This window comes from Xenopus laevis, chromosome 6L (assembly GCF_017654675.1).
Source record: "Xenopus laevis strain J_2021 chromosome 6L, Xenopus_laevis_v10.1, whole genome shotgun sequence".
Taxonomy (NCBI): domain Eukaryota; kingdom Metazoa; phylum Chordata; class Amphibia; order Anura; family Pipidae; genus Xenopus; species Xenopus laevis.
In genome coordinates this window covers 37,414,150-37,485,843 of record NC_054381.1, presented here as the reverse complement: position 1 = coordinate 37,485,843, position 71,694 = coordinate 37,414,150, and the positions used below count along the sequence as shown (strand labels likewise).

General features: G+C 39.2%; 3 protein-coding genes across 12 annotated transcripts in view; 2 read left to right on the top strand and 1 right to left on the bottom strand.

Annotated features, from left to right (window-relative positions):
- The window catches only part of LOC121394544 (ankyrin repeat and MYND domain-containing protein 2-like), a 24,740-nt gene extending 3,432 nt beyond the window's left edge, over positions 1-21,308 (top strand). Inside the window, exons 1-8 of one of the 3 annotated variants that reach the window (XM_041565925.1) lie at positions 711-1,259; positions 1,535-1,633; positions 4,184-4,344; positions 5,100-5,314; positions 9,722-9,857; positions 12,634-12,762; positions 16,267-16,408; positions 20,504-21,307. In XM_041565925.1, the coding sequence (XP_041421859.1) occupies positions 1,558-1,633; positions 4,184-4,344; positions 5,100-5,314; positions 9,722-9,857; positions 12,634-12,762; positions 16,267-16,408; positions 20,504-20,661 (1,017 nt within the window). In that variant the 5' untranslated portion in view covers positions 711-1,259; positions 1,535-1,557 and the 3' untranslated portion in view covers positions 20,662-21,307. Of the gene's footprint in view, positions 1-710; positions 1,260-1,534; positions 1,634-4,183; positions 4,345-5,099; positions 5,315-9,721; positions 9,858-12,633; positions 12,763-16,266; positions 16,409-20,503 lie in introns of those variants that run through there. The other 2 variants (XM_041565924.1, XM_041565923.1) reach the window with 2 other exon arrangements.
- An 11,353-nt stretch (positions 21,309-32,661) lies between these two features.
- On the bottom strand, positions 32,662-52,380 carry LOC108718856 (leucine-rich repeat-containing protein 72). 6 transcript variants are annotated; one of them, XM_018267349.2, is made up of 10 exons: positions 52,252-52,318; positions 51,282-51,379; positions 49,964-50,037; positions 49,255-49,324; positions 47,159-47,240; positions 46,379-46,492; positions 43,849-43,938; positions 40,190-40,345; positions 35,581-35,602; positions 32,662-33,036 (listed from the first exon to the last, which is right to left on the bottom strand). In XM_018267349.2, the coding sequence occupies exons 2-10, from the start codon at positions 51,312-51,314 to the stop codon at positions 32,865-32,867; spliced, it is 813 nt and encodes a 270-aa protein (XP_018122838.1). In that variant the 5' UTR covers positions 51,315-51,379; positions 52,252-52,318; the 3' UTR covers positions 32,662-32,864. The 6 variants fall into 6 exon arrangements, with proteins under 6 accessions (XP_018122838.1, XP_018122839.1, XP_018122841.1 ...); XM_018267350.2 differs by lacking the exon at positions 51,282-51,379 and having other exon boundaries at positions 52,252-52,380; XM_018267352.2 differs by lacking the exon at positions 40,190-40,345 and having other exon boundaries at positions 52,252-52,325.
- Positions 52,381-52,383: 3 nt separating this feature from the next.
- On the top strand, positions 52,384-61,383 carry LOC108718857 (pre-mRNA-splicing factor syf2-like). Of its 3 annotated transcripts, none has more exons than XM_018267353.2 (7): positions 52,384-52,513; positions 53,162-53,263; positions 55,118-55,243; positions 55,564-55,681; positions 56,394-56,484; positions 59,628-59,726; positions 61,015-61,383. In XM_018267353.2, the coding sequence occupies exons 1-7, from the start codon at positions 52,466-52,468 to the stop codon at positions 61,178-61,180; spliced, it is 750 nt and encodes a 249-aa protein (XP_018122842.1). In that variant the 5' UTR covers positions 52,384-52,465; the 3' UTR covers positions 61,181-61,383. The 3 variants fall into 3 exon arrangements, with proteins under 3 accessions (XP_018122842.1, XP_041421854.1, XP_018122844.1); XM_041565920.1 differs by having other exon boundaries at positions 52,451-52,615; XM_018267355.2 differs by having other exon boundaries at positions 52,496-52,629.
- The last annotated feature ends 10,311 nt before the right edge of the window (positions 61,384-71,694 follow it).

Sequence of the window (71,694 nt, the reverse complement as noted above, 5' to 3'; positions counted from 1 at the left end):
CAATTGTGGACCAGTGACCCAACAAATTAAATTAAAAGCCAGTGCATGGCTATAGTAAATTTTAGGGTTTTAACCTGCTCTTGCTGGTTCTTTACAAATCATAAATATAGGAAACTTCAAAGCAGTGTAATGGTGAACATACCACAAAGCTCAGCCAGACATACAAATCTGAATGCTTTAGGAAGCCTGACCAAGAAGATTGATGGCAGATATAATTTCATATGTTTTCTCAATAGTAGAGATGAATGGGAGCTGCTGCGTTTGCTATAGCTACACTGTTGCCTTGGTGACTCCAAAATTGTAATTTTGACAAAAAAAATAACCCGTGAACACAAAATGAGCCAAAAGGATGGAGATCCAAGATAAAGTGCCCTGATAAAGTATTAAAAACCGCGGTTCATCAATTCTTTTACTATTGTGAGCTTCCGGTAGCGAAACCCATAGCCGCGGCACAGTTTTCAGCACAGAAAATGGAGCCTGACATCACCTTTACTTTACATGCCGCTTTGCTGGCTTTTTTATTTTCAACACAAGTAAATCTTCAGCCCACTGGCATCACATAGGGGATCACATAAGCATAAGCAGTCCCCCTTTCACACCCTCACTGGTGTACACGTTAACTCACGTTTGTTTAGCCCTCACTGGCTTTCAGCGGACACAAATCCCAGAATCCTCTCTGGGGCACACTTGAGACACTCTTGTCTCCTGGGAGGGGTTTTTCTTTTCCTCTCCAGTCCTTTGGAGGTCTCTCCAACACTTTGACACAGGGGGGAAACCACTCTCTCTTCCCAGCTGCTCTTCCCTCCACTCAAGTAAGGCTCTCGCGTCACCCTCCTCCACTCAAGGAGGTGAAGCTCTGAGGTGTAGTCTCACACCTCCTTTTAACTACAGATCACCTGTAACTAATTACTTAGATACCTCTACTTAGGCAGCTGCAAAACATCTAATGGAATGGACGCCCACCCTACTCTCTTCCATTCACTCCAGGGACCCACTATCCAGCTTTTCCTAAGCCAGAACAGAACTTACACAGCTTTACTAGCTGCAGCCACACACCCTGGAGTTTACATTTCATCAGCCCAATACTGGTGAACTACACACATGATTGTGCCTTTATATCTGTTCTCTTTAGGAAACAGTGTTAAGCTATGCTCATGAGCAGTTGCACATTTCTGTATTTAATGCAATGTGCAGTGTCATACAGTCCCCTCCATTTGTGTATTATATCTGAATCCTGCTTTCCAATCACGTGTCTCTCGGTCAGTTTACTAACCCGAGGTTTTAGATTTTAAATATCTCCGAGGCTTTATCCTATAATGTTTATTTTATAATGTATATTAGTATGTGAAAATCAACTTCGATGACGACCTAAACAATCCTATCAGTGATAAGCTGCTGTGAGCTGCAATCAGAGTAAATTCACATGGAAACAAGTTCATGCACTGTCAAATGCACGATTTGCCAAAAAACATTGTAATTCTAAAATGAAACCAGTACTAAAAAATATGTTTTTCCTTTTCTAACTGATATGCAGGGAATAAAGAAATTGCCTGGCTGATGTTGGAGGCTGGAGCCGATGCAGATGTGGTCAACTCTGTTGGGAGAACAGCAGCACAAATGGCAGCTTTTGTAGGTAAAACCTGTACCGACACGTTTTTAAAATTTACAGTTCCTTTGTTTTTTATGGCCACAGTACATTTTTGTAATCTTACAAAAGCAAATTTGATATCCACTGTTCCTAATTATATAGTATCATTAATTCATTAGAGGAATCTGTACGTTATTAGTCAGTAGAAGGCATTCATCAATGGGATTATTTGACTTTAAGGGTCTGGCCACACAGGCAGATTCAGGGAGATTAGTAAACAGGCAACAAATCTCCTCTTCTTCATGGCGAATAATCTCCACGATCTGCCTTCTGCCGGCTAAAATGAAAATCACCTCGGGGCAGGCACACGGAGGAAACTTCGGACGACTTCGGAAAACGAAGTGCTCCGTGTGCCTGCCCCCAGGCGATTTACATTTTAGCTGGCGGAAGGCAGATAGGGGAGATTAAGAAGAGTAGATTTGTCACCTGGCGACTAATCTCCCCGAATTTGCCCGTGTGGCCAGACCCTAAAGGAAACATATGTAAAAAAAACAAGAATGTGCCAGTGCATTAAACTCTTTTAGATATAGAAGGAATGTGCTTTAAAATGTTTTGTTACTTTATCTAAAATCCTACTAGTCCCGCCCATCTGTTCCACTTCCCGCTGCCTCCTTTCCCATGCTGTGCAGGGGAGCAGACGGGACTCAGAACACTCCACTGTAGGATAGGAACCAATCCACAGCTAGGCTGATCTGATCTGAATTGGAGGCTGTCTTTGCTTGTGTGATTGCAGGGCTGTGATTGGCTGTCCCCCTATTATTGTGCTTCTGCTAGGGATGTTAGGACACTCCCACCCCTCATTTGAAACACACACAGGGACAGTGAACATGGGGAGCTCCAGTAAATGGTCCATTTTTTAAGACAATATTAGTTTACACCCAAAAGTAAAACCAGCACCATATAGTATACACCATTGCCTACAAAATGTGTTTTTGTTTTTTCATCCTGTATGTCTCCTTTAACAAGAACACATCTAACCCCCTGCTTTGGCACTTAGATAAAGTTGTTTTACATCTTACCCCCTGATCACATGGCATGGGAACTCGAAATGCTGAAAACATAGTCACAGTGTGAATCATTATATGTGTAGGCCAAGCATCTCTATTAATAGCATTTAAGCAGATACACAATTTTCCCTTTCCCCCCTCCAAATTCTTTTGGCAAGTGCCTGCCTCTATTTCCTAGTTCAGCTATTTACCAGGGGGCAGAGGCTGATGGGCTGCCAGTTGAATATAATAAGCATTCTAATGTTGCTACACCCCAATTCTTAAAGGAACAGTAGCAGTAAAAAACGAAAGTATTTTAAAGTAATGCAAATATAATTTACTGTTGCCCTGCACTGGTAAAACTGATCTGTTTGGTTCACTACTATAGTTCATATAAACAAGCTGCTGTGTAGCAATGATGGAAATTGAAAAAAAAGGCTATATGGCACAGGTTTTCCGAATTCGCTCGAAGTTGCCTCACGAGGAAACTTTGGGCGAATTCGGAAAACAAATCGCTCTGAGTGCCATCCCGCCGGTGATTTACATTTATAACACCTTATACCATGTGCTCAGTTTGTCCAGTGTGCTGCCGTAGCTCTATATTTTGACACTTTATAACATGGAGACGTACTTGCCGTCAAAGCTGACTCCTATAAACAGATATTTCCCTTTAAAAAGATTCTGTCATGATTTTTATGATGTAGTTTTTATTTCTAATTTACACTGCAAATAATTCACTCTAATATATAAAATTACATTCCTGAACCAGCAAGTGTAGTTTTAGTTGTAATATTGGAGTTTAAGCAGCCATCTCGGGTCATTTTGCCTGGTCAGCATTTTAGGATGGAACTGTTTTCTGGGAGGCTGTTGTTTCTCCTACTCAATGTAACTGCTTGTGTCGCAGCGGGACCTGGATTTTACTATTAACTTGTGTTAGGGAGCTGCTATCTGGTTACCTTCTCATTGTTCTGTTGTTAGGCTGCTGGGGGGGGGGAAGGGAGGGGGATGATTTAACTCCAACTTGCAGTACAGCAGTAAAGAGTGACTAAAGTTTATCAGAGCACAAGTCACATGACTAGGGGCAGCTGGGAAACTGACAATATGTCTAGCCCCATGTCAGATTTAAAAATTCAATATAAAAAAAATCTTGCTCTTTTGAGAAACGGATTTCAATGCAGAATTCTGCTGGAGCAGCACTATTAACGGACGCGTTTGGTAAAAACATTTTTTCCTATGACAGTATCCCTTAAATATTTCCTGAAACGTCATGTGGCAAAAGTATATGTGACTGCTATGGGTGCATTTATAATTTAGTAATACAAACTAAACCACTATTTTATTATCCTCAATATATGATATACTCTTATATAACTGCTCAGTGTGATATATGTATGTGTAGTGCAGGCAAATCTGGCTATACCACAAGTCATATGGGAAGTCCTTCTATAGAGAAGACCTGTCTATGCAATGGTAAAGAGTTTTAGAATTAGATATATCATTGTAACCAACTACATAATAAACTTTAATTTGTAATCTCTTCATGTTTCAGGCCAGCATGATTGTGTCACGGTAATCAACAATTTTTTCCCGCGGGAAAAACTTGATTATTACATCAAGCCTCAAGGGTTAAATAAAGAACCTAAACTGCCATCAAAATTAGCTGGACCCTTGTACAAGGTCATTACAACCACAAACTTGCATCCTGTTAAGGTAAGCTCTCCCTCCCAACTCCCAGAACAAATAAACTGCCATTGTAATATCACATAATATCACCTATTACCATGTTTGTGCATACGACACAGAATATTTTGGGTATGGTGTGGGTGCTTGGCTTAGATAATGTATGACATTCTGAAGGTAGTAAAGAGATGATGTATGTCCTAAGTAGGGATTCACCAAATCCACTATTTGGGATTCGGCTCAGTCGCCGAATCCTTGGTGAAAGATTCAGCCGAATACCGAACCAAATCCAGGAAAGGAAAAATTGTCAAGAATTCTTCTTTTGTGACGAAAAGTCACCTGATATCCCTATCCGCCCCCAATTTACATGCAAATTAGGATTCCGATTCGGTTCGGCCAGGCACAAGGATTTGGCCAATCCGAATCCTTCTGAAAACGGCTGAATCCTTGTCGAATCCCGAACCGAATACTGGATTCGGTGCATCCCTAGTATTTAGCCTAGTTCCAAGTTCATAATCCTTTTTATAAATAGAAATGTTCTGTACAAACGGTAATCTACATCCTCTTTCTTTTGTCCCATCACACTTTTGGCATTTTGCCCTAAGTGTGCCTCCTCCACCCCAGTGCGAGTAAAAATGATATGTCCTAGGCCTGCTTGTATTTCATGTGAACGGCTTATGGTTAGAATGGGCTGGGACAAGTTCTGATCATCTGGAAGTTTCATTTTACTAGTGCAGATTTCCCATTTCACCTAAAAAGGCTGTCCCTTGTACTCGAACTTTCAGGTTGTCTATCTAATAAAAGAGAACCCCCTTTTGATGGAGGCAGAAGCTTTAAAGAAATGTTGCACGGTGCTGGATTTAATCTGCGAGAAATGCATAAAGCAAAAGGACATGAATGAAGTTCTGGCCGTGAAAATGCACTACATTAGTTGCGTGTTGCAGAAGTGCTCTACTTTCCTCCAGGATCAGGAAGACAAACTTGATGCCTTTATTAAAAAGTAAGTGGTTTGTAATGCTAAGGGGCAGATTTATTACGTTTGAATTGAAAATTTGAATTCAAACCTGAAGAAGAAGACGGAAGAGGGTCACTCTGTGGTGCTCTCTGGAAGAACCCTGGGCCGGTGCAGTTTTCTGCTGATAGGAGCACCGGACTGGGGTTTTAGGTAAGTCAATACAATCAGGGGTGCCTAACATTTGGCACCCCAAGTGCTGCAACCCTTTCCTTCTCCTTTAAGAATTTGAATTTGACTATTCGCCACCTTAAACCTGGCGAATTACCGTATAAGTCAATGGGAGAGGCCAAGGGATCAATTTGATGATATTTGTAGCCTTCCTGACATTCGAGTATTTTTCACAGAAAAAACTCGAATCGCGTTTGGTCAAATTCGAATTGAATTCTATTCGAGTTTGCAATATTCGATTTTTTTAAATCAATTTCCCCTAATCGAATTTTGAGTAAAATCGAATTCATGTGAGCTAAAAAAAAACTCACATGAATTCGAAATTTGACCATTGATAAATGTGTCTCTAATTGTATTGTGTATGCTTGGTGCTCTTTTGCCTTTTAAATATGTATGTCACAAATTAGATCCATTAAAACAGCTGCCAACGTGGTGTTTATGGAGCTATACTGGATTTCCTTTCCAGAATTGCTTTTGCTTTGCATTCAAAATACTACACAGAAGCTAGGAGTAACTATTAGACTTTTTTAATATGCCAGTTAGAAACACACAGTATAAAAAACTATAATGTATGTGTAGTTAAAGCTCAGACACATCAAGTAGGGTGGTTTGTTTAATGGTGTGTTGCATTTTCAGGGCTACAAACTCAAAGGGACCGTATACACCCCATTTCAACATTTGCAGAATGAATAGGGCTTCTGCTGAACACACTTTTTGCCTATTGTTTTAAGAAATATCTATGGTTTCTGCTATTTTTGGTAGTAAACAAGGATATGAAGCCAGTCTCACTCTAGCACTTTCTGTCCCACAGAATTTCGAAGGAGCTGCTAAAACTTACCAGTCCACTGAGAAGTCCCTGATAATGAGCTGCTTAAAGACTGCTGCTTAGATAAAGGAGAGGTTTGTTTGTTTAAGGGCAGAGACAGATGAGAAGATTCGGGGAGATTTAGTCACCCGGCAACAAATCGCCTCTTCTTCGGGCGACTAATCTCCCTGAACTGCCTCCCCGCTGACTAGAATCTAAATCGCTGGTGGGAAGGCACTTGGAGAGCTTCGTTTTCCGAAGTCGTTTGCCTCACAAGGAAACTTCGGGCGACTTTGAAAATTAATCGCCCCGAGTGCCATCCCGCCAGTGATTTCGATTCTAGCCAGCATGGAGGCAGTTCAGGGAGATTAGTCGCCCGAAGAAGAGCCAATTAGTCGCCGGGAGACTAATCTCCCCAAATCTTCTTGTCTGTCTCTGCACTAAAGGTAGATAGGGACCTCTAAACAAACTGCCCTGTTCATAAAGGAAGGGGGAGGCGAGTTCAGAGAACACAGCCCAAAAAAATAGTGCTATATTATGGAAAAAAAATAGGAAAATATGGATTTTATTTACATTAAAATAATGGGCAGAATTTAATGTGCTCATTTTTATCAAAGGTGCTTTAGGTATATACACTGTCCCTTTAAGGCAGCAAAGATAGGCAGTTTCCATTATACTCAGTGGGCAATTTGGCTTTGTCTGACATTTCCCTCAGAAAAAAATTGAAAGAACATGCTTTTAATATGAACAGCTTGAACTATTTTTAACCTGTGGAAGGCATGATATCAAAAGCCTTAATGGTACTTACTGATATAAAAAACATTATGCAGTGACAGAGAGAGAGGCTTTTGTCCAGTCAGTATGGACAGACCTTCTATAACCTGTCATTCTTCTTTTGATTTTTTTTGGACCAGGGAGAGTAACTAAGTATAGCATATTCATCTTTAATATGGAAAAAATCAATGTTGTCTCAGTTCAGGAACAAACACTCTGCTCTTACATTTCAACTTCTTGATGATCTCAAGGGCTTTTTTCATTCCATAAAGTCTGTTTGAGCTTTCAGTGTATTATTTGTTGTTAGCCTATTGATTTACCACCCGTTCCATAAGGCAGCGCATTCTTTTCAATCAGAGCAAGACCTCTTGTTCTAAACATCGTTATTTTCCTTCTTTCAAATATGCGCTACAATGTTTTACAGTCCCGTAACATGGTTTAGAGTAAAGTATCAACAGAATCTTTAATTTGCGCTTGGGAACCTCGTGAATTACTGCAAAAATACCTGCCGTCTCAAAAGGATCCAACTAAAAAGTTTTATTCCCTCGGATACAGCTTAAAAAGTACAACTGGTTGCAGTGCCGATAGTCATTCAAAACCAAAAAAGTTATCCCAAAACTCCAATGAGTAAGTACCAGGGGGGTAATACTTTTTTTTTGTATAATATGGAGTTTTGGGATAACTTTTTTTGGTTTTGAATGATTATACCCTTATGAACTGGGGGTTTTATCCCAAAAATCATGGGCCCTTGTTGACAGGCCTTTTGGAGATTACCATCTTACTACAGGTATAGGATCCCTTATCCGGAAACCCAATATCCAGAAAGCTCCGATTTACAGAATGGCTGTCTCCCATAGACTCCATTTTGTCCAAATAATCCAAATTTTTAAAAATGATTTCCTTTTTCTCTGTAATAATAAAACAGTAACTTGTACTTGATCCCAACTAAGATATAATTAATCCTTATTGGAAGCAAAACCAGCCTATTGGGTTTATTTAATGTTTAAAGGAATTTCTAGTAGACTTAAGGCATGAAGACCCAAATTACAGAAAGATCCATTATCCGGAAAACCACAGGTCCCGAGCATTCTGTCCCATACCTGTATATACATTTTTCCTATAAAGCAGTGCCGATAGTCCCTTGTGCTGGAGAAAAAGTCATCCAAAGCTTTCTCAGATGACAGTTTTTTCAAATAGTTTCAGCATCTCTTTAATAACATATATTATGGAAATGGCAGTTAGCAAAGTTTTATTTTTCACTGTAATCCTGCCCGATCCGTTTCCTGTCCTTCTCTATTCCTGTCCTTATCGCAGTGGCTAAAGATTAAAAAATAACACTAAGAGGCCCATTTATCAAAGGTCGAATTACGAATTCATGTGAATTTTTTTTTTGACTCGAATATACTCACAATTTAACTGGGAGGTTATTTAAGAAAAAATTCAAATGTCTAATATTCGATTGTTTAGTTCCGACCCGAAAATTCGAATCGTGTTGGATTCATATTCGATTCGTACAAATCAAGTTTTTCTCCGAAAAAAAACCTTAATGTCAGAAAGGCTATTAACATCTCCAAATGGGTCAGTGGACCTCTGCCATTGACTTGTACATGAACACGGCAGGTTTTATGTGGCGAATATGGTCGAGGTGTGATAAATCCCCCATTCGAATAGGGGATTAAAATTCAAATATGTGAATTTTGACACCAAAATAAATTCAAATTCAAGTTAAAATTTACTATTCGACCCTTGATAAATCTGCCACTAAATTGCAGATTTATTAAGGTTCGAATTGTGTTTCCCATGAAAATTTTGAGTTTTTGAGGTTATTTTTGAGTTAAAAAAATAATTTTCGGGTTAAAAAAACCCCCAACCCTGGAAATAGCTTGAATCAGAAAATACACCATCTAAAACCTGTAGAGGTCATGTAGGAGTCAATGGCAGAGGTCCCTTGAACCATTTGAAGATGTTAATAGCCTTCATGATGTTTGGGGTTTTTTTCAGTGGGTTTCACTCAAAAACTCAAGCAATTTCGAGGTTTTTTTCAGCCAAAAACTCAAATCAATTCAAGTTTTCGGGTTGTTAACCCCATATTTGCAAATTCATGTTTTTTCCTTCCATTCAAGTTTTTTCTTAAATTAGAAACCATTCGAGTTGTGAGTTCATTCGAGGTCTAAAAAAGCTCACATAAGTCTAAAATTTGACCTTTGATAAATAACTCCTTTATTGTGTCCTAATTTCATATCTCAGGCTTTTCTTTGATTGCTATTTTGTAAAATCATAAAATATACATATTCTATAACTGCTGTAATCCACAAAAAAAATAGATCAATACCCTCCATACACGCGACGAACGATCGCTGCTACAGGTGTTGGAAACGGCTTTATTGGTTCACTTAAAACTCAAAGTAAACTGCAGAAGTGGTCAAGGGAGCACTCCATGTATATTTCAGTTGTTTGGGAGATTTACGCACAGGATTTGGCACATACAGCCCTTTTCTAATGGTATAAAAGACTATTTGTGATGAGTGCTCATGAAATAAGTACAGATGTATCAACTAATTAATTCTTTTCTTACAGTTTCAAATCAAACATGTTCATGTTGTATATTATTGCATGCAATAGTTAACCCTCTGCCCAATTTCCAGTTTATTAAAAGGCAGAGATCCAGACTGCTTCCCCGTGTTCCAGGAGAAGTTCATCCGAGAATGTATCAGGAAGTTTCCTTACTGCGAGGCAACGTTACTCCAGCAGCTTGTCAGAAGCATTGCTCCAGTGGAAATAGTAAGCCATTTTTATCTCACATTCATTGCCAGTGTGATGATGCTTTGTTACTTTCTGGGATATAATGCACAATAAAGTGGTTCCAAATAGCTCAAGAAGATTCTAAATAATGATAATCCTGATTCATAGGAGCTTTCTTGCATTGGAATTCAACCAACTATTAAGGACAAGGAAGCCTGGTAAAATATAATACACTATGGGGCCCATTTACTTAGCTCGAGTGAAGGAATGAATAAAAAAAACTTTGAATTTAGATTTTTTTTGGCTACTTCGACCATCGAATGGGCTATTTCGACCTTCGACTACGATTGGTACGATTCAAACTAAAAATCGTTAGACTATTCGATAGTCGAAGTACTGTCTCTATAACAAAAAACTTCGACCCCCTAGTTCGCCACCTAAAAGCTACCGAAGTCAATGTTAGCCTATGGGGAAGGTACCCATAGGCTTAGGTAGCTTTTTTAGGTTGAAGAAAAATCGTTCAGTCGATGGATTAAAATCCTTCGAATCGAACGAATACCGCTAAATCCTTCGACTTCGATATTCAAAGTCGAAGGATTTAACTTCGACAGTCGAATATCGAGGGTTAATTAACCCTCGAAATTCGACCTTAAGTAAATTTTCCCCTCTGTGTATAGATAGAATAGATATAGATATGATATAGTGAATAAAGTACCCCCTCTTGTAAAATATAAGGATATTATTAGTTACCGAGGAGTTTCATGACCATATAAAAACACGAGGCCGAAGGCCGAGTGTTTTTATACAGGTCATGGAACTCCGAGGTAACTTCTAATATCCTCATATTTTACAACTGGGGGTACTTTATTTATTATAATACACAAATTTTAGTGAGTCATGTGACATCACTACTCACTGTTTATAACTGATGACATCACTACTCACCGTTTATAAGGATATAATTTACAGGATATTCATGGCTTTTGTGTATTATAGATAGATAATTGATAGATAGATACAGAGAGAGAGAGAGAGAGAGATACAGATATAAATATAGATAGAGATAAATAGATAGAAATAGAGATAAATAGATCGAGACAGAGATACATAGATCGAGACAGAGATACATAGATCAAGATAAATAGATAGCGATAGATAGATATTGATGATAGAGACAGATAGATGTAGATGATAGATAAATATATGATAGATTGATAGATCATAGAACTTAAAGGGGTTGTTCACCTTTGAGTTTAGTATGATGTAGAGAGTGATATTCTGAGACATTAGCTTTTAGCTTTTTAATCAGCAGCTCTTTTAATTTGCAGTTTCAGCAATCTGGTTGCTAGGTTTCAAATTACCCCAGCAACCATGCACTGATTTGTGTAAGAGACTGGAATATGAATAAGAGCGGTCTGAATAGAAAAGGAGCAATACAAAGTAGCAATAACCATACATTTGTAGTCTTACAGAGCATTTGTTTTTTAGATGGGGTCATTGATTCCCCAGTTTGAAAGCTGGAAAGAGTCAGAGGAAGAAGGCAAATAATGAAAAAGCTATAAAAATAAATAATGAAGACCAATTGTAAAGTTGCTTAGACTTGGGCATTCTATAACACACTAAAAGTTAACTTAAAGGTGAACTACCCCTTTAAAGCACTGCTCTAACTGATTAAGTACAACTTCTGCACCCCTCCCAATGGCCCTCAGTTAATAGTAAGGGACAGATTTATCAAAATGTGAGTTTAGATATTAATAAATAAGAAGTCACCCACGTTCTATTCATTCCTACGGGATTTTTGGAAGTGTATTTAACAAATGGCGCGTTCTAGCTTTCACCCATTGACAAATATGAATATAATAGAATATAAAAATTCTCAGTATAGATTTTTTTTTTTTTGTGCTGGTGTGAACAGAATGAGACTTGAAAACTGTACCATTTATGAAATAATCAAGCTACTCTGAGCAACCTGTCTCCCTTCGGTCAGTCTTCATGCAGTAGGTGGTCTGTTTTTGATTGACATTTAGGTCTAATACATCTTTTGGGGGGGGTTGCACCCTTAACCTAGGTGCTTACTCTATAAAAATAACCATCTCTGATGGAAATCCTGTTTCTCTGCATGCAGGGTGTTTGCCAGAGTCTGTTATTTTGTCAACTTTTGTTTTTGCTGGAGTTGGTTTTTTGAGTTATTCTGCGAAGAAAGGCAGCCCCCCCCCAGAAGATGTATTAGACCTACCTGTCAATCAAAATCTAACCCAGACCTCAGCACGAAGAGTGACAGGTTGTACAGTGAGATATTGAAGACTAACTTGATTAATTCTTAAACATTACATACTTTTTAATTGACTGTATTTAGAAAGTGTCTTATTTCAGAAGCTGAAATTCAATTTTCATTTTTGCAATAGATCCCTTTAAAGGGGTTGTTCACCTTCCAACACTTTTTTTTCATTTCAGTTGGTTTCAGATACAGAAAGTTCACCAGAAATAAAGGCTTTTTTTCCAGCTACTTTCTGTTTTCTATGTGTGACTGTTTTTTCTAATATTGAAGTGTAACGTTTCCTTTGTCACCTTCTAAAGCAGCTCTGGGAGGGGGGAGGTCGCTGACCCTGTAAACTGTTCAATACATTAAATGATCTATTTCCTATCTTTGGACCTGCTTCACTGCATTGTGTAGATCAGTGCCCCAGTTGGTCTGTATATATTCACATTCCCTCATCTGTTGACCTTGCTCCACAAGCAGATCTATTTGTATGACCAGCTTTAGAGGTTTGTCATTGACGATTTATAATAATGCTTTATTCCTGTGTCTGTTCAGGGCTCTGATCCCACTGCATTCTCCATACTTACACAAGCTATTACTGGACAAGTGGGCTTCATTGATGCAGACTTCTGTACCACGTGTGGAGAGAAGGGTGCCACCAAAAGATGCTCTGTGTGCAAACTGGTAAGTTTCTTGTAAATTAAACTGTCTTTTGTTGAAAACCGATGGAAACTCTACCCCAAATAAAACTTCGGGCGACTCCGGAAAATGAAGCGCTCTGAGTGCCATCCCGTTAGCAATTAAGATTTTAGCCAGCTGGAAGGCATTGCGGGGAGATTAGTTGCCCGAAGAAGAGGCGATTTGTCGCTGGGCAACTAATCTCCCCCCAAATAGCATTGTTACAACTGATACAATAGTTGCTAATACTCCAGAGATGCTGCTGAGAAATGTATCAACTCAATGTTGCAAAATTGTAACAGTTTAGAGCAGTGATCCCCAACCAGTAGCTCATGAGCAACACGTTGCTCTCCAACCCCTTGGATGTTGCTCCCAGTGGCCTCAAAGCTGGATCTTATTTTTTTAATTCCAGGCTTGGCAGCAAGTTTTGGTTGTATAAAACTAGATGTACTACCAAACAGAGCCTCAATGTAGGTCGGCAGTCCACGGACTACCAAATGACCAATCACATTATTTGGCACCCCAAGAACATTTTTCATGCTTGTGTTGCTCCCCAACTCCTTTTACTTCTGAATGTTGCTCATGGGTTCAAAATGTTGGGGATCCCTGGTTTAGACTCTGCACCTGAATTACTGAGCTGCCAGACTCAAACACCAGAGACAGGAACAGGAACATTAAACTTAGATTTTGGAAAAACTGTAAAAGAATAAAAAATGAAAGGCAATCGAAAAAAGTCTTTATTTCTGGAGAACAATCTGAAAAAAATTCAACTGAAAAAGTGCCTTTACCTCCATTTTGCTCAGTGATTGTATATCCAGTATATGGACTAATTAGTAGAACTGACTTAGTTGCACCCATTGCTGACACAGCTGTATCATAATGCCCTGCCATGGAGTCTTGAGCGGGAAACAATGAGCTCTCCAGTATGAATAAGAAAGAACTCTCTCTGGTTCAGTGTCGGCACAAGAACTATTCATTAGGGATTCTATTAACAGCGGAACATGAGCAGAATATTAACCCTCGGCATAAAGGTTGTTGCCATTGCACTATGGAGCACACAGCTGGTTTGGTAAAGGGGTTGTTCACCTTTTGCGTTAACTTTTAGTATGATGTAGAGAGTGATATTCTGAGTCAATTTGCAATTGGTTTTAATTTTTTATTATTTGTGGTTTTTGAGTTATTTCGCTTTTTATTCAGCGGCTCTGCAATTGCAGTTTCAGCCATCTGGTTCGAATTACCCTAGCAACATGGAGTAGTAAAGAGTGAAGAGTAATAGAAAGCAGCAATATCAATACATCTGTAGCCTTACAGAGCATTTGTTTTTAGATGGGGTCAGTGACCCCCTTTTTGAAAGCTGGAAGAAAAATGCAAATAATTCAAAAACTATAGAAAAATAAACGAGAAGTTGCTTAGAATTAGACATTCTATAACATATGAAAAGTTAGTAATACAAAAAGAAAAAAGAGATTAACCCTTAGAGTTGCACCACCCCATCGTGAAATCCGATGACTCAAGGAACAAATTAGTTAAAACTTAACTTTAATAAATAAAATAAAAAACGTAGGTCCAGAAGAGCATTTAAAATAAAGTTAGGAACAGGGAGACAGAGAACCCAGATCCAATTAGGCAAAAAGTACACAGCGTAGGGTGAATATTGGGATGACAATTGGTAACCAGCCGACCTGCCAGACTTGGCATATAAATGCTAGTGAGACTCGATTGATCTTGATTAATTAGCCATACGCTAGGTTAAACCTTATATAATAGCTTTCAAGCCTTGGTGGAGAGAAAAATATACCAAACAACCCCGAATTCGATCGGGCAATACGTATACAAAAACTGCCAACCTTGGCATACGGGTGCTGATAAGTAGCAGAACTTAATTAGTAAGTCGTGGGCTAGGCTAAAGATTTTCAACGATCGCTTTTAGGTCTGGTGCACCACCCCTTCACCCTCAAGCGCACCCTCCCATTGCCATGGTGAACACCCTAGATTGTGGTATTAAATGAGTTTCGCTTAGGAGTTCAAATTCTATCCCAACCACAGAGCCTCCGTCGATTACCAACCCCTTCACCCACAGAGCTTCCCACCCATTTCTGCTGTGAAGCGATAGCCCAAAGATTATGTTTGATTCAGTCCCCCTGCCTAACAAATTTAAAATGCGCCTGATGCGCGTTTCACTCGCATATCGCAGGCTTTCTCTAAGGCCTTTTGACAAAGCCTGCGATATGCGGGTGCCTAATTGGATCTGGGTTCTCTGTCTCCCTGTTCCTAATTTTATTTTAAATGCTCTTCTGGACCTACGTTTTTTATTTTATTTATTAAAAGTTAAGTTTTAACTAATTTGTTCCTTGAGTCATCGGATTTCACGATGGGGTGGTGCAACTCTAAGGGTTAATCTCTTTTTTCTTTTTGTATTACTATTTATCCCCATAACCCTGCACACCATCTATCTGTTTCTCTCAAATTTAAGGGTGGTGCTCCCTTACTCAGGCCTGCTTACATATGAAAAGTTAACTTAAAGGTGAACCAACCCTTTAAGATAGTTGATCAGCCAGTATCCTTTCCCAACTTCATTAATGGTCATGTGGCTGAACAGAAGCAAATAGATTAACTATCTGGCAGAAAGCCTGTCTGAAGAGTAGAGGCTGTTTGGCTGCAAAAACAAAATTCATATTGATATCCGTGGTTTTGGAATGAGATGATGAACAGGAAGGGATCCAAATACACGCAGAGGTTTTAGTATATACAGTAGATGACATTTCTCAAAGATGGCTTTATAGTTATACCCCATATGTAATATAAGGCACTAAGTTTGCCCAGGAGCAGTCACCCATGACAACCAATAAGATTCTTGCATTTAAACAGGTGACTGGTAAATGCTACCTGCTGATTGGTTGCTATGAGTTACTGCCCGGGGCCAAACTTTTATTACAGAACCCCATTTGACTTTATAAATAAATAACAATGAAATGCTATTTTACTAAGCCCCTAGTCTGGTTTGTGCAAGATGAAGGATAAATGAATATTAGTCCTTGTGAGGCAGCTGTTTGTTGTGCTCCATATTTTTCTTTTCACTAGTTTGTCTCACTTCTATGGGAATATTGAAAGAGAACAAGCGAGAGAACTGGCCTTGTCTGCTGCTCATTACTCATTGCAAACACGAGGATCTGCTTCTCTGTGGACATAGTGTTTGCTGTGCTTGTGTGAGGAACTGCTTATCTTTGTTATTTCTATGCTTTGCTTCTGAGCAAACATTGCTACTGTATGTACTGCTGGAGCTAAAACCATCCCCACTGGAAAGTGTGATTGAATGCTGTCGTTTAGGGTCAGGGCACACAGGCAGATTCGGGGAGTCACCCGGCAGCAAATCTCCCCGAACTGCCTTCCCACTGGCTAAAATGTAAATCGCCGGTTGGATGGCACTCGGAGCGATTCGTTGCCTCACAAGGAAACTTCGGGCGACTTCGGAAAACGTACGGGTAACATGATCATTCCTATTCTCTGTAGGTGATATATTGTGATCACAACTGCCAGAAACTGCACTGGTTCACACACAAAAAAGTCTGTAAAATTCTGAAGGAGAAGAGAGAGAAGCAAGAGCAGGAAGCGGCTAAAGAGAAGAGAAGAGAGGAAAAGCTGGCTCACAAAGGTAAGTGTGTTACTAATGCATTCCTATTGTGTTGCATTCATGTATATATATGTATATAACACACTGTGCTTTACACCATTCAGACACACACACAGATTTCATATAAATAAAAACTAATGGCAGTAGTTTACACATAAGTCCCAAAAGAGATTTCAGTCTATAATGGTATTGCCTTAGCAAATCCTTTTACTGCTTTTATTGCAGAAGTGTTTTATAAGCATCTGCCTGCATTTCACATTCCACATTTGTTCAGACTAAGGATGCACCAAATCCAGGATTCAGTTCGGGATTTGGCCAGGATTCAGCCGAATCCTTCTGCCTGGCGGAACTGAATACAAATCCTAACTTGCATATGTCAGTTAGGAGCGGGGAGGGAAATCACGTGACTTTTTGTCACAAAACATTAAAGAGACATTATACTAAAGTCTTTACCTAGGGCTGGGGCCTCTCTTTGGGGAAAAAACCCCAAAACACCAGCCTGTGGATCTTTATGTGCAAAGCATACCCTCCCCCCCTCAAAACACTTTTACTAGGGGTTCAAAACATATAGTCACCCCCTCAGTCAATATGTTTTTTCTTGTCTAATATATATTTGTAATTAATGACAAGAAGATGATGGGCCAAATTCTAATCATAGAGCCCCTGCACCCCCCCCCTCCCAAACTGCATCACTTTCCTCAGAACTCTTCCATACTTGCCAACAAAATTCAAAGCCATACAGCAGGCTGTGTATTAATGTCAGTAGATGTTGACCTGATGTAGAACTAATCACCTGGCTGCTCTCCACAACTAGATATTTATCAGCTGATTTTCCTAAATGCCCATAAGAGGCCTCTATCCAAGAGTCTGTCCCTGCAGAGAACGCAGAGGTCCTTGATTTACTAAGAGCCGTTGGAGAGGAATAAAAGGACTTTTCATGCTCATTATTCTTGTTCCCCAACAAGTGAATGTAGTTGTTCATTTAACGTGTCATTAGGATCTTGCTCCATTTATTCATCTTCTTGTGCACATTGTTACAATGGTAATTTAGGCTTGTGAAACCACTGTGTTTATTTTCCTATGGGCTGACATCTTGTTCCTTCTACTATACACGAGGTCCAAGTCAGCCTGCTCATATCAGCCCCTCACCACACGCACTAAACGCTTCTTCTTTAACGTCGGAAACCGCCTCCGGAATCCACGCTTGGAGAAGACACTCAACGATTTGAAATGCACAGAGTGTGTTCTTGAAAGAGCCGACACAAAGGTTCCAGTCGCAAAAGAAGAAGAAGAGTGCGGCCCAAGTATTAGTATTGTAGTCTATGCTGCACTCTTATATTCCTTACTGCTATTAATCTGATCTGTAAGTAGCATGTGGGCTTCGGTCTGCCTGATTTAATGGGGAACTATCGCGAAAATGAAATATAAGCTCCCTCAGCATCTGTTTCTCTTCATTCTGTCTTTATGCAGCAGTTGGGTGTCAGATATTCATTGACAGTTAGATCCAATATATCTTATGGGGGGCTTCATTTCCTAGCAGATGTATTAGAGCTCACTCAAATAACTGATTCCAGTACAAACAAAATCCTGCATGTAGAGAGACATGATGTCTGGTGATTTTATTAGAGTGAGCTCTAATACATCTTCTAGGCAAAAGAAGCCCCCCTATGAGATATATTGGATCTAACTGTCAATGATTATCTGACACCCAACTGCTGCATGAAAACAGAATGAAGAGAAACAGATGCTGAGAGAGGAAAAGTGAAGATAAACTTGATTATTTCAGAAACGGTACAGAATATTTAATTGATTATATTTAGAAAGTTTCTTATTTCAGTATGAGGCTTATATTAAATTTTCATTTTCGCAATAGTTCCTCCTTAAAACGCATTTATATGATTTACGTTTTTTTTTTTGGTGTGGTGCCTAAATTGCCATTAATTACAACCTGTTTGACAGTGAAACCTATTGCTTTGCTTTTTGCCCACCCATCTAATTATTACCTGGAGTTTTTAGCTTATCATTGCTGAGATTTCCCTGTATGCACCGTGTAACTAGAGAAAGCCTATTTCCTTTTGTATGCTTGTAAAGAATCACCCAAATGAAGAAAACAAACTACTTTTTCCTTTAGAACTGGCCTCCTCCGTACATGGAAGTACCTATAATGGTATTGCCCAGATATGCAGAATTATAGGGATAATAAGTCATTTGAGGGGAAGTGGGAGGCATTTAAGACAAAACTAAGACAGTAAGCTGAACCACAAACAACCTACATAGAAACTATGAGAAACGAATAATAGTAATATAATCATACGTTTCTCTCAATATTTCCATTAGACAAATGAAAAGGGTGATGTGTATGTGCAATTAAACCTCACGTGCAGTATATAAAGCTCATGTCTAAAGGGACTTTATGTGTAAATAAAAAGTTTCTTTTCATTTTCTAGTGTTAGATGCACATTTATCAAAGGTAGAATTTCAAATTCATTTTTTAAAACTCCCATGAACTTGAAAATCGCCCAATCTAAGGGGCATATTTATCAAGGGTCGAAATTCCGAATTCAAAAAACTTCACAATTCAAAAAGACCAACCAAAATTAAGTTGAAGTTGTTGGTTTTTGGTCAAATAGGTCCGTATTCGGCCCAATTAGAATCGTACGAATCGAGGGAATAGCGCATTTGATTGAATTCGATTCTAAGTTTTTCCCCAAAAAAACTTTTTTTTTTTTTTCAAAGTCCACCAATTGACTCCAAATACGTTCTAGGAGGGCCCCCATCGGCTAAAACAGCAATTCGGCAGGTCTTAGATGGCGAATGGTCGAAGTCAAATTTTTAAAGAGACAGTACATTTTTTTTCAAATTCGAATCGAATTTGGACTATTCCCTAGTCGAAGTACACAAAAAAATAGCTTGAAATTCTAATTTTTTTCATTCGAAAATTCACCTTGACCTTTGGTAAATCTGCCCCTAAATGTATTAATAAAATCACATTTTTTAAACTTGGATAAATAGAATCGACCTGAAAACTCGAATGTCGGAAGGCTGCAAACAACTCAAAATTGATCCCTGGACGTCTCCTATTGACTTAAACAGCAGTTTGGCAGGTTTTAGTTGGCGAATAGTTGAATTTGAGTTCTTAAAGGGCACCTATCACAGCCAAAATCAAACACATATTAACAATCTGACCAGTACAACCTAAACATGTTTAATCAAACTACATATAGTTGAAAAAAACTGCAGGTTTTAAAAAATCCCTTACTTTTCAAATGGGTTCTTTTACTGAGGGAGGCCATACTGAGACTATAACAGAGACTATATCATGCAAATTTCAGGAGCATGCTCAGATTGTAGCACTGCCTTGAGTATTCTACCCAGAATGCCTAGCTTTAGTAAACTCCTCCACTAGAAGTATCACAAGATTTCCCTATCTTGTCCCCTGCTGGTGATGTTATTATGCAAATGAAGGGCACACACTAACTTCCAGCAGGTGGCAGCACTACTGAACAGCAGCTAACAGAGGTTTGGCCGATTTGAAAATAGCTTAAAAGGGTTGCTAAGCAACCAAGGAATTTCAACTGGGCATGTGTGAGATTTTAGAGCTGTTGTTGGCTGGGAAGATATAGGTAGGAGGGGCCAGTGAAATCCAAGATGCATGCCTCAGCTAGAACTGCAGTGAAGATAGGGGAGATCTTGCAGAAGGTATAGTGAGCTGATGATTTTCATTATACAAACAATTCTAACTGTTTTAAAATTTTGATTTCTTGAACTTTCACATAGTGTCTTTCCTTTTAGTTATGATTGGTGTCCTTTAAAGGGCCAGTGTATGATAATTCTGGAAAATTGAATTCATATTTTTTTGAAAAACTTGAATCGAACTCCCTAGTTGAATTTGACAGTTTTGACCATAAAATTTTTTTTTTGATAAATCTGCCCCTTAATGTAGCCGGCTTTAATCTGAGATGGTGCCTTGAGTAGCAGTGTGGGTGCTGCTTGTAGAGTTTCTCCCCATATTTCGGAGATCTGTTGGAAATGTTCTTGTTCGATTCTGAAAAATGTGTTGCTAATTTATATATTTTGTTGGTTCTATTATTTTTTTTTTTAATTGTGATTTGTTAGCAGAGCAAATAAAAACTGATGAACAACTTGCGGAGACGGAAGGAGCTTCTAATTCCCAAACAGAAGCAGAAGGCCCGGCAGTAGCAAGTGCAGCAGAAGGATTGGAGGGAAGCAAAATGGCTGCTGAAACCAATATCTCAATCAGCAAATCACATTGAAGAGTAAAGGCCTTTCCAACCTCTTATCTTCAGTTCTGTGACATGTTCTCACAAGATGTGGAGAGGCAGAAAGTGTAGAAAACCTGTCTGTAAAGGATCGTACCATCCACAAATGCCTCTGTCGCTCTACTTCTTGTGCTTGAGAATTGCATTCTGCTTACTGACGTTTGCTACTGTGAAAGCTTCTTATGTGCAATAATATCTACCAACCACACAGCTCGAATGACCCACCGCAAAGGTGATTCAAATAAATAAAAAAAGTCCCGTTCCAAAAACGTAAGAAAAAGACCAAGTGCAAAGCCTTTGAGATGGATTCTGTATAAACTGGTGTTATGGTGAGCTTCACTCTTAATAAAACATGTTTTTCTACATAACAATTATATCAGGGGTATATTACAAAAAAAACTTCAAATATTTTTGGGTTTTTCTCACTTGATTTGCTTTATGGTCTGTATGAGCTGTTGATGACATTTGTCAAGGCACCTTTTTTTCAGAATACAGCTTTAACGGGAAAATATATCCCTCTTTTTGACATGAGCTCTTAGAGTTGGGCTTGTGTAGAAAAGATGCTTAAAGGAGAAGGAAAGCTACAGAGACAGTTTATTGCCAATAGATTAGCTGCAATAGTGCAAGCTAGAATGTTATATTTATTCTGTAGAATGTTTTACCATATCTGAGTAAACAGCTCTAGAAACTCTATGTTTGTTTAGGATAGCAGCTGCCATATTGGCTTGGTGTGACATCACTTCCTGCCTGAGTCTCTCCCTGCTCACTCATAGCTCTGGGCTCAGATTACAGGAGGGAGAGGAGCAAACTGAGCATGCTCACGCCCGGGGCAAGGAGGTTTAAGCTGAAAACAGGAAGTCTGATGCAGAAGCCCATGTGTACACAATAGAAGGAAAGAAATGCTGTGTATTTGTATTTGAGCAGCATTAACTTGAGGAATTACTGGTGTATTTATTAGGGATGCACCGAATCCAGGATTTGGTTCGGGATTTGGCCAGGATTTGTTTTTTTTTTTTGGCTGGATCCTTCTGCCGAACCAAACTCGAATTTGCATATGCAAATTAGGGGCAAGGAGGGAAATCGCGTTACTTTTTGTCACATAACAAGGAAGTAAAAACATTTCCCCTCCCCACCCCTAATTTTTATATGCAAATTAGGATTCAGATTTGGTTCGTTATATGACCGAATCTTTCACGAAGGATTCAGGGGTTCGGTGCATCCTTAGTATTTATATAGACCTTTCTGATAAAGCTTACTTAGTTTTAACTTTTCCTTCTCCTTTAAACACAAGTGAAATTTCCATAAATCAAGATAAATGTATTGAACACAGACCTACCAGATTGCACAGATTGAAAAGCCCTACCACGGTTGGAATCAGGTCTGTGTAGAAAAAAAATGCATTTATATTTATTTCAAGGAAGTTCATACTGTGTTTAAACACCTTAATCTCCATAAGCCCAATTTAATGAGTTTATGTCAAAAAAAGGGGGGTGGGGGGGGACTCTTTATCACAATTGATGAACACTTTAGTAGTGAGTAGGGCATCAGAAGACATTGTGAGGGGACTAATGTTTTCTACCAAATGCAGTATGTATCTAATGTCACCCACTAAATAGATGGTTTGTTTCCACCATTTTGAATTCCACCATTTAAAAAAAATAAATAAACGTCGTCCCCCACCCCATGTAGACTTTCTGGCTATGCTGGGGGGGGGGGGTCTATGTGGGGTAGGGTTTTTTAAAAAACAAAAAACAGTTGAATTCTCCTTTAAAGCTACGACCAGACAGGCCAGAAATGAGCATGATAAAATCCCCTCTGATATCAGCCCCTTGCGCTAGCAGAATCCTCTTCCTCATCCGAGAGTCTTGTGTCCGCTGCAGTGTGAAGTAACGAGAGACTTGGCATTTTGAGCCGATATCTGTTTAGTGCGTTCACTCTGGAGCTGACGCAAGACTTCTAGATGTGACCAGACAAGAGGATTCTGCTTAGGGTTGTCACCTTTTCTTATATTTTTTACCGGCTGGTGGGGGGTGGGAACAAAAGGGGCCGGCCATGCCGTAAAGAGGGCCATGACGCGGATTGCTGATGACGGTGAAAAAAAAAAAGATAAGTTCACAGGGGATTGGGGGCAGGCCGAGGGGTCTTTTTGAAGGGTATTACAAATTTACCGGCAGCTACATTGCTGGTAAATTTGTAATACCGGCCCCGGCCTTGGCAGGTGTTTTACCGGCAACCGTAATTCTGCTAGTGGTGAGGAACTGAAATGGGCCTGTGGATTTCAGCTGGTTGGTTTCTGCTCCATCTGCTCCAAGCCTAAAAGGACACAGGGCAACTTCCCACTGAAATGTATTGGGGGAGGCAGGAAGGTTTATTGTTTTTCATATAATTTAAACATTAGTGAAGTCACCCCAGGATAATCCAGAAGTCAGTAGTATATCTCCTATTTCTAACCAGGTAGACAAGGTTTTGTACATAATGGGGCCCATTAATCATATTGTGTAAAAGAAACGGTGAGTTTATCAAGTTGACTTTTATTTCACGCCTCCCAATTGGTACATTTGACGCCATTATTTGACTATAAACCTCACGTGATCCTTTAAAGTCAATGGGGAAAATGGTTGTGTCGGTGGAGGTGGTTCTGTTACAATGAACAAACGCTTCTACTTTATCTGCAGCTACGGGGTCACTGGAAATCACTGCTTTTCCTTTGCCGTGTCAGGTGATTTGCTTGTTATTTCTTTATACAGTTTGATAAATAGTCCTAATGTGTCGCCTCAGGGAAATGAATGTTGTTCTGTATTAATTTGTTTGAGTTTCTTGCCTATAAAGTTCTACCTGTTGTTACAAAGAATTAACATTAAGGGGGTTATTTACTAAACTCCGAATGCAAAAATCATTCATTAATGAAATCTGACTTTTAAAAAAATCATGAATTTTTCAGAATTTATTAAACCCAGAGGATGGAAAAGTCTGAATCTGAAAATCCGGCATCTCAGACCTGTCGAGGTTGCATATAAGTCAATGGGAGAAGTCTCAATGAATTTTTGATGTGCGCTGGGTTTCGTGTAGTAACCTGACGTTTTCTGAGTTTTTTGGTGAAAAATCAGAAAAAAATCATGAAAATCAGAAAAAATCGTGAAAATCAGATTTTTTTTCCTTCCTGCACAGCATACTTTTGGGAAAATGTAATAATAAATAAGCGTAAAAAAACAGAGCGGATTTGATCTGAGAATGTAGCAGAGAATGTTGCGATAAATTCGGACTTTGATAAATAACCCTCTTATTGTTACTTCACTGTTTTAGTTTCCCTATAGAGATTAAAGGTGGCCATAGACGCAAAGATCCGCTCGTTTTCAACATCGCCAAACGAGCGGATCTTTCCCTGATATGCCATTAACAGGCATGACTATATCGGGGGTAATCCGATTGTTCGGACGATCCGATTACTATGTGCCGGCGGGATCGGTCGGGTCAAAATCAAACCTGACCCGACCGGACGAAAGATGTCGGGCACACGCCACACACAATCCGAAAATCGATAACAGGTCCCATACCTGTAATAATTATAATGTTGTGCCCATGAAATGACTTTTGGAACACTGGCACTAATTAAACAATACCTCTTTGTGTTTTTTAATCTCCATATAATTTCTATTAGAAATTCACAGTGTAAAGGAATCTCACGTTGTCTGTTTTATAGATATAGATTTGTAGATATTTGATAAGTGAAGTAGAAGAAGTCCAGTAACTATACGACACACTGACACACAGTTATTAGAGGAGCAGGTGCTTAAGCACAAATATTTATTAAGTGCGTATGGGTCATTTATCAAAACTGGGAATATCCGGCAGTTATACGTAGAAGCCAATCAGATTGTTGCTGTCCTTGTTATATTCAAACAGCTGGCTGAAAAAAGAAGAAGCTAATTTCTGATTGGTTACTGGCCAGGTGAAAATTTGGGAGTTGTTGATAAATGAGCCGTCTGAGCGATGTACATGTGATATCAAATGGACAGAAGAGAAAGGGACCTAACAGAACTTTCAGGATATTTTTGTTAATGCCTTTAACATGAACATTCAGAAATGAAAGAAAAGTTGGTTTAAAGGGGACAAAGGCAAACATTAGCCAGAGTGCCTTCTAAATTCTAAAGAACTTGACTTCTGCTTCCTAGTGGTGATGAAGCACATGCTGGAGAGCTAGCTTTAAAGGGGAACTATAATTGTATATAAGCTTCATCACACTGAAATTAAGAAACTTTGTAATTACAATCAATTAAACTTGATTATTTCAGAAACGATGCAGAATTTTTAATTGATTGTATTTAGAGTGTTTCTTATTTCAGTACGAGGAAGGTTATATTAAATTTTCATTTTCATGAAAGAGTACATGTTCTTGTTTGGTGATCACTAGTTATGGGGCCAGTCCCCCAAACTGGTACAGAGGAGCAGGGTCATGTGTTGGGCTGGGGAATTCCAGGGTTGATGGTTGCTTTTTATTTACCCTTTAAAAAAAATACAATATTGTCTCTTTCTCTGATATAAACCATTTATAATTGCTGATGAGTATTATTTAGTCATGTAACCTCTCATCTGCTTCATGAGTAATTACTGCTCAGGGATTATTTTTGTCCAGAGAGACTTAAGGGTAATGTCCATGAGGCTGAGCATCAGCTTTTCTTGTACTGATACATGGGGGGTTTTGTACAGGACTCATTCCCTGTATTGTAACTTAAATATGAATAAAATATTCTGAATATGATGAAAAAGTGCAGTAAACACTAGTTGCACCTCTTCCTTTTCTCTGCACACACTTACCTCTTGTATCTGTTGTATTTGAGACTAAACTGTCAGTCACCGGGCCTGTGATTTGTCTCTTATATTCTTGGCCATCTGCAGAGTGACACTAAATTCAAATCTAACGATGGGCCAGTGATAAAACTTACATTGTCTTTCATTCCAGTCACTCTCTTGTTTTTATAATTTGCAGACATTATGTATGATACATGAAACCTATAATATTTCAATAAAATCATTTTTTAAACTTGCACTTCCTGTTTTTCTTTCAGTTTTTTTCAGTCTGCCTTTAAAGGACCAGTAACATCAAATTTTTTTTAAAAAAATTGTATACTAAGGGAAAAAAAACAGCAACACATATTAAACTTTAAAATTGCAAAGTGTTTATTTAGAAATGACTTACCGAATCTCCGCTTGCGCTCCTCTACAGAAAAGGCGACAGGGTGGCGATCCATCGTGTGGCGCTTGATTTCTCCTCCCTGGCTATCTCCTATAAGGAAAGCAGGGAGGAGAAATCGAGTGCCGTGCTGTAGAGGAGCGCAAGTGGAGATTCTGTAAGTCATTTCTAAATAAAGACTTTGCAATTTTAAAGATTAATATGTTGGTGTTTTTTTTTCGAAGTATACAAACACATTTTTTTTCCATTTTTTTGGGATCTTGCAGATCCTTTAATTACTTTAGTACAGGTATGGGACCTGTTATCCAGAATGTTTGCGACCTGGGGTTTTCCAAATAAGGAGTCTTTCCTAAATTTGGATCTTCATACTTTTAGGGGCAGATTTATCAAGGGTCGAATTTCGAAGTAAAATATACTTTGAAATTCGACCATAGAAATAAAATACATCGAAGTCGAAGGATTTTTCACCGAATTTGGCAATCGAACGACCAAAGTAAAACGATTAAATCGTTCGAATCAAACAATTCAAACGATTTTAGCGTACGATCGAACGATTTTACGTCGATGTTTAAAGACTTAGGGGCCGATTCACTAAGGGTCGAATTTCGAAGTTAAAAATACTTCGAAATTCGACCCTCGGATTGAAATCCTTCGACTTCGAATATCGAAGTCGAAGGATTTAGCGCTAATCCTGCGATCGATCGATCGAAGGATTTTCCGTTCGATCGAACGATTAAATCCTTCGAATCGAACGATTCGAAGGATTTTAATCCAACGATCGAAGGAAAATCCTTCGATCAAAAAATCACAGGCAAGCCTATGGGGACCTTCCCCATAGGCTAACATTGACTTCGGTAGCTTTTAGCTGCCGAAGTAGGGGGTCGAAGTTTTTTTTAAAGGGGAAGTACTTCGACTATCGAATGGTCGAATAGTCGAACGATTTTTCGTTCGTTTCGTTCGAATTCGAACGAATTTAACCAATTCGATGGTCGAAGTACCCAAAAAATACTTCGAAATTCGAAGTATTTTTCATTCGAATCCTTCACTCGAGCTTAGTGAATCAGCCCCTTAGAAAAATGGACTAGAAGGATCCCACTTCGGCAGGTTTAATTTGGTGAAAGTATTGAAGTCTAAGTTTTTTTTAAAGAGACAGTACTTCGATTATCGAATATTTGAACTATTTTTACTTTGAATTGTATTAGAAGTCGTAGTATCCTATTCGATGGTTGAAGTATCCAAAAAATTACTTTGAATTTTGAATTTTTTTATTTTGAAAATTCCTTCGAATTCACTTCAACCCTTGATAAATCTGCACCTTAGTCTGCTAAAAAAAATCATGTAAACATTAAATAAACCCATGTCTGGTTTTACTTCCAATAAGGATTAATTATGTCTTAGTTGGGATCAAGTACAAGCTACTGTTTTACATCTGGGACATGTAATGCAGATAATATTGTATCTAGTGCTGCCCATGATACAGTAGATTGTGATGTCACAATAGATCTCCCATTAGTTTACTGGTCTGTACATCAGTCCTGTCCCCTAACATGGAGCACATAATAAGGGTTTCCCATTTTCAAGAATCTCATCAACTTCATTGTATTTCATCTAAATCCCACACTGCCTGTTTTCTTTAAGCAAAATGATTTGAATTTGATTTGGAGATATGAGGCACCCTCTGCATATAGACTCCTCCTTTATATCAAATGAATTCCTAACCCTCAGATCACTTTCATGAAGTGCAACGTCTCACGAGGGAAGGATCGGGCCGCCATCTGCTGGACTCGTACCAGAAATACAATACTTTCATTTTTCCCTTGTATTGGTGAAATGAAAATAATACAATTACGTGTACAGGTATGGCATCCGTTATCCGGAAACCCTTTATCCAGAAAGATTCAAATTACCGAAAGTCCGTCTCCCAAAGACTCAATATTATGCAAATAATCCAAATTTTTAAAAATGATTTCCCTTTTCTCTGTAATAATGAAACAGTACCTTGTACACATTCCTAATTAACATGTAATTAATCCTTGTTGGAAGCAGAACAAGCCTATTGGGTTTATTTTAGGGATGCACCAAATCCGAATCCTAATTTGCATATTTAAATTAGGGGCGTGGAGGGAAATGTGTGACTGTCACAAAACAAGAAAGTAAAAAAAGTTTTCCCCTTCCCACACCTAATTTGCATATGCAAATTAAGATTCGGTTCGTTATTCGGCCAATCTTTCATGAAGGATTTGCGGGTTCGGCCGAATCTAAAATAGTAGATTTGGAGCATCCCTAGTTTATTTAATGCTTGGAAGATGTTCTAGTATATGTAAGGTACGAAGATCCAAATTAAGGAAAGATCCGTTATCTGGAAAGCCCCAGGTCCTGAGCATTCTGATAACAGGTCCCTTACCTGTCCCTGCCTTTAATTTCTTTCCCATAGATCTATTATAGATGTTACCCACTCTGCATAGATATAGCATTGCCTAAGCCTTCTGTCTATCTCAAGCCATCAAATCCCATAGGCATTAGTACAAAAGCAATTGTGGGGTGTGGTCTGATTTTACTGGGGATGTGCCCTGCTGAATATAGCTAGGGACATACATGAATTTCCACATGTTTGCTTATCTGAACAGAGATAAAACCATGCTTGGATTCTTCCCCTGAATCATTCAGCAGGAATCTTTTTGCAGTCCTTCAGAATTTACGGGTTATACACCTTTAAATGAAATGATGTAGAGAGTGATAATCCTAAAAGCATTCGCTTTCATTTATATTTTTTTTGTGTTTTTTTTAATGATTTAGCTTTTTATTCACATCTCTGTTGTTTGCAATTTCAGCAATCCGGTTGCTAGGATCCAAGTGACCCTAGCAACCATGCATTGCTGTGAATAAGTAACAATAACTATAAATGTGTAGCCTTACAGCGCATTTGTTTTTAGATGGGGTCAGTGACCCCCATTTGAAAGCTGATAACAGTCAGAAGAACAATGAAAACAAATCAAAACCTATAAATTAGAAAAAGTTCAAGGAGAAGGAAAGCTACGGAGGCATTTTATTGCCAATAGATTAGCTGCAATAGTGTAAACTTGCAAATGTGCAAGTCATTGAACCCCTGGGTAATAGTGACCATAATGTTATATCTTTTAATGTCTGGTGCAAAAAACAAAAATATACTGGGGCAACAAAAACCATGAATTTTGCCAAAGCTAATTTTAGTGCCTTGAGGGCTGCCCTACAGAGCATTGATTGGGGCATTAGGTTTTCAGCTAAAAACACAGAACAGAAATGGTTGTCCTTTAAAATGATATTAAATCATTACTGTTCTCAATTTATTCCCTTAAGGACTAAACGTAGAAACTCTAAGAATCATCCTGTGTGGCTTAATACAGAGGTAAAGATGTTAATGGGAAAGAAGAGAAAGGCATTTAAAAACTACAAATCTGTAGGGACAGAAGCTGCATTTAATGAATATAAACACTGTAATAAATGTTGTAAATCAGCAATCCGGAAGGCTAAGAAAAGAAATGAAGAGTTAATTGCGGTGGAGGTGAAAACTAACCCTAAAAAGTTTTTTAAATATATTAATAGTAAAAAGATGCAGGTTGAGAGTGTTGCTCCATTAAATAATGGTACCAGTATGGTTGTAACAGATACAGATAAGGCAAATGTGTTAAATCAGTTCTTTTCTTCAGTGTATACAATAGAGGAGTCTGGGTTCACAGGCTCGCTTAATAACTGCACGAATGGTTCAGCTAAATCTAGTCAGTGGCTGACTCAGGATATGATTCAAAAAGCTTTAATACAAATTAATGTAAACAAGGCTCCAGGGCCTGATGGCATACACCCCCGGGTTCTAAGAGAGCTTAGTTCAGTTTTAGACCAGCCCTTATTTCTGATTTTCTCAGATTCACTGTCATCTGGTATGGTGCCTATGGATTGGAGAAAAGCTGATGTTATTCCAATATTTAAAAAGGGATTACGATCTCAGCCTGGCAATTATAGGCCAGTAAGCTTGACATCTGTGGTGGGCAAATTATTTGAAGGCTTGTTAAGGGATCTCATTCAAAATTTTGTCCTAATGAATGGCATTATGAGCAACAATCAGCATGGCTTTATGAAGGATAGGTCATGTCAGACGAATTTGATTGCATTTTATGATGTGGTAAGTAAGATTCTGGATAGTGGGGGGCAGTAGATGTGATCTATTTGGATTTTGCCAAAGCGTTTGATACTGTGCCCCACAAACGACTGCTTTCTAAACTAAGGTCTGTTGGGCTTAATGAAGTCGTTTGCACATGGATAGGAAACCGGCTACAGGATCGGGTACAGAGGGTGGTTGTTAATGGGACATTCTCTACTTGGAGTAAGGTTCTTAGTGGGGTCCCCCAGGGCTCAGTATTGGGTCCACTTTTATTTAACTTGTTCATTAATGACTTAGGGGAGGGTGTTGTAAGTAATGTATCAGTGTTTGCAGATGACACAAAATTATCCAGCCCAATTAATTCCATCCAGGATGTGGCATCCTTGCAACACAATCTTGACAAACTGGCAATCTGGGCAGCTAAGTGGCAAATGAGATTCAATGTTGATAAATGTAAAGTCCTGCACCTGGGATGTAAAAATATCCAAGCCACTTATACCCTTAATGGGACTGCACTAGGCAAATCCATTATGGAAAAGGACCTTGGAGTCCTTGTAGATGATAAACTTGGCTGTAGCAAGCAATGCCAGTCAGCAGCATCAAGGGCAAATAAGGTCTTGAGCTGTATTAAAAGGGGCATAGAGTCACGGGAGGAGGGGGTCATTCTTCCACTGTATAGAGCACTTGTAAGGCCCCATCTAGAATATGCCGTACAGTTTTGGTCTCCAGCACTCAAACAGGACATTATTGTATTAGAGAGGGTACAGAGAAGGGCAACTAAGCTAGTAAAAGGTATTGAAAATCTTAGCTATGAGGAAAGACTGGCCAAATTGGGGATGTTCACGCTGGAGAAGAGGCGCTTAAGGGGTGATATGATGACTATGTATAAATATATAAGGGGATCATATAACAATCTCTCTAATGCTTTATTTACCAGTAGGTCTTTCCAGCTGACACGAGGTCACCCATTCCGATTAGAAGAAAAGAGGTTCCGCCTAAATATTCGGAAGGGGTTTTTTACAGTGAGAGCTGTGAAGATGTGGAATTCTCTCCCTGAATCAGTTGTACAGGCTGATACATTAGATAGCTTTAAGAAGGGGTTGGATGGCTTTTTAGCAAGTGAGGGAATACAGGGTTATGGGAAATAGCTCATAGTCCAAGTTGATCCAGGGACTGGTCCGATTGCCATTTTGGAGTCAGGAAGGAATTTTTCCCCCTCTAAGGCAAATTGGAGAGGCTTCAGATGGGTTTTTTGCCTTCCTCTGGATCAACTGGCAGATAGGTAGTTAATAAACAAAAAAACAAAAAAAAAAGGTTGGGCTCGATGGACGTGTGTCTTTTTTCAACCTTGCTTACTATGTTACTATGTTACTATGTTACTATGTTACTACAGTATATTTATTCTGTAGAATGTTTTACCATACCTGAGTAAAAAGCTCTAGAAGCTCTCTGTTTATTTAGGATAGCAGCTGCAGTATTAGCTTGGTGTGACATCACTTCCTGCCTGAGTCTCTCCCTGTTCACTTATAGCTCTGGGCTCAGATTACAGTAGAGAAGCGAGGGGGGGGGGGAATAGGAGCAAACTGAGCATGCTCACGCCCGGGGCAAGGAGGTTTAAGCTGAAGACAGGAAGTCTGATACAGAAGCCCATGTGTACACAATAGAAGGAAAGAAATGTGATGTTTCTTTTGACAGAGGACTCAGAGCAGCACTACTTTGAGGGTTTACTGGTATATTTAGGGGGACCTTTCTGATAAAGCTTACTTAGTTTTAACCTTTCCTTCTTCTTTAAGGCTAATTGAAAAGTTGCTTAGAATTAGCCATTCTATAACATACTAAAAGTTAACTGAAAGGTAAACCCACCCCTTTAAATCACAGATAATGATTCCAGCCACCAGTAGCTAGTAAATTGAGTAGCTGATCAAATATAAGCAGTAAATGAAAATCTAAGGATAAATTCAGCCCGCTTTGCAGAATAACCTACGCTCTTGTTTTTTTCCTGGGCTTCAAAAAAAAAAACAGAAAAATGGCTATAGAGCAGGGGTGTCCAAACTACGGGCCACAATCCATTTTTAATTGGCCTGCAGCAAATTACTAAAAAATACCAGAATATGCTACAATGTGTCAGAATGGGCAGCAGGCGCAGTGCCCTTGTAGCGGAGCTCTCCTCCTAGCGCTGCCGCCGGATCCAATGGCACTTTCAAAATCGCCCCGCTATTCCAACTGGAGGTGGCGCAGTCCGCACTGCTGTCCCTTCAGCAACGCACAGTAGGCAGACATGGTTGTTGCAGGCAGCCAATAGGAGAGGCGTGTGCTGAGCTCAGTGATGGCAGTTGTTGCTGTGTCACAATTCTGCTGCTTCATTCTTGCTCCTCTCACGCTTTCTTGCAAACATTCACCCGCGCACATTCAACGCTTCTTTTTTATTGTACATTGATAGAAATCACTTCGATACCCCAGTGGCTTCACATTTCATTTTGCCTGGGATCCAGCAGCTTCATGAATATAAACGTAATGGTTGGAATCAAAGAATTTCGGGCTGAATGGTCGGCCCCAGCACATTTTCACTAAATCTGGCCCTCGTTCTAAAAAGTTTGGACCCCCCTGCTATAGGGTATAGAGAATGGAAAAGAGACGTATTGTAGATTTAAACACAAATGGGCTCTGGAACTTTTCCATTTCCTTTATTAAATGTAATCCCTTGTTTGTGTTGTTTGTGTTAAGTCATCCGGGTGTGCAACAGAACCAACTAACTATAACTAACACAGAAACAAAGCCGAGCAGCAGAATAAGAAGGGGACACAGGATGGAATAGAGAAGAAATAGCAGTTAGTGATTTCCTTATAATAAACAAGAGAACGTCGCTGCCAGTCACTGGAACTCCACAGTTAGTAATTGAGGTTTATCCAATGATTGTTCTTCTGTGCGGCTTTTGTTTGTTTGTTTTGCCGATGGGATTTTAGTCCAATCTACAAGTGAAAACTGCACGACGGACCTTTGATTTGTTCTTAGCAACAGAGCTTCTAATGCATCTGGGGGCTTACTAAAATAAAAGAAGCACATTTGAATTCCATTACGGACTCTTCCAATTATAATGTCATTTTTATACTAAACACTCCTTTTTCAGATTAGCAAACACTTTTAGTGGGTTAAAGGAAAACTATACCCCCAAAATGAACACTTAAAGGGCATGTAAAGTCTAAAATAGAATAAGGCTAGAAATGCTGTATTTTGTATACTAAACATAAACATGAACTTACTGCACCACAAGCCTAATCAAACAAATAATTTATGCTTTCAAAGTTGGCCACAGGGGGTCACCATCTTGTAACTTTGTTAAACATCTTTGCAAGACTAAGACTGTGCACATGCTCAGTGTGGTCTGGGCTGCTTAGGGATCGTCATAAACAAAGCTGCTTGAGTTCTGCATGGCTGGGAAGTAAGGCGGGGGCTCCCCCTGCTGTTCATAAGTATGATTGTTTCCCTGCTCAGCAGTTAGGGACCGTCTGACAATTCCTATCCACAGCAGTAAATGAAGGGAGAATTTCACTGCATACAGTCAGATTTCTTATAAAAACGGTACACATTTAATAAGGACATAGGTTTCTTTTTCATTAAAGTAAAAATGGGATTTTATTTTTTTGCCTTTACATGCCCTTTAAGAAACATAGTTTATATCATATTAAGTGGCATATTAAAGAATCTTACCAAACTGGAATATATATTTACATAAATATTGCCCTTTTACATCTCTTGCCTTGAACCACCATTTCGTGACTCTATCTGTGCTGCCTCAGAGATCACCTGACCAGAAATACTACAACACTAACTGTAACAGGAAGAAGTGAGGAAGCAAAAGGCAGAACTCTGTCTGTTAATTGGCTCATGTGACCTTACATGTATGGTTTGTTGGTATGTTTGTGAGTACAGTGAATCCTACGATCCCAGGGGGCGGCCCTTGTTTTTTAAAATGGCAATTTTCTTTTTATGATTACCCAATGGCACATACTACTAGTATAGTATATTATTATGAAAATGGTTTATTTACATGAAGCAGGATTTTACATATGAGCTGTTTTATGCAATATCTTTTTATAGAGACCTACATTGTTTGCGAGATATAGTTTTCCTTTAAAAGTAGGGATGCACTGAGCACCGAATCCACTATTTTGGATTCAGCCAAACCCCCTAATCCTTCATGAAACATTCGGCTGAATAACGAACCAAATCCTAATTTGCATATGCAAATTAGGGGTGGGAAGGGGAAAACATTTTTTACTTCCTTGTTTCGGGACAAAAAGTCACGCGATTTCCCTCCCCGCCCCTAATTTGCATATGCAGGTTCGTTTCGGCTGGGCAGAAGGATTCGAACGAATCCGAATCCTGCTGAAAAAGGCCGAATGCTGAACCGATTCCTGGATCCAGTGCATCCTTAGTTAAAAGGGGAAGTTCATATTAAAATGTAGTTTTATTATTAAGTTGCATTTGATCTTAATTTTTTGTTGGTTTTTTACACATTTTTGTTAATACTATCTATATACGTATATATAAGGGCTTAATTAGCCAAGCAATCAGGCAGCACATAGCAAGTCAGAACAGAAGATGAATAGTAGCGTAACAAGTAATAAAAGAATGGTAACATTAAAACCTTTACAAACTCTATTTTGTATGCCTGGGTCAGTGACCTTATTTTTTAAAATGGCAAATAAATACAAGGTTATAGACTTCGACTATTCGCCATCTAAAACCTGCCGAATTGCTGTTTTAGCCTATGGGGGACCTCCTAGAACCTTTTTGGAGTAATTTGGTGGACTTTGAAAAATCAAAGTTTTTTTTGGAAAATACTTTGATTCGAATTCGATCAAATAGGATCCGAATTCTAATCAAACGATCAAATACAGCCTATTAACCCGAAGTTAAAAAAATTTGATTTTTTAAATAAATTTTGGTTGGTCTTTTTTTAGTCGAAATTTCGAGATGATGGGAGTTTAAAAAAAAAACTCCCATCACCTCAAAATTCAACCCTTGATAAATCTGCTCCTAAGTTAGCTTTGAAGCTTTGAGGTTGAATGTTGATAAATACAAGGTTATACACTTTGGTAGTGATAATATAAATGCAAGTTATACACTAAATGGCAGTGTGTTGGGGGTTTCCATAAAGAGATAGTGACACAAGAAAAAAAACTTTAAAATTGTCATGGCAAGCCGTTTATAATTTTTCTAGAAAAGTACTTGCCTATTGCTTTTACATTACATTTAAAAGCGCTGGACATTTTTAATAAATGTATATTGGAAAGTTGATTAGAATTAGGTTTTCTTTTACTAGGCACATTTGACTTGGATTGACTTGCCCTTTAAAGAAGAGAAAATGTTTAATTGATTTTTCTAAATAAATATTACATTTGCACAATTATTATTCCATTCCCAAGATCACACTTTAGGTTCCCCCCAGACAAAAGGAACATTTATTGAGTGTCATTTCTGCTGGGGAGCCCTCACCTGTGTGTGAAACTGAAACATAAAGTCCTTCCATGTTTATTCATTTATAATACTAAAGAAATCCAATACGATTATCCTTATGACTTACCTATAAACCGAGCCTTGATTTCCTGCAAAGAAAAAGACTTAGTAAAACAGATCATATTTACTAAGACAGGGGCCAATGACTATAGTTGATATTAACATATATCTGGAATCCCCTAACATTTCAGCATGCTCAAAGACTCTAAAATATATATATGTGTCCTCATTACATGTCAACAGCAGAAATAGATGGTAACAAGGAAAAAAATGACAAATCCAATCTAAGGAGCATGTCTGTCAAGGGTCAAGGTCTTCAGATTGTGCTATTCAAGGAGACGTTGCATTACACTCCTCTAGATATAGAAAGAATGTGTTTAAAAAAAGATGTGTGTCCGTCTGATTTATTGAGATTCCTTCAAAACCCCTACTAGTCCCGCCCATCTGTTTCACTTCCTGCTGCCTCCTTTCCCTGGCTGTGCAGGGGAGCTGGCTGCACTCAGAACACTACACTGTAGGACAGGAACCAATCAGAAGCTAGGCAGACCTGATAGGAAACTGAAGCCTGTCTTTACTTGTTTGACTGCAGGGCTGTGATTGGCTGTCCCCCTCCTACTGTGCTTCATTTGAAACACGGACAGGGACCAGTGAGGATCCATAAGGAGCTCCTATAAAAGGGACCATTGGAGGTCAATTATGTTATATGTCTCCTTTAAAGCTAATGTGATGTAATCAGCATTTTTGTGATTCGAATTTTCATTATCTCGATATTGCAGGTTTTGACATTGAAGATATAACAAACTCAAATGCAAGTTTCATCTCTCCAGCTCAGATAATTTAGGGGCCAATTCACCAAGCTCGAGTGAAGGATTCGAAGTAAAAAAAACTTTGAATTTCGAAGTGTTTTTTGGGCTACTTCGACCATCGAATGGGCTACTTCGACCTTCGAATCGAATGATTCGAACTAAAAATCGTTCGACTATTCGATAGTCGAAGTACTGTCTCTTTAAGAAAAAACTTCGACCCCCTAGTTCGCCATCTAAAACCTACCGAACCCAATGTTAGCCTATGGGGAAGGTCCCCATAGGCTTTCCTAAGTTTTTATGGTCGAAGGATAAGCCTTCGATCGTTGGATTAAAATCCTTCGAATCGAACGATTCAAAGGATTTAATCGTTCGATTGAAGGATTATTCCTTCGATAGTTCGATCGAACTATTTGCGCTAAAATCCTTGAACTTCGATATTCGAAGTCGAAGGATTTTAATTCCCAGTCGAATATCGAGGGTTAATTAACCCCCGATATTCGACCCATGATGAATTTGCCCCTTAATGTTATGATATACATAATCTATCTTTTTAAATGAAAACATAAATATTCAGGTTCTCACCTTGAATGCTGGGTTTCAAGAAAATCGCTGGGAATGTTTGAGTTTAATTTCTTCCAGCTCATTCAAGATTAAGCCATTTGAGATATTTACAGGTATGGAACCCATTATCCAGAGATCTCCAAATTACAATTTGTTTTCCAATTTCAATTTGTTTTTTAAACTGATTTCCATTTTCTCTGTAATAATAAAACAGTATCTTGTACTTGATCCCAACTAAGATATAATGAATCCTTATTGGAAACAGAACCAGCCTATTGGATTTATTTAAATTTTACATGATTTTCTAGTAGACTTAAGGTATGAAAATCCAAATTACAGAAAGATCCGTTGTTTGGTACCCAAGGTCTCGAGAATTCTGGATAACAGGTCCCATACCTGCATCATTCTAGCCGTTATGTGAGATAATTCACGACTAGAAGATTTTTCGGACTTAAGGGTTAAGGGTTAAAGGTGTTGTTCACATTTAAATTAACTTTTAGGGGGTTATTTACTAAATCCCGAATGCAAAAATCACACAAAATTGGGGATTTTTTTTTTTTTAATAAAATCGGACTTTTAAAAAATCACAAATTTTTCGGAATTTATTAAACCCAGAGGATGGCCTGAATAGAACAATGAAACTACAACAAAGAAAAAATGAAGGCATATTGAAAAGTTGCTTAGAATAAGCCATTCTATAACATATTAAAAGTTAACGGAAAGCTGAACTTCCCCTTTAACAAAAAAGGACAGAGAAGAGAGAGCGACACAGACAAAGTACAAAACAAATGGCTCGGCTATAAAACCTAAAGGAATTGTTTATTCAGAGAGAAGTGGCTGGGATTTTATTTCTATTTAGAAGAGATTAGCACCATGATTGTATAGTTGAAACAAGGAGGTAATTGGAAATCGAGAAGTATTTTTTATACTTTTATAAACCTTTTGTTTACACTTTTGCAGAGCGTTTGACGCAAGGGCAATGAAGTGTATGTAACTTGTATATATGGGCAGCATGAGATAATGTGTTTATACTGCAAATCTCTCGGCAAATCAAGATGATTTCGTAATGGCAGATGTGTTCACTTCATGCAGCTCTATTACATTAATTGAGATTGTGCAACACACATCATTATTCCATCATTGTATTCTGCTGCTTGGCCAATTATCTATTCCTTAAGGCCCCCATACACGGGCCGATAAAAGACAGACCAAGTCGGCAGTTTATTGGCCCGTGTGTGGGGCCCTCCGACGGGCTTTCCCAATTGAAAGTCAGCCAGATCTTGATCAGTTCAGGTTAAAAAATCCCACCAGATTGCAGCCGTATATATGCACAAGGTCGGACTGGGCCGGCGGGCCCCCAGGAAAAAACCCGGTAGGCCCCACCGGCCCAGACTCTCACTGCTGTTTTGCACCTTCCTGTCCTCCTCCCCCCATCACATGAGGATATAACACGAATTGAAAAAGGTATGCGCTGGCGGGGGGAGGGGGACAGAGTGCTCAGGGATCTGTGGCAGGGCTCATCAGGTGGCAGAGGGGGAATCCGGGGGCCTTGTGAGTGACTCGCTCTCTGCTGACAGAGCTTACTCCTTCCTGACGTCCCCCCCGCCACATGAGTAAGTAACGCGCATTGAAGAATGTACAGTATGCGCTGGCGGGGGGAAGGGGCACAGAGTGCTCGGGGATTTGTGGCGGGGCCCATGCAGGTGGCAGACGGGGAGCAGTGCAGGCGATGGAGCGGGGGTAGGGAAGCGTGCAGGTGAGGGGGTCGGAGGCATATGCTAGTGGTGTAGGGCCCGAGGGGGTGCGGGCCCCTGAAGTGGCAGTCCAGGAGGGCCCAGACCCCCCCAGTCCGACGCTGTCTATGAGGTCCCGCGATCTGACCACCCATATCGTTGGGCCCTAGGGCACACGAACGGAACAGCCCGATATCGCCCACTTCAATCTAGGCATATTGGGGAGAAATCCGCTTGTTTGCCAACATCAACAAATGAGTGGATCTCTACGTCTATGGCCAACTTTAGTCTTGTATTTGCATTATTTTCACAGAGATAAAGCTCCAGGTTTTGTTTGGCCTCTAGTTTTGCTTTTTGAACTGCAATCTAGGGAATGTCTGAAACTAATCACACAGGGCAATATCTGTAGGGTTCATACCTCGAATCCCCTACCCCTTGTGCTGCGGCGTAAAAACCCATAATCCTTGTGGATTATACAGAAAGGCAGTCTACAGTTCAATCTGCTCTATACTTAGTAGAATAGGGTGATATAGTTAGGAAGTCTATAAGCCCTTTGTCAAGTTTAAGCAGCTCTTTTCTTCATTTTTTTGGGGGGGGGGATTAATGGTACCCTCTCCCCCTATAAATAAAAATATAAAACCTGTTTTCCTAGTAAATAGACACTACTAGAGGATAACTGTTACCCCTTTGTCACAAAGTACTGGCTCAAAGATGATACCCGGTACCTAACTCAATGATAATGCACCCATTAATTGTATATGTATCTGTCTATCATGTTAGGGTTCCTTATGTGCAGTAATCTTTAACCCTTTTCCCTCAGTTACCTCTAAACCAAAAAAATAATCTCTTTCAATATAACTCCTCTGGCTACCGAGGGAAAAGGAAACTAAATGGAGTAAACTCTGGGTATGCAGTAACAAAACTACTTTTTTAAAAGAGAATCGACAGGTGAATCTGACCCATTTTGCTTTGGCCCAAAATTCGCTGAAACGGTGAAAATTTGTCGATATGCATTGAAGTATCATTTCACTCATCACTAGTTAATAATCAGAACTGGGGGGGTTAGGCACACAGTGCTGATTATTATCACTTAAACAGCAGCCTGGGCCAGTACTCCTGTTGGTAGAATACTGCACCAGACTGGAGTAGATCTCGGCGAGCTCCACAGAGTGATCTTCTTTTTGCTTCTTAGCAGGTGAACATACGTAGTAGAGTGAAAACAAAAAGCCATATTTTTTACTTCACTTTGTATGTACTGGCCTGGGGCAACAGAAGAAAATAAAAGTGGAAGAAGATTGTGTTGTGGAGCCCAGGGTACAGAAGTACCCTGGGCTTGTTGTCTGGGGTATCAAGTAAGATAATCTAATCACTTTGGGTGCTTGAAATTTTGCACCCCTCCAGTGGTTTTGACTTTCCTTCTCCTTTAAAATAATGCTAAAAGCACAATGTAGATGGAAATAGATTTATATATAATCTATATATTATGAAGGCTTAATAAGCCCTCACCCATTAGCATGTAGTGCATGTCTGGCAGCAGCTGGCATATGAACACTAGATTTATTGAATAATTACACACCTGAGCTTTGTGCTGATTTCCGAAGAGACGATTTGGATGCACTTTTCATAGCAAGTACCGAGTCTGTTCTTCTACCAAATCCTAATGACTGTATAACTGCTGTTCTTTCGGGATTAAATATTTTAAATGCATTGTCTCTTTCCTTTTGTACAACTTCTACAAGAAAAAAAAAGGTTTGTGTGGGACTGGAAGCAATACTGAACAGTGTTAACTTTAGTTACTTTAGCTTCGGTAACAAAATGATAATGCGAGGGAAATGAACTGAGAGAGCCAAGCTGAACAGGTCAACGATCTATTCATTGACAACTTGTAGATATTGCCCTGGCTGAAATTCAATCTAATCGTTAGCAATGCTAATCACTGTGAAATTATGCTGCTAGGACATTTAATTTCAAAACACATTCACAATTAGCCTTTTTAATCTGACTATATCAAAAAAAGAAATGTAACATTAAGTGAAATACACCATTAATTATCCACACTTTAATATTTTCTTTAAAAAAAATCACTAAGTTTTTTGGATAAAAACGTGTCTTAACATTGCGCAGACATTTCACTTAGGGGCAGATTTATCAAAATCCGATTTTGAAAAAAAAAAAAAACCGTGGAAAAACTCATGCAACTTTTTTCTTGAATGCTATCTTATTTAAGAAAAAAAATGTGACAAAATATTCCTCTGCATGTTTTTTTTTCTCTGGGAAAATAAGTTGTGTGCTAGTGAGAATCTCCATGTCCCATTCATTTTCAATGAGGCTGAAAATAATAAACTGGGAATATTAATACAGTAAATAAATAAGACTGATTTCTATTAGGGATGCACCAAATCCAGGATTCGGATCGGGATTCAGCCTTTTTCAGCAGGATTCGACCAAATCCTTCTGCCCAGCCAAACCGAATCCTAATTTGTATATGCAAATTAGGGTCTGGGAGGGAAATCGCATGACTTTTGTCAAAAAACAAGGAAGTAAAAAATGTTTTCCCCTTCCCACTCCAAATTTGCATATGCAAATTAGGAATCGGTTCAGTATTCAGCGGAATCTTTTGCGAAGGATTAGGGGGTTTGGTCGAATCCAAAATAGTAGTGCATCCCTAATTTGTATACAACATCACTGCTTTTACTTGCCGAGTTTTTTCTGGCGACTTTTCGTGGTTTTATTCTTTAATAAATGGCGACTACTCAAGGTTATAACGAATATTCTTGAGTATATTTGTTTTTTCACTTGATTTTTGATGAATCAGTCCCTAAGTTAAACATTCTTCCAGCTTCCCAGGTGTCCCATGCTCAGATTCTTGTCCGTGCACACGGCAATTGTGTTTTTGGCAACAGTTTTTGAGTGATAAATTTGGGAACCCTCAAAGGCTTGTTTCCTCCCCCTCCAAGTATACTGTATATGCAGAGCCCTTAATTTCTCTTCTCCTCACTACATATTTCCATTTCTCTCTCCGAGCCACTGCCTAGTCACATCACCAACTATTGATTATTGATTAAGCTTTTCTCTGTTGCTGCTTTGTATCTGTGGAATGTCATCCCTTAATTCCTCCATAGGCAACCTCCCGTAGTAAATCAAAAATAGGAAGAGACCCACTATTAGTGAGGCAGCAGCCCAAATAATATTTAAAATTAAAAAATCATTATTAGGAAATGCATTACATTTTTTAATTTTAAATATTATTTTGGCTACTGCTTCACTAATAGTGGGTCTCTTCCCATTTTTGATTTTTGATTTAGATAACTCAATAGATAACCTCTTGGACTGGGGGTTTTCTGGGATGAGACCACTGTGTATATTTTTCTAATATAAATTGGACTTATTATCTTCCTGTTTTAAGAGTAGAACTACACAACACACAAAATTATACAATCACCCATAGTCTCTTAAAATACTCTCCCTTGCAATGGCATAACATCTGATTTAGTTGGCACCACAATGGGTTCCAACACTCCAAATGTAAAATGTAGGCAAAATTCATCTTACTGAAATGACTCCATAGACAAGGAACGTTGTAGTGTCTGAAGAATAAAAAGGCAAAGGTCCATAAATGGCACAGTCCAAGCCCTGATCTTTAAACGGTGGCACTGTTTGAAAAGTGACGCAATAATCTTCTGTATGACATCTCAGCCCCCTCCCCTATTTTTAGGAAGCTTGGCTTACAGGCCTGCAGATTCTGGCAAATGCCAGAAGGGCTGCTCTAAGATGCAATAGACTATTTTCTGGGCTGGTGGGGAAGGGGGTGCTGTTTGGGCCTCAATGTTCTTGAAATAGCAGGGCCTATTTTGAATCTCAGTTCAGACCTGCTGTTTTTTTATTGTCATGTATAAATTCTCAAGTCTTACTTGACATGGCTTGAATGGAGCAAGAGTGGTCAGGGAATAATCGGCATGGCCAAATCCTCCTGAAATTCTGTTTGGTGGAGTTGCATTTCAGCACAAACCTGAACATGTGATGTTAGGTATCCCAAAACCCAGAACAAACCCCAAGGTCCTGGTCCTGGCTCACTGTTCTGCCTATCACAATCACCTCTTCGGGAGGAGGCTTCCGCTACTCGGATGCCGCCAAGTCTTAATGTGAGAGGACCTTGGAGAGAGTTCTGGGCAAGCAAGGGAAACATACGTAGGAGTGTGGATAGGAGTGTGGTCAGGGACATGCCGAGTCGATACCAGATCAGGAAGTGGAGTACAAAGTCGAGAGGCAGGAGCGTAGTCAAGGCCACAGGCCAGGTTGGTACACAATAAAGCAGTTATATAGACAGAATCCAAGTGAATGGTCAACGAACAGGCAAGAGTCAGGATGGGTAGCAGACAAGGCTTGGTCAGGGTCATGCAGGGTCAGGAACTGAACAAAATCACAAAGAATCCCACCCAGTAACTATATGAATAACCTACGTTGGGCAATGAACATTAACGTTTGAGCCCTTTAAATATTAGAATTTCGGGCAGGTTCTCGATGACGGCACATGAAGTGGCGCTTAAATCTGGAAGTGACAAAGGACGTGCACCATTACTATTAGGACGCGAGGAAGTGCGCATCGGCGCTCAGGGAAGAGAAAGAATGAGGCAGGCGTCCCCATTGCACCCCCGCCACCACCACCAGATTAATTCCTTACAGAACATCATAGAGCAAATTTGGCTGGATTAAAGGTTAGACATCCCCCACTGAAATAGATCTCTAAGCATTTCCTAGGGCCGGTGTACCGACCTGTGGAAAACCTGTCCTGCACCACCATTCTTACCCTGAAATCTTCAGCCCTTTGACTATTGGCAAGTAAAACTTGTGTGGCTTTTACTTGGGCATGTTTCATTCAGTGCTATAAACGTCTGTATTCAAGTTCAGAACTGAGAACATTTATACATATTTTGGTCACTGGAAAATTCTCCCTGGTGGTATTGTTTGCTTGATGAGACAGATGTAAATATCATGCTACACAAGTTTAAACAACACAAACCAGAACACGCAGACAGACCATATCATTTTGCCATTCTAATTTTACTAATCAGTCTTAATTTGTAGCTGTTCTGTATCACATTTCAGAATGCAGAAATAAAGGCAATAAAAGTGAAATCTGGTTTTGGTTTGGGAAGCACATAGGTTTTTCTTACATGGAACAAACAATTTAAGTTAATCTAGTTTTGTTTTCAACAAATTTTGTGATCCACTTACTTTGGCGGTCAAGGCGTTGAACGGAAGGAATGCAATGGATTATGTATGAACGATAACTTGATTCTTGAGCCAGTGGGTTATTAATTAAGCCTGCATGAAAATGAGATATTTGAAATAAAGGGGCTGCACCAAAATTTGGTATTTTAAAAGGGTTAAGCAACTGTGAGCTTCTGTCATACACAGCAGCAGACCAACATTTGCTCTAAAAATGTCAATGTTGTCTTATTGTCCTCTGCTGGAAAAACAGGGGCAGGTGTTGGTTAGCAACATCACCATTCATTTAGATACTAAGGGGCAGATTCACTAACAGGTGAATTTTCTCCCAGCGTCAGCTTCGCACCCCTCGCACCACTTCGCCAGGCGCAAATGCGCTACAAATATGCTAATTCACTAAAATGCTAAGTTTCGTCCCGGGTGTCGAACGCTGGCGACTTTTTACTAGTGTTACTTCATAGTGAAGATGCGCTAGCGTTCAGTTGTGCCTACTGAAAATTTGCTAGTGATCTTGCTCTTAGGTCAGTTTGCATATGGTGGGAAATTTAAAGTTCTATGGACGTCATTATTATAAATGTTGGTGCAAATGCTTGAAGTTACCACTTTTTATTACACATGTCCAGGAAACCTTAATAAAGACAAGAGAGTTAATATAATGCCCTACACATGAGCCCACTGTATAGTTAATGTTCTATATGTTAGAAAATGTATGGGGGAAACTGGTTACCCAAAAAAGTGTAAAGGTGGCCATACACAGAGAGATCCGCTCATTTGGCGATGTCGCCAAACGAGCGGATTTCTCTCCGATATGCCCACCTTGAGGTGGGCAATATCGGGCTGATCCGATCGTGAGCCCTAGTGCCCAACGATCGGATCCTAAGGCATGGGAAACGGGGGTCGGATCACGGGACCGCATCAACGAACAGATGCAGCCGCGATCCGACGGGATTTTTTGTCCCATCCGATCGAGATCTGGCCGACTTTCGGCCAGATCTCGATCGGGGAAGCCTGTCGGGGGGCCCCATACACGGGCCAATAAGCTGACGACTTGGTCTGTCGGCAGCTTTTATCGGCCCGTGTATAGCCACCTTAATTTAGGACTTTGCAGGCAATCCTGCTTAAAAAAAGGAAAAGTCCTCAGCGTTTTTTTTGAACTTTAAAGCATTTTCGGCACACAGGATATGATGTTAGTGACAGAGTCACAGAAGATTGAGGAAGATCTAGCTTCTTTTTAGCACTTCGTCTGGTCTGAGGTGGTGATGTTCAGTAAAATCCACACTTTAGTGAATTTGCAGAGTAACGAACGCTCTACAGAGCGAAAAGTTGCCTGGCGACAGAGTGCGAATGAACACTAGCGATGATCCCGTTCGCTAGCAAATTGGCGCCTGCACCTGTTAGTGAATTGGCTATGTCTCTGCGGGTGGCAACGCTGGCGAAAAGTCGATAGCGTTAGCCACTGCACCCTTTAGTGAATCTGCCCCCATGTCTGGAGGGAAATATCTCTGGCCCCCATGTGGTCATGTGATTGTTACATTTGCCAGATTTGGTTCACTACTTGTCATGTTGGTTAAGCTAATTAATATTTTACACTATTATATTACTACAAGCTGCTTTATAAAAACAGGGAATCTTAAATGGGCTACAGCAGTGTAGTCCTAAGGGTCTGGCCACACGGGCAGATTCAGGGAGATTAGTCACCAGGCGACAAATCTCCTTTTCTTAGCGGCAACTAATCTCCCTGATCTGCCTTCCCCTGCCTTCTGCCGGCTAAAATTTAAATCGCCTGGGGGCAGGCACACAGAACACTTTGTTTTCCGAAGTCGCCCATAATTGCTTCACGAGGAAACTTCGGGTGACTTCAGAAAACGAAGAGCTCCATGTGCCTGCCCCCAGGCAATTTACATTTTAGACAGTGGAAGGCAGGGAAAGGCAGATCGGGGAGATTAGTCGCCGCAAAGAAGAGGAGATTTGTCGCCTGGCGACTAATCTCCCCGAATCTGCCCGTGTGGCCAGACCCCAAATGTGTTTTTTGAACTGAACTTTGATGGCATGACTCTTATGAGATCAAGTCCAGGTTTTTCACAACAGAACCTCCACTCTTTTGTCACTGCACTATAGAGGGTTAATTGGAAAACCGATAGCTGTGATATCAAGTGACACCTTTGTGTAGGTTTAAGGATGCATATCACCCTAAAATGTCAGCTTGCCTACCTAAGAGAAAAGTAAGAGGGACTCAAACATATATTTAAGTCCACTTTCAAATCCAACGCATTTGAGGGTTGCAGGCATTGAATGCTTTGCTCTAACCACGAACCATCTATCACTAACCCTCTGTAAAAAATGATGAACCCCTCATCTAATGCCTAATTATCATCAGCCTGGACTCAAAGCACCTCAAACAAATCAGGTATACTTTATTATTATTAATAGAATACCTATGTCTCAATTGTGAACCCAAAAGTCACATATATTTAAATGACTGCACTTTGCACTATGATGTAACAGTTGGATAATAATTATATAAATGGCTGATTACTTAAAACCTGCAGATTAGTCATTCCTTTCAGCTCTGTTGCAGTTGCCTGCAGGTTAGCAAGTCGGTTATTGTTCAGCAGCAGTGTATGTAATGAGGTTAAATGCTTCAGACAGCCTAGAAAGCAGTAAAGCAAAACATTATTTAAAGGCGAAGGAAATATACAGAGTCAATTTATTGTGACTAGATTAACCACAATAGTGCAAGCTATAACACTATATTTATTCTGTAGAATGTTTTTACCATACCTGAGTAAACAGCTCTAGAAGCTCTCTCTGTTAGCAGCTAGCCTATTAGCTTGTGGTGACATCACTTTCCGCCTGAGTCTCTAGCTCTAGGCTTAGATTAGAGGAGGGAGGGGTGGGGGGGGGGGACAGGGGCAAACTGAGCATGCTCAAGCCCTAGCCTTGGAGGTTTTAAGATGAAAGAAGAAAATCTGATACAGAAGCCCATGTGTACACAATAGAAGGAAAGAAATGCAGTGTTTCTTTTGACAGAGGACTCAAAGCAGCATTACTTTGAGGGCTTACTGGTATATTTATATAGACCTTTCTGATAAAGCTTACTTAGTTTTAAACTTTCCTTCTCCATTAATGTAAAAAATGTAATCTGTGATTAGTGCCATGACATACTGTATATCATGAACGTTTTTACCATCATATCAGTAAATAAAACCGTGCATAATATATCCCCACCGCCTATGTGACATCATCACTTTAACATCAGCGGTACGTTAATGAGGAGCAACCTACAGACAAACTTGCCAAGTGATTAAACCAGTACCTGTAATATCACAGATTTCATTGTTGTTTAAGTATAACTCGGAGAGTCGCCAGTTATTGGCTAAACATGTAATCCTTGTGATCTGTCAAAATAACAAAAAACAAAGATGGCTGCTAAACTCACATGACTATTTATGTTATTTAACTTAAAATCACAGTATATGAACTCACATGTAAACTGTCATCAAGTTTCAGTGTCCTTTTATACTCCCCCCCCCCCCGGTGCAGTCTGTGTTACAAAATGTTCTACTGTGGGATGATACATTAAATAGCCATTGGTATAAAGTGGTATACCTGGCCAGAAGGTGCCCAGACAAATTCCTAGTCATAAGGAGCCCTTAGCACTCTCGTTATAGGCCAAATGAGAGATAATTACTGGACACTCACCCTCTATACCTTCAATCTGCAGCACCTACCTAAATGCATGTATGTAGCACAGGGCTGCCATCAGAAATCATGGGGCCCCGTACAGCAAAATTTTCTGGGCCCCCCGGTCCCCGCCCACCCCCAAGGCCCACCGCAGATCCCGCCCACACCACAGTAAAATGTCCACAAAGACACAACTGCTTAAAATGGTAAACCCCCCACTCACAAAAAAAAGCCATTGGTGGTCAGGGCCCCCTTATAATTTAAAAAACAAAAAAAATTGGCGACAGGTGTCCCACATAAAAGTTTTTTAAAAAAAACATTAGTGGTCAGGGCCCCCCCATAAGTTAAAAAAAAAACTACTGGCACCAGGGGCCCCATAAATGTTTTTTAAAAAAGCATTGGTGGTCAGGCCCCCCTATAAGTTAAAAAAAAAAACTATTTGCACCAGGGGCCCCATAAATGTTTTATAAAAAAGCATTGGTGGTCAGGACCCCCCCATAAGTTAAAAAAAAAAACTATTGGCACCAGGGGCCCCGTAAATGTTTTCTAAAAAAACATTGGTGGTCAGGGCCCCCCCATAAGTTAAAAAAAACTATCAGTGCCAGGGCCCCCCTACAAAAAAAATCATTGTATAAGTGGGCATTGCACACACTGTATATAACAGGATCCAGGTTTCTACTGATACCAGCACTAGGCAAACTCTGTACACAGGGTCTGTGGTAGTTAAATATATCACACTACAAAGAGTCATAGTTAGGCAAATATTAAGCACAACATACACATAACTGCTTTGTCTCCCTCATGTTCTGTTTCTCTGCAAGCTCCAGGATGCTGCCACTCAACTCTCTCTGTGTCATAAAGAAAAGAGCCCAAAGAGGAACCGTGTGCTTACAGGGGCGGGACATAAGGAAGGGAGACGCTGTCATTGGCTGAAAAGCACTGGGGCAGGGCGAGATTGCAGAGTTAGGGATCGTCTGCAAATTTCATACTGCTGATGAAAACTTCAGTTGTGCATTGTGTCACAGCTTGAAATTGAGTTTACTGATAGTGGAACTTGCAGATAATCCCTAACTTTGCACTTCTCCACATCCAATTTTCGGCGCGACTTCGGGTCTTCAGCACAGCCGGGCCCCCCTTTAGCCCCGGGCCCGGTACAGGTGTACCCCCTGTACCCCCCTGATGGCGGCCCTGATGTAGCATGTATGCTTGTCTCGTAATTGGAAGACAATTCTCTACACTGTTTCTCTTCTGTACTATTTCAGATCTTTTTTAGTTTTCAATAATAAAACTGTACTCCACTATAGGGGGTTATTTATCAAAGGATGCATTTTAGAGTTTAAAATGCAACCTTCGATACTAGATAATTTTTGAACTAGAACATCATGAAGGCTATTAACATCTTCAAATGGATCAAGGGGCCATTGCCATTGACTCCAACATGACCTCAACGGGTTTTAGCTGGTGTATTTTCAGATTCTAACTATTTCCAGAGTAGGGGTATAATATATCTTGAAAAATTCAAGTTTTTTATTTAACCTCAAAAAAATTTTTCATAGAAAACACAAATAAATCTGCCCCATAGTATTTAAACCTGTAGGTATGATGCTTTCCTGCCTACTGCATTTATCAGTACAGTCCAGATCCTTGCTGCCATTTCAAACCTCAACTTCCATAAAGGGAAATAGTCCAAAACAGCTAGCATAAACAGTTCAATGTTCAATGTTTTACCTTATTATGATTGAGCCACAAGAACTTTAGCATCCGAAACCTGGATAAATCTGTTACCTCCTTTAACCCACTGTGAAAAGAAGAAAAAAATATGTAAATATTTAAGTTCTATTTTCTTGCCAGATAAGCTCTGCCTCTGAATTCAGACACAAGTGTCTAGTTGTGGGCTAAGGGTAGGCCCCCAAGGCAAATCCCCCAAACCCCCATATGCACTAAGAACTTGACAATTTTTTTGCAAATAACCAACACCCAACATTTTCCACAACTTTCAGAAACATGAAAGAAAACAGTAAAGAAAAAGAAAAAATCAATTTTTTTTGTATACTCCTGTACCTTTATCCTCATATACATCGTCTATACTTGTGTGAATATGTCTGGAATGTATTGAATTGCTAACTCTGTTTGCATGTATTTACTTTGTAGGGATGTTGTACTACAACCAGGCTAGCAGAATCTAAGGGGGGGGGGGGTTATTAAAGAGATAGAGAGAGCTGCTAGAGCTCTTTACTCAGATATGGAAAAGGATTCTACAGAATAAATACAGTGTTATAGCTTGCACTATTGTGGCTAATCTATTGGCAATAAACTGCTTTGTTAGCTTTCCTTTTCCTTTAAGGGCAGATTTATCAAATTATGAAATTAGAGCTCACCACAGTAAAAATTTGCCCCACATAAAATGTATCCCTAAATGTAATAAAAAAGTACTTACGTTCTACCAAGATATAGCTCAGACACATCCAAGTCTCTCTTGTAGCCACACTTGTGCAGTTGTTCCTCAATTATCTGAAACAACAGATTGTTTATCTGAAAACCACTCATAAACATTTGAATGTTTTCCTAAAACTGCATCAGTACATTCTACCTATTATAAAAGAGCTTGATACAATACCCAAAGATGTTAAAAGCAAAATGAAGCATCATTTACTATTAAATGTAGGCTCCTTATACTGGAATGCTTGGAATTTGGGGTTTTTGTATAATGGATATTTCCATAATTTAGATCACCATACCTTAGAGATACTGACACCAGAAAATAAACTTTTTTAATATCTATCATAACATTATCTTTGAATGGTATTTATAATTTTGCCATAAAAGTATCTGCCTGATGCTTTTACATTACCTCTCTTATCCCCTTTTTTCCCTATGAGGGGGCTGCCATATTTGTGCAGCAGTAGCCTGTTAGCATTAGAAACTCTAACTGACAGGTTAAGAAGGGACAGTCAGGTTTAAGAACTTCAAGTAACAATTACTTACAAAAGCAGAACTATCAGCGAAAAACGATCAACATGACCTATAGGTAATTTTTCATGTAGATTCATATTTTGAAATTAGATTTTTAGTGTCAGTATCACTTTAAGTCTGATAAAAATCATAAAATAAACTGAATAGGATTGTTTTGCCTCCAATGTGGATTCATGCAGCTTAGTTGGGACAAATACAAGGTACTGTTGTATTATTACAGAGAAAATGGGAAATAACTATTAAAAAACAGAATTATTTGATTAAAATGGGCCTGTAGGAGATGGCCTTCCCGTAATTTGGAGCTTCTGAATAACAGGTTTCCAATACCTGTATTATACATTTGTCAAAGCCAAAGATGATGTTACTTTACTAAAGCCAGACAATGGTGGTAATGTCTGTGTTGAGGAATATAAACACTACAGGAAGATGAAGAATACTATTAAATAAATACTGTTCAAAATCATGTAATGTTCTTCTGTTGTAATACAAATCTCATTTTATCGTTCTCATTTTTCTGCTGTTTTGGAAAAAAGTGGAAGTTTCTATTGTTTAATTATTTACAAGTTGTTTACTCTAAATTTTTACTTGTCAAATACCCCCTTCACTTTTCTTTTTTCTTGTTTCGTTTTTGTTACACTAATCATTTTCAAGTGGTAAGAATAAAACACCTTCACCGTAGGCACTTTATTGCTTAAATATCTTTATACCACATTGTTATTTCTTTATTTGAAAAGGGTTGCCCTGTAACATTTTTACTTGCTGACACGGTACAACAATTTTACCTGCAATATCTCATTGAATAACATCAAAATCATTTTCAGAGCCTGCTGCCTGTGAAAACTCCAGTAGTCCTTGGTCAATATCTCCCCAACAAAACATACTATTTGAAAGGAAAACAAGTCCTACATTTCATAAGCACAATCATTAACACCTTTATTAGGCATAAAACATGCAAACGCATGCACTTTTATCATTTAGTCCCTGGCATGTAGTACTTGGAGGGCTATTGGATAATCATACACTGAATAGACTATGCCACAAAGGTGGCAGAACTTGGGGGGGGGGGAATAATACAGAATTCATTGGCATTGTGTTCATTGGTTGGAAAAGTGAGCTAAACTAAATTATCTGCTTCCAGGGATGAACCAAATCCTGAATTAGCTTTGGGATTGGGTTGAACCCAAACCTTTTTTTGCAGCATTTAGATTTGGCCAAATCCTTGATCCCGGTCAACCTAAAACAAACTCTAATGGGGTTATTTATCAAAGGTCAAATTTTAGAAGTTTGTTACCATTTTTATACCTCGAAAGAACTATCATTCAAGGTATAAAACTCAAAAAATTGATGTTTGACTCTAAAACAACCTCGAAAACTCGAATTTTTTGTGGAACACACAACTCGAACCTTAATTAATCTGCCTCTACATATCACATGACTACAGTTTTCAGAAGAATGCTAAAATGCTGCATTTGGCGAGCTCCTGCTTTATTTTACTCTCAATCTCTAACATGAAGTAGTGAGCCAAGTATACATTGCTTTATTTGCTGCTCTGAATACTCGTCAATAAACATGGGCAGATAGAAAAGGTACGATCACTTTTATACATATTGTTCACAAAATCTGCCAGCAATTGCACCGAGTACCATCTCCCCTAGCCTGCCTGTTAATACTGATTATGTCTTGTATGTAGACACACTGATTTAGAAGAGAACTAAGCGCAGAGTCCTAATAGAGAAGCCAAAACACACTTACTGTGGCCGCCATCTTAGCATCACCCGTTGCCAGGGGACAGCGAAACGCCACGCCTCATCTTACTCAGTCATCCTATCGGAGCTGATCTTTGCCAAAGCCAATCGTTAAGCTGCTTTCCTCAGGATGTTTACAACTTGGCGGAAATACGTCACATAAGTAAGGGCAGAAATATACAATTTTATGTGCGTGAGGGCGGAAGTTGGTGTTGTCGATCATGGCGAATGCAGTAAAAGCAGCTGGAAAGGATATAGAGAAGACAGAGGTTGGTGTTGTTCAGAATAGGCGAGGGGCGCTGGTATTTATCGGGCTTCACTACGGCACTTATAGTTGTCCCTGCAAATCATATATTTCTAAAGATCCTTGGGTATGCTCCTGAATGTGAGTCTATATGGTTTTCTGTCTTCGGCAGTGTTGGGCGCTGTAGCTTAGCAGGGTCAGGGGGGTGGGGTCGCAGGTTACCTGTCTCTGTAAGAAATCACGTGATCTTATAGAATTGTCAAGTACTCCATTGGCCGCAGCCCGCGTTGATTTCTGTTTTATTAATGATGGCCAAAGGGGTAAGCCTAAATTGTCACATTACTGAGAGCCCGACTTATTGGGCTTAGGATACTCCATTCATAAGCACAACGCATCTTCCATCATCCTTATGCTTACCTCCCATATTCCCAGCTATAACTGCTATTTATAATTAAATGTAAATTAATCAGCAATTGGATTTAAATGTGTATCCAGCCCTCGCCTTTCTGTGGTGCGAGTGGCCCTTTAAATCTGCTTTAGCTTCTCATCGTGTGTAGGGATTCCTGGTCATTGTTGTACACCGAGAAGTATAGTTCTGTTCTGTTGGGTTCATGCTAAAAAAACAGTTTCCTTATCACATTTACATTCAATTCAAATCTGTCCAAATGTTAAGGTTTCCCCTAGAGAAGAGTCTGCTCCAGCTAGTGCTGAGGATCTGGCTGCCCAAAAGAGAGAAGCAAGATTGAGGAAATTTCGAGAACTGCACTTGAAGACAGTAAGAAATTTAATCTTTTAACTGTTCTTTCCATTGGAACCAATAACATTGTATGGTTCCTTTACTATTTGATCTATTGAGTATTCCCAGCTGTGGAAGTTGTTTGAACTAGGTATGTAATTAGAACCCGAATATCTTGAATTGGATATCTGCAATTTTACAGAGATTTTAACCTTTCATCTGTTCACCGTTGAGGTAACTTTTGGTATGATGTAGAGAGTGATATTCCATTGCAATTGGTTTTCTTTTTTTTATTATTTGTGGTTTTTGAGTTATTTAGCTTTTTATTCAGCAGCTCTCCAGTTTGCAATTTTAGCAATCTGATTGCTAGGGTCCAAATGGCCATCTATTGATTTGAATAAAAGACATATGGATAGGAGAGGATCTGAATAGAAAGATGAGTAATAAAAAGTTGCAATAACAAATATGTAGCCTTACAGAGCATTTGTCTTCTAGATGGGGTTAGGGACCCCCATTTAAAAGTTGGAAAGAGTCATTCTATAACATACTAAAAGATAACGTAAAGGTAAACCACCTCTTTAAAGCTGGCCATATATGGGCAGATAAAACTGCTGCCGGACTGAGTCTGCAGCTTATTGGCCCGTGTGTGGGGCACTCCGACTGTTGGTTGATGCAGTCCCGCGATGCAATCACCCATATGACATACATTATGATCCGATCGTTGGGCCGTAGGGCTCACGATCAGATCAGCCCGATATCGGCCACCCCAAGGAGAGATCAGCTCGTTTAGCGAAATCATTAAACGAGCGGATCTCTGTGTATGGCCACCTTAATAAATACCGTCCAATTTTAGGTCTCTCTCTTTGTTATATTTCTGTTCTCTAATTGACAGATGGCACAGTGACAAGCTCACAAGCAGATAATTGACTTGCTGCAGTGTAAAAAAGTTTGTGTTCCAGGTCTCAAAGGGTCGTAAAGGATCAGGAATCAATTTTACCTTGAACTAGATGAAAATGTTACTCTGTTTAATTTACCATAAATAGGCATTAATTAGATTATGAATTACTTTAAACATACTATATTGCTCATGCGTCTTTGCATCAATGTTGCTTTGGAAACATTAATGTTAGTGTATATTTATGTTGTAGCTGACTGCATATGTAAAGGGGAAATAAATGGAAACTGAATCCTTGTTTGTTTATAGGGTTGTCCTTTACGGTAGGGTCATTTGCCCATACTTCTAATACACAAGAGCCATGAATACCCTGTAAATTATATCCTTATAAATGGTGCTTAGTGATGTTATTGGTTATAATCAGAGCTTAGTGATATCATTTCTGTCACATGACTCACTGAAACTTGTGTATTATAATAAATAAAGTACCCCCGCTGCAAAATATGAGGATATTAGAAGTCACCTGTGAGTTCCATGACCTGTATTAAAACACTCAGCCTTGGGCCTCTTGGTTTTATAAGACCATGGAACTCCTTTGTTACTAATAATATCCTTATATTTTACAAGAGGGGATACTTTATTCACTATATAAATAGTGCATTCAGATGCCCCCCCCCCCTCACTGCCTTATGTTAAAGTCCTTCCCAAACACCTCAACTGCTGCTTTTCACCACCTGTTGTTGGATCTGGTATCTGTGGGCAGGCAAAAGAAGAGAAGCTGGAACAGACTAGCAGGAGGGAACAGAGTTTGAATGAATGGCCAGAGGCAGCAGTTACGTTGCCTGTATAACAGTATTTAGTTCTATCCAGCTTTTCTGGCTTGTCATGCCATTTGAAGCATCCAGTTTTGCACTCCTGTTTGGAAGAGATATGCAGTAAAGTTTCATGTAGGTGGATAATTATTTTCAAATTCTTTGATCTGCCTTGATACTTTACAGAATGAGGCTCGAAAGTTAAATCATCAAGAAGTGGTAGAAGAAGACAAACGTCAGAAACTGCCAAGTAACTGGGAGGCACGGAAAAGCCGATTAGAATGGCAGCTCAAAGAAGAAGAGAAGAAAAGGGTAAACACTACGGACAAGAAATGCTTTAAAAATTCTAGTGTATTTAAGATAAAAAAAAACCTGATATATTTTTTTTCAGCTTATGGCACACATTTCAATATCCTTGTGCATGGTAGCACATGATCATAATTATAAACGGGCACGTTCGGAATAATGGGTCATACATTGTGCCCTGCATTAACTATAATAACCATCCATAGTGATTTCCCTGCATCATTTCCTCTTTATCTCTGCCTGAAAAAAAGCCAAAACATGCAGTAATCGCTAAGTTTGCTGTAAGTTGCAGCTGTCTGGTGAACCAGGTTCTTTGTGTTCTACAGGAATGTGCAGCGAATGGTGTTGACTATGAGCGGGCAAAGCTCTTGGAAATAAGTGCAGAAGATGCTGAAAGGTGGGAGAGGAAAAAGAAAAGAAAAAATCCTGACTTGGGATTTTCAGGTATACTTGTCTATACATGCAAGCTTTATGTGTGATTGGTAGAGGCATGGCCAACAAGTCAAAATGTATTTAATTATGGGTAGTGATAGTCAGCGGGAGCTAAAATGTTGATTATGAATATGAAAAGGTTGTGCGCATGGGCAAACATTGGCAACAAGAAAGGGAGTGGCTAATTAAGTCAGTGAGGGTAAGATGAGGTTTTTGTATGTGACCTTTATTTTCAGTATAGAATGGGAGGCATAGAGCTTTTTAAGGTAGAAACAATAGTTATTTTCAAGTCAACTTTCTTTCTAAGCATAATTTAACAGAATGAATGCACAGAATTCAGGTTGGAGGAGTTATAGTTAGTAAGTAATTAATAATTTAGATGCAAGGCACATCTGTGAAGGTTTTGTATCTACAAGTAACTCGGTCCAATGGCAATGGTTATTTAGGCTACCCAATAGAAAGGGGATAAATAGGTACGAGGGAGCAAAAGAATTACTGCACCAAGGTAAAGTTTCCATAACGGGCACAGGAGCTTTCAGTGTAGTACGTCCTCATTCAACATTTTATGGACTACTTCTGGGTTTAGCTGAAGAGAACCCAACTTGAGTCTGTCATATCATGAGTCTGTTAATTAATTAGACATTTGACACTTGCAGGACCAATTTAACCTTTTGCTTTTGGAGATTTCTTCCTGTTATGACATAGTACTAAATTCTGTTGATAGATTATGCAGCAGCACAGCTACGCCAATATCAGAGGCTGACAAAGCAAATTAAGCCAGACATGGAAGAATACAAGGTGGAGAAAGAGAAGCAGTAAGTCCTTGTTTTCTTGTTGTTTGTTTCATTGCTTGTTTCCCCCTCATACCATATCCATATAGTTATAAATAGCAATGCTAATGGTGCCTTTTTAAAAAGGTTTTTTTCCCTAATAAACAGGGGAGTTTTTGATCTCGTGGAAATAGGTTTGCAGTGCAAATTTGTGTGACAGATTAGTTTTGGTGACATAAAATAAATGTACTTTTTATATCTGCTGCTTTGAAACAAGTAACAGTCAGCAAATTAATTTCCTTTAAAGGGGATTTTCACCTTTAAATTAACTTTTAGTATGATGTAGAGAGGGATATTCTTGAGAATATATAAAGACCACCAACTGAAAAGTTGCTTAGAATTGGCCATTTTATAACATGCTAAAAGTTAACTTATAGTTTAACTTTAAGCTAGGACCCAAGAGCTGCTACATTACTGAATAACAAAAGGCCATTTATGAAAGCCCTGGTTGAAACCACTTCTTGAACTTATGAACATTTGTCACAACTTTTTATTCTGAACTTGAAAACAATTATTATGGTCTGGCTCATTTCTCCACTTTCCCCACTGTTTTTTTTTTATTCCTCCATAAAATATCCTCCAGTTTATGAACAGTCGAAACTATTTTATTAGTTGGCCGAGCTGAAAAGTCATGGAAAAGGGTCTTGTGCTGCGTGAAGTGTATCTTAGTGAAAGTCTATGGGGAAAAATAATAAATACATTTTTTCCACTGGTGATAAAAAGTAAAGTTTTCGGCCTTTAAAGGAGAACTGACTGGGCTATTAAATGATAGTCAAAGCATATACTGGTAAATGTCTCTTTAAAGGTGAATGAACGCTCCTCCCAGCAAAGGGGTGCATATGTAATGCCACATGATGGGTTAACCTGTACATCGGCCAACAAAGCAGACTAGCTTGCCAATTCTGTTTGCAGGCTCCTGGTGTTGATCGTGGAGGAGGAGCATGTGCACTCGAATATGATCAGGTCCTTGTTTCTAGTGTCTGTGATCCTGGAACCTTTCAACAACTATTTACTGAATTAATATGCCCCTCAAAGTGTTCTTGTCGATTATTTCTTTAAAGGAATTGTTCAGTATAAAAATAAAACCTGGGTAAATACATAGGCTTTGCAAAATAAAAAATATTTTCAATATAGTTAGCTGAAAACGTAATCCAAAAAGGCTGGAGTGAGGAAATGTGTAACATAATAGCCAGAACACTACTTCCTGCTTTGCAGATCTCTTGGTTTCCACTGATTGGTTACCAGGCAATAACCAATCAGTGACTTGGGGGGGGGGGAGTTTGGGTCATAACTGTTGCTTTTAAATCTGAGCTGAATGCTGAGGATCAATTGCAAACTCACTGAACAGTTATATCCCATGTGGCCCCCCTTAAAGTCGCTGACTTAACTCAGAGTTCAGGGACAAGGAAAGTCTAAATAGAATAAGGCTAGAAATGCTGTATTTTGTATACTAAACAAAAACATGAACTTACTGCGCCACAAGCCTAATCAAACAAATTATTTTTGCTTTCAAATTTGGCCACAGGGGGCTGTGATCTTGTAACTTTGTTAAACATCTTTGCAAGACCAAGACTGTGCACATGCTCAGTGTGGTCTGGGCTGCTTAGGGATTGTCATAAATTATCAAAACAGCTCAAGTCAAATAATATCTGCCAGAAGCCGATACAGCAAGAATATACAGACTGTACTGGGTCCTGTGTTGTCGTGATCTAATGTGGATTTTATAGTTTTTGTATTGTTTAATGCTCTACAGGGAAACAAACAAAGCTGCTTGAGTTCTGCATGGCTGGGAAGTAAGGCGGGGGCTCCCCCTGCTGTTCATAAGTATGATTGTTTCCCTGCAGAGCATTTAGGGACTGTCTGACAATTCTTATCCACAGCAGTAAATGAAGAGAGAATTTCACTGCATACAGTCAGGTTTCTTATAAAAACGGTACACATTTTTTATTTAATATATATTGGAAATAGATTTATTTTTCATTAAAGAAAGTAAAAATGGTATTTTAACTTTTTGCCTTTACATGCCCTTTAAAGAGCTGAAAAGCAGGAAGTAGAGTTCTGTTATATTAGACATCCAGTCACTCCAGTCTTTAAACATTACATTTTTGGCTAACAAACTATATCAGACACATTTTTTATTTTGCACAGCCTATCTATTTACCCAGTTTTTATTTTTACACTAAACTGTTCCTTTAAAACCATAGAAAATACTGAAAAAGAAGGGCTTTGTGAAATAGTTTGGGCAGAATTGTTATCTTAGGTGCTAAAAAAGTCTCTCTAAATTGGGAGTTAGGGGAGCTGTAAAGCGAACCCTGGATAGATTCACACAAACTGAGTCTGTGATCCAAGTGGCCACAATGACTGAAGGCCAGTATATCTAGCTAATGTCCCTACAAGAAAGAATAGCATCAGCATACAAAATTCATAGCCAGCTGCTAAAAGAATATCCTATTCCCGTTACTAACACACCACTCGTAAGGTGATTGACAAACTGGGCTTTAATGAGAGATTAGCAGTTCGCACATCGGTTCTTTAACAGGAAAACAAGAGTGGAAGTTAGTTTGGGGCAAACCACTCTGAAATGTCACTATTGAGGTCTGGATAAATTAAATGAGCATATTTATGGTTCCAGTCACAGCGATTGTGTAAGGAGACGATCACAAGAGAGATTAGAGAGACTGTTCATGAATCCTACAGTCGTTTATGATATTGGGAATATTCTGTTGATATTTTGCCACATCTTGAGTTTCTGAGTTGAACAGGATCATGTACGCAAAAGAACAAGTACCACTTTCTGCAGAGGCATGGCAACCTTTAGCTTAAATTTATGCAGAAGATTGCTTATTTTAAAGTCCAAAGAGTAAGAAGTGCTGAATTCCATGGCTTTCCTGCAACAGAACACCTTCATGTGCAGTGGGGGTTAAACTGCAAGAGGAAAATCTAAATATATGCCAATATTTTTCGACTTGTGTGAAGAACTAATGAAGTCTACATAGCTCACATGAATCTTATATATAACATTGTTTTATTGATGCATTTTGTACACGTTCCAGTTGCTCTTGTATTATTCATGACATCTTGTTTCATTTTTTTATTTCAATTTGTACCTTGGTTTGAATCTGTTTTAGAGGAGAAATGTTCTACCCCACGTCGGACAGTTTGTACCATGGCACTCATGTCCCCTCCCAATCTGGGATCGACAGAATGGTCACAGATCTTGAAAAACAGTAAGATTTCTACTAATGTTTGTCTAAATGCATAAGTGAATAAGATTGCCTGTACTTTACCATTTATAGTGTCCACTTATTTCTGTATTTATTTTCAGTGCATTATCCAGGATAGTGTTTTCTATTGCAGAGCAAAATCCCACTAGATAAGGGCACCCAAGCAATTAATCTCACCACCTCCTTCATTTTATGCTCCCCTTCCCAAATATAAGAAAATATAACTGTAAAAAGCAGTTACTGTTCTGTGGTTTCAGAGGTACCCAGGGCAGAGAATAGGCACTCACTCCAAATTTCACCCTGACTGGCCCATCAAGTACAAGGCAAGTTAAACTAAAGAAGTAGCTAGAAATGTTGTACATTATGTTTTGTGCTTCTGTACCAGACCAAGGCAACCACAGCCCTTAAGCAGTAAATATCTGTCTCCAAAGATGCCCCAGTAGCTCCCCATCTTCTTTAATGCTGATTCACTGCACATGCTCTGTGCTGCTGTCACTTACTGAGCTTAGGGACCCACTCACAATATACAGTACACATAGAATATAAATGTCACAATATAAAGCTGATCAGTAATTAATACAGATAATTACTACATGGCAGCACAGAAACCAGTGCAATTAGCATCATTTTAATAATCAGCCCTGTAGCATCATCTTATATTACAGACCAACCTCATTTTCTGCTGGATAATTAGTGACAACCCCTAAGCTTAGCTTCTCAACAGCTGCTCAGAGCCCACTGAGCATGTGAGTGTCACAGACACTTTCCAAAATGGTGACCCCCTGTGACAAGTTTGAAGTCCTGGATCATTGCTGCTATTGACAAGCTGAAACTTTAGACTGATGCAAAAAGTTCAGTATTAAACACATGCAATTTTTAGCAATATTCATTTTTAGGGTTTAGTTCTCCTTTTAGCCTGGCCCCATGTAGCTCATTTTATGATAGAGGATAAAGCTAGGGCCAGACGATGACGATGCATTTCTCCGCAGGCAAAGAATCCACTGCTCTTCTGCTCCTTTATATTCTATATACAGTATATTGTGAGTGGGTCCCTAAGCTCAGTAAGTGACAGCAGCACAGAGCATGTGCAGTGAATCAGCAGAAAAGAAGATGGGGAGCTACTGGGGCATCTTTGGAGACACCGATCTTAACTGCTAAAGGATGTGTACAGAAACCCCAAACATATGTACAATATTTCTAGTTACTTCTTTAGTTAGGCTTTACTTTTCCTTTAACACAAAAAGAGTGGTTATTTGTGAGACATAAAATTTCATGTGTCTGTCTTTCCCAGAATTGAAAAACGTGAAAAATACAGCCGCAGGCGTGCCTACAACGATGATGCTGATATTGACTACATTAATGAGAGGAATGCAAAATTCAACAAGAAGGCAGAGAGATTTTATGGCAAATATACGGCTGAGATCAAACAGAACTTGGAAAGAGGAACGGCTGTCTGAACTGGCTCTTCTGCTTCACTTGTTTTTCATCTTGTAAAATATCTGCTTTTAATCCAGTCCATGGCAAAGTACTGCCTAATCTTTGCCCTAACAGGCATTTTTCAGTTAAAAGAAAAATCCTGGAAAATTTATGAAAGTGTTTTCTGGACATTATCCTCTCCAAAGTAATGTTGTAAATAAAATCTTAAAATTCTGCATTTAAATAATGTCTTTCTAAATACATATATGTTAAGAGCTTTTTTTATTATAGAAACTAAATTCATTCTGACGCAATTAAAAACTGAACAAAAGCTTATTTGCTGCCCTGTTACAGCACTGGTAGAAATGTAGCAGAGGAGTATGGGACCTGTTATCTGGAATGCTTGAGATCTGGGGTTTTCCAGATAATGGATCTTTCTGTAAATTCGATCTCCTCTAAAAAAAACAAAAAACTTTTTAACATTAAATAAACCCAATAGGATTTTTTTTACCCCCAGTAGTTTGGATCAAGTACAAGGTACTATTTTATTATAACCGAGAAAAAGGAAATCATTTTTAAAAATTAGGATCATTTGGATAAAATGGAATCTATGGGAGACGGCCATTCTGTAATTTGGAGCTTTCTGGATAACTGATCCTATAGCTTTATATAGAAAAAGGGAATCCTTTTTCAAGATTTTTGATAAAATGGAGTCTGTTGGAGACCATTGATGGGTCCCCTCCTGTAGCTCATAACAGGGTTACAGATATAAAGCAACAGTGTAATTATTGCACTTCTGTTATTCCACAGTTACAAAGTAAACATTCAACATAATTGGGCTTTTAGGTGTATGTAGGACAGCAAACAGGCATTGCCCCACTTATATCTGCTCTTGTGCTGGTAAACTATTTTCTCATTCTCCCCAAATCTCACCCTGAATGGCCGAGCCCTCCTGCCACTGCTCCAGCCCCCCTGGGGGACCAGCTCCAGTTTGGGAACCAAGATTTCTAAGTGACGGCAAATACTCAATCTGCCATTACCCTAATATTTCAGAGCAGCCACTGAGATAAGCAAAAACTTTTGTTTTTTAATGTTATGATGGTGTTCATCTGTGCTGTTGTGGATCCTTCAGGAACCCTGCATTTCTTCATTTTCTCCTCCATTAAATCACCAAAATACAAAAGAGAATTCAACCCTGAAGTTATAAAATCCCTACCCCCCTACCATACATAGTGCCCCTCCCTCCTCCCCCCCCAGCCTAAGTGTTACCCTGGGCAAATGGCCCTAACGTTTTACTTACCCCTCAGTGCAGATTCAGGCATTGGAGTTCACAGGCGCCATTTTCCTCCAATTAGGACGTTGTCTATAAGACAAGAGAGGAAGTTCCGGGAATATTTGTTTTAGTCAGGTATCTGTATGGAGCATGGGTTGCAGGTCTCTGGCTGTTTTTCTAATAATGTTCAGTTGTGGGTTGTAGGTAACTACAATAGGTACCCTGTTTTCTGTCTTTTTTCTTTGCATTGAAAGAGTGTGTCTGTTGATTTGATTATCAATAACCTGCGGATGATATCCCTGATTATCAAAAGTTTTGCATAAGGAATGGAGATGTTTATTTTAGGGATGCACCAAATCCACTATTTTGGATTCAGCCGAATCCTCCGTGAAATATTCGGCCGATTACCGAACCGAATCCTAATGGTTGGGAAGGGGGAAAAAATGTTTACTTCCTTGTTTTGTGCCAAAAAGTCACACACTTTCCCTCCCGCCCCTAATTTGCATATGCAAATTAGGAATCGGTTCGGCCGGGCAGAGGGATTCGGCCGAATCCTGCTGAAAAAGACCGAATCCCGAACCAAATCCTGGATTCGGTGCATCCCTAGTTTATTTCTGTCATCAAGGTTTGAGCAAACAAATTAAGACAGGACCTTCATTTAGGGTCAGGTTAGTATGTCACACTATGTGACCTGACTGAATCCAGACTCCTGGACTATTTACAGCCCACCCTAATTCATTGTATTATCTCTACAATTGGTCTCTATCTATCTGTAATGTCCTAATTTATTGCCCATGAATACCTTTCACTGATCTAACAGTATATATATATATATATGCTGTGCCTTTCTAGCTTTCATTTGTATTTTGCCTGACGAAGGGGCCTTGGTGCTCTGAAAACTTGCAATGTATTTTTATTGTTAGCCAATATGGCTAACATGGTATCACCATTTTTGTTTTGTGCAGAAATAGACAAACCAGAGCACAACATAAAGCAGGACTGAGATCCTGGCTGTGACCAGAAGATGGCAGGCTATATTAGTTTTACATGAAATACGATTGTCAGAGAACAACCAGGGTAGAAGTGCTTTATGGCAATTCAGTGAGAGGAAGCTCATTTACAGTGCACTGCTTATTGCTCAAGGACTGAACTCCATTAAATGAATGGTTTGAGAAATACATCTCGGCAAATGTTACCAGGGAAAAGTCATTGAGACTCTATGACCAAGAGTTGCACCTGCAATTCATTTCCCTCTCAAAATGTGGATACCTGTGTTCTAAGTTGATAATTGCTTGCATGTACTGTCATCTTAGTTATTGCCATTTATTTCCCTCAGACACAATTCTCAATGTGTTTTTCCTATTACTTTTCATTATTACTACAGGTATGGCATCCGTTATCGAGAAAGTCCAGAATTACGGAAGGCCATGTCCCATAGACTCCATTTTAATCAAATATTTCAAAGATTTTTAAAATTGAATTTCTTTTTCTCTATAATAATAAAATAGTACCTTGTACTTGATCCCAACCAAGATATAATCCTTAATTGATCCAGCCTATTGGGTTTATTTAATCTTTATATGATTTTCTAGCTGACTTAATGTATGAAGATCCAAAATACAGAAATATCAGTTGTCCGGAAAACCCCATGTCCCAAGCATTCTGGATAACAGGTCCCATACTTGTCTCAGGCTTTGTTTTGTCTCCAATCTCTTCCTTTTTTCCCTCCATCTTCAAACACATCAACTATATACTGGTGTAACCCTGAGAGAGCGTGGGCACGGCTAATGGGAAGGGCCCCCTGGCATCACTAACTGAGCATTCTCATTTGGGGGAAATTCCAAAAGCGGGGGGGGGGGGGGTCAGAAACCAGATAAGTCCCAGGTGAGTTGACAGCTGTGTATATTTGCCCAGTCACCCACTAATCCTGTGATGGAAACCCAATAATATCAGACATTGCCATGATTAGAAATTCAAGAATTTAATCTGCATTGCAAAGAGGAAGTTTGCATTTTTTTTTTGCTACAAAGTTATTCCAAGCAACTTTTCAACTGGTCTTCAGTTTTTAATTATGATTCAATTTAATATTTCTTTACTTTTTATCTTCTTCAGTGCTGCCGGGTTGTTGCTAAAGCTGGCCATAGACGCAAAGATCTGATCGTACGAATCGAGGATTCGTACGATTTTCGGACCGTGTGTGGAGAGTCCCGACATTTTTCGTCCGGCGGAGATCAGTCGTTTGGTTAATCGGACAGGTTAGAAAATTTCTGTCGGCTGCCGATAATATCTCTGCGTGTATTGCCGATCGTACGATTTTCAGTGGGAGACTGTCACCAGCTTTGGTTGGACATAGATATCGTACGATTGCTGTCAGGGGCAGAACATTGCTGATCTGTTCTTTAACTAATCTGACTGGTAAGACTTTGATCTGAATGGTTAGTGGCGGGTCGGGAGATGGGAAAGTCCAATCGTACGATGATTCGTACGATCGGATCTTTGCATCTATGGCCAGCTTTAGGGATGTTAGGCAGTTAAAATACTGTCTGGCAACTGCCCCCAAAAACATGTATATTATTCAAAAGTCACATAGGGGGGTTATTTAATTGACCTCGATTTTTTTTCCGGTCTGGCTTTTTGGGGCAAAAACTAAAGTTTTTTGTGGAAAAAAAACCTCAAATTTTTCGAGATTAATTATACCCCAATGCTGCAAAAAGCAGGAATCTGAAAACCCAGCATCTCAAACTCGTAGAGGTCATGTATAAGGCAATAGCAAGGGGTTTAGCTCGATAATCTAAAAAAAAAATTGAGCTATTCGGAAGTAAAGTCTGAAAAATTTGTACGATTCGGGTTTTCGATTGATTTTATCGAGTCTTTCTGCAATCCGATTTTTTTTCAGGTAATCTTTAATGATAAATATGGTCAAATCGTGGATGGGAATAAGATCAAGTTTTCTTTACTTAAAAAATCAAATATATTTGGTTTTTAGTAAATAGCTCCCTTAATGTTTTATATTTCAAATTATAAAACATTAAGCCTCACTTTAGTGCTGTACAAATCATAAGATCAGAAGTATTGTATAGCATTCTTCTAATTGGCTATCCTTAGTCCATACATGTCCAGTCTAACGCATTGAATATAATAGGGTGCTGTACCTCACTTTTAATTAAGCGCACTGCTGAGAATATAATGCTTGTGGTGCTATCCCGCAGCAAGTATTTTTATTAAATGCCCTATATTAAAGGTAATTTAGATCCAACTAAAACCAGAGACAAACAAAAAGCAATGGAGTGTGCAGTGTGTAGTAAGCATCTAAATGAATTGCTGATTAGCCATGCAGTATGAGGAAATCCTGTGAATGCGTGAGCTGTAATTGTAATCACATGGTGTTTGGCATGATGTATACAGTGCTGCATGATGGCCCAGTCTCTATAGAACTGGCTAGAGATGGAAGTCTGCCAGGGTTTTATGTGCCACTCACAATGTTCCTCTCACACCATTAAAAGTTGATAGTTCAGATATGATACAAGTGATATTTAATTTGAGATATGGGGCGAATTTACTAACCTTCGAAAATTCGCCAGCAATGGCTTTGTTCACAGCGCAACACTTCGCCAGGCGTAGATGCGTCACGACAACGCTAATTTACTAATATCCGAAGTTGCGTCCAGGGCGCCGAATGCTGGAGAAGTAGCTCTAGCGTTGCTGCGCCAAGCAAAGCGAAGTTGCGCTAATGATGCCTAATTTGCATACGGCGGGAAGTTAAAGTTGAATGGATGTTGCAGCAAATACATTACACTACACAAGCCCAGGGAACCTTAATAAAATAAAATAGAGTTGTTACACATGCTACACATGAGCCCACTGTATATGTGCCATATGTTAGGAAATGTAGGGGGAAGCCGGATACCCTAAAAAAAATTCACGCTCTTTTGCAGCCTATCACCCTGAAAAAATGAAAAGTCGCCAGTGTTTTTTGGGACTTAGAAAAATGTTCAACTATTTTTTTAGGAAGTCCTATCTACTCTATTGCACTTCACCTGGTCTGAGGTGGTGAAGGCAAGTCTGGCGCAAGAGGTAACGTTCAGTAAAATCCGCATCTTAGTGAATTTGCGTAGTTATGTCCATTCGCCAGAGCACAAATTTGCCTGGCGTTAGGGAGCGAAGTATCGCTAGAGTCTATCTCCTCCGCTAGCGAATTTTCGCCAGCGTTAGTTACTTCACCCTTTAGTAAATGTGCCCCATAAGTGGTTTTCCAGTGTTAAAATGCCCACACGGTTATCCTTTTTAGTATTCGTCACTTTTGATGACCTGAAAGAGATGAAAATGATAGGAGCTACAACAAGGAGTTGGCCTATACATAGTAGCTTTTTGCTCAGGTCATCTTAATGTTCCTTAACATACTACGTAGGGATTTGCTCAAACTGGTGTTGGTAGAGTTGTGAGCCCATAGCTCCTTTCGCTCTTCATAGAGACACCTTCTATCTGTCCAGGTATTTATACGGGTATGGGATCCATTATCCAGAAAGCTCCGAATTACAGAAAGGCCATCTCCCATAGACTTTTTATCTAAACAATTCAAATTTTTAAAAATGATTTCCTTTTTCTCTGTAATAATAAAACAGAACCTTGTACTTGATCTTGACTTAAAATATAATTTAACCTTATTAGACGCACAACCAGCCTATTGTGTTTATTTAATGTTTACATGATTTTCTAGTGGATAGTCTAGATCCAAATTATGGAAAGATCCATTATCTGAAAACCCCCAGGTTACGACCATTCTGGATAACAGGTCCCATACCTGTACACAGATTGAGACACCTGACTCCCACCCCTGCATGAACAGCTGAGGCTAATTTACTTAGACTGGACCCCCTCAACTTTATAAATGAGAAACCTATCTATCCCCCATTCACTACATTCCCAACCTGGGCTTTCCAATAGATCAGGGTAAGTGCAGAGAACTTATTTTTCTCTGTAAGAATTATTTGTGAAAGGGCGTTGGCCTGAAACGTTGCCTAGTTTGTTGGCACAATAAACCACTATCACAGGATTCGGAGAGCTGCAGCGTGTTTCTTGTATTTATTAATTTATTATTAAAAAGATTGAACAAATGTGTAGTGTTACAGTGTGTCCAGAACTGCACTCGCCCATGAACATTCATTATGAATTGATTTGCTAAGAGGCCATGTTATTTTTGAAACGATGAACTGTGTAGTTTTCCATTGACACGAAGCACCGTCCGCAGCTCATTTATTTCCCATGTTGGCTTGGATACGCCATTAATGGCACAGTAGCATTTTTGACAAAATGTCTTTGCTTAGGGAAGCTGGAGAAAAACCCTGCTGGCAACGGAATAGCACTTCCAAGTATGAGGGAAACTATGCCAGGCCTGGCTTTGAGCTTTCCGTGCTGCAGGCTCTTGTTTAACTCCTCTGTTGTTGGGATATGAGGCCTAACTGAAGTCTAAGGACTTTCACATGTGTTTTCAAGCCAGTAAAAACAAACATGCACAGAGTCAATTAACATGATTATATAGGTAATTATACAAGTTAACCTGGCAATTAATCCCTTTCCTTGTCATGCTGGTATCCATGGATACAGAGAAAACAACAATAAAGAGGTCAGCTGGTCACTCATTACAAGTATGAGGAGGTGTGAGGATTAACTCCATGTTACAATTTGTCACCATTCAGGTTTGTTCACCTCCTATTTATCCTAGTTATATGATGTTCTACAAAGACCATTATAGAGGATTCTATGGTTCGTTCATATGCAGGAGTATACTAGTGTAGTGGGAGTCTTCAAATTTAATTTTATGATTTACAACATATATTTCTGATTTGAGGCTTTAGCTTTAGTCAGGGAAGCCCATTTATGAGAGCTATGGATGAGATAAGAAGTGAGGTATCCTTGTTCTACATATATTGCTGGGTAAACAGTACATAGTAAACACAAGTATGGTAACCCAGCAGATATATTTCAAGGAGACCTCCTCCCCCCCCCAGGATAGCTGCCCCCTGGGGAAATGCCCCTTAGTTTATACTTACACCTCGGCGCAGATTCAGGCATCGGAGTTCACCGCAGCCATCTTCCTCGATCTTCGGTAAGCTGAGTGGGAGACCGGCGAAGCGTCACATGCGCATTTGGAGCAATTTGCCCGTTTGCAACAACTGTGCATGCGCCGAAATGAACAGAAATTGCCGAAGCGCCGGAAGAAGACACGAAGACCCGAAAGATGGCTGCCATGAACTCTGATGCCTGAATCTGTGCCGAGGGGTAAGTATAAAGTTAGGGGCATTTCCCCAGGGGGCAGCTAGGCTGGGGGGGAGTGGGTCTACGTGGGGTGGGGGGGGTAGGGTTTTTGGAAAACAGTTGAATTCTCCTTTAAGAATGAATAAACAGACAGCAGTTTGAGTAATAAACTGAGTCTTGGTGAAAGAGCTACAAAGTTCTTGCTGTTTTTTACAATTGCATTGGACAGCATTTTGGGCTGAAGACCTCCTTAAGCTAACAATATTGCATTCGGTCAGCATTCAGTGTTAACGGTCTCTTTAGCTGTTGAGTATAAATTACACCTTCATTTTTGGATTAGTAGCTTCACCTCGGACTCCTGAAAGAGTGCCAGGATTTTGGATCATCACTTGATTATCGGGAACTTGAGGGTCATGCACCAAAGGTTTCTCTGGTCCTGTGGATTTCATCTAAAGGTATCTCATCTCCAAGGTGTTGTTTATGTTAATGCTTAATTGGTCTTCATACCAGTCTTACAACTGTTTGCATTTTGAACTATCATAGATCTGAAAATATGCTCAGCTGTTCTTCAAGCTCTAGTCACCAATCATCATCGCCTTTATAGGGTATTTATAAAAACTAAGGATAAAGCAAGGGTGACTTCTTAACCCTAACTATAATTCCTACTGTTCTGCATACAACAGAGATGGGACCTATCTTATTATAAATGTGTGGAACCAGTGCCCTTACCACATATGCTGCCAAAAAAACTGTACTACATTGATAAGCCCTAGCCTAGGGTAGTGAGGATCTATCAACACCTCCCTCTAGTCATGTTTCAAAATCATCACTCGGTGAGCTCAGCTAACAGGGCATTCCAGGGAAATTGAAGATTATCAGGAAGCTATAAATCAGGAATCAGAGACTGTAGGAAGATTTCTTTTTATTCTTTATTTCCTGTCGGGCTTACATGTTGTCTTTCTAAAGTCAGTGGTTTTATTATCCTTATTATCTTTTTATTATCCTTTATTTATATAGTAGTAAAATATACCATAGCACTTTACCAAGACTATTGGCAGTTGACCTTACTTCTTGTTTTTTTTAATGTGTGGGAGTAAACGGTAGTATCTGGAAAAAGCACAGTGCAAGCTCAAGTGTATATAAACTCATTTCAGAGAGTGCCCTGGCTGAAATAACCCTACCCCAGCACTGCAAAGCAGCAATACTACCCACCACGCTAGAACAAATAATGGGTATTTAGCCATTGTGAAGAGAGGCATACAGAAGATAGACACCAAGCCTACTTTAAAAAGTCATAAGCATATAGCTTATTCATTATAGCCAGTCCAATGTGTCTCGCCCTTCGGCCTCGTGCTTTTATATGAAACTCCTCGGTAACTTATAATATCCTTAGAATTTACAAGAGGGGGTACTTTATCACTATATATATATATATATATATATATATATATATATATATATATATATATATATATATATTTATATATATATATATATATATATTCAGTATCTTGTGCATCAGCCCCTAAGCTCAGTAAATGACAGCAGCACATATGCAGTGAATCAGCAGAAAATAAGATGGGGAGCTACTGGGGCATCTTCAGAGACACAGATCTTTACTTGCCTTGGGCTGCTACAGAAACCCAAAACATAATGTACAACCTTTCAGCCCTATTTCTTTAGTTCAACTTTACGGTAGTTATCCTTTAATTTCCAGGGTTTACAGAAAATAAATAAGAATCAGTTCTCTAGGTAAACTAAAGGTATTCATTAAAGATAGATTATGAGATGTAATCTAAAATATAACTGAAAAGAGGAATTGGGTCATTATTCTTCTCATTACATAAATGGGTTTCATAGAATTTAGTTGAAAGGAACAGTTATTCCCTGCCCCACAGAGCATACAGGTAAGCGTTACTGAAAAATGTATTGCCATTAAGGGCACTATCAGAAAAGTCATTTTTCTAGGGACGCTAATACATAACATAATCTACTAGTGCTCCGAGCCCATCTACAAATGAATTACACTAAACCAATACAGTCACTAATGCACAGTACAAGTAGAATAATATTTGCTTTAGAAGTGTCATTTCCTTTAAATAGATTAATTAGACTCTTCCTATTACGAATGAGCAAAGTACAGTAATCAAGCAATGCAGTGATAATGACCAAATATCCTGTCAATCCCTCAGTAAGTGGGGTCACCAGGCAGCACTATAAACTTATAGGGGGGTGCAAATTTTAAGGGCATGTTTACTAACACTCAGATTTCCTTTTTTTTTCCAAAAATCATATTTTTTTCCCTGTTTGTTTTTTAATACATTTTTTCATACAAAACTTCTCCAAGTAAAAGCAGTCAGGGTTCCATAGAAGTCAATGGGAGCTGCACTGATCCTATCGGACCTTTTTTTAATCATTTAGACTTTTAGATGTGGATATGGGATATTTTTTGCTCGTAATTGTTCAAAAATTTTTTTTAGAGATATTTGTATTCTTTTTCAGATCGTTCAGCACTTTTTTTTTCCATTTTTACTTTTCATATTTGGATCTTTTAATAACTTTCATCGTTTTATAGAAATAAAGTTTAATTGTCGTTTCAAAAAGCTCTAATACCATTAGAGTTTGACCTTTAGTACATGGGCCTCCCCGACTGCAGTTAGTGAGAGAATGCTGTTAATTCAGACAGAGCCAGCACTAGCCATAAGATGCCCACAGGCCATACAAGCAGTTTAGTTGTATTTGTCTTTGTACGGATATGGCCATCAGAACCAACAAGAAGATCTGACCTTTGGGGCTCACCTTGTCTGTCCGATTCTGCCCCAAGGTTCGAAGGATAGGGGGGAAGGATAAATGCATTAAATGCCGTGGGGCCCAGTGGTATTTAATTACACCACTGCTCTTAATGAAAAAAAAAAAATCCAAAGTATATTGTTGAACACTGTTAAAATATTCTAGTTTATGAGCATTTAATGGCAAAGTCTAGCGTTCCCAGCACACTGCAGCCATTCATAAGAGTTCCTGAAGTGC

Excerpts from the sequence above, each read along its gene's own strand:
- LOC108718856 (XM_018267349.2), bottom strand. The coding sequence starts at position 51,314 with ATGATTTTGATGTTATTCAATGAGATATTGCAG. Across the intron at positions 43,939-46,378 it reads GACTAATCTGCAGGTTTTAA|GCTTAATTAATAACCCACTG; the intron begins GTAATCAGCCAT and ends ATTTTCATGCAG. Across the intron at positions 40,346-43,848 it reads TCAACGCCTTGACCGCCAAA|AAGTTGTACAAAAGGAAAGA; the intron begins GTAAGTGGATCA and ends TTTTTCTTGTAG.
- LOC108718857 (XM_041565920.1), top strand. The coding sequence starts at position 52,466 with ATGGCGAATGCAGTAAAAGCAGCTGGAAAGGATATAGAGAAGACAGAG. Across the intron at positions 53,264-55,117 it reads GAGAACTGCACTTGAAGACA|AATGAGGCTCGAAAGTTAAA; the intron begins GTAAGAAATTTA and ends GATACTTTACAG. Across the intron at positions 59,727-61,014 it reads GTCACAGATCTTGAAAAACA|AATTGAAAAACGTGAAAAAT; the intron begins GTAAGATTTCTA and ends TGTCTTTCCCAG.